The sequence below is a fragment of the Silene latifolia genome, chromosome 9, assembly GCF_048544455.1.
Source record: "Silene latifolia isolate original U9 population chromosome 9, ASM4854445v1, whole genome shotgun sequence".
Classification (NCBI taxonomy): Eukaryota; Viridiplantae; Streptophyta; class Magnoliopsida; order Caryophyllales; family Caryophyllaceae; genus Silene; species Silene latifolia.
The window spans coordinates 202,046,208-202,118,296 of NC_133534.1; the positions used below are offsets into that span (position 1 = coordinate 202,046,208).

Sequence of the window (72,089 nt, forward strand, 5' to 3'; positions counted from 1 at the left end):
AATTCTTAATTATATTTTAATCCTAAAATTTTTTATTATTAAAAAACATGTTCAAATATTTTTTTTTGGGTGAAAAATGTTCATAATATGAGAATTGTTAATTTACTATGAAAAGTTATATGACCAAATTTTGTTTGAACTAAACTTGGTTCGCTTTTTTCGTGGAATATGTAAATATTATATTTAGTTATTTAAGAAATATATTTATAATAGTTTTATAATAGACAAAAATAGATTTTAATTAAAAAAATGGCAAAAAACTTGATTTGTGCTTAATTGCAAATTTTTGGAAAGTTACGGAGCTAATTTGCTACAAGTGAAACTTAAAAGGCTAATTTACATGTTGTTCATAAGTTATGGGGGTAATTTGCTTTATCCCCGAAAATAAATAGCATACAAGGTTCCTTTTTCTTCATGATAAAAACATTACAGGATGGCAACCAACAGAAATCAATTTCTGCAAATAAATATTACAAACAATTGTTGAGGATGACAAGTTAAACCAAACAGCCAATGACTCAACTAAATATATCAAGAAACAAATAAATACATTTATACAAACAATTTCTACGACTCTATTTGCAATAACGAATTAAGGGAGACGCTGTTAAACTTCTGAGCTAGACCTCGGACAACAAGAACAATAACATCTCTCAGGTGGCGAGTATGCACCATGATATCCACTTCATGCTCCCCATCAAACACAACCCTTAACCGATGTTGGTCGTTCCGAAAAAGCTCCACCTAATAAAAGTACAGTCGTTGATAAGCAACCAGAAGCCACATGTAGCCTCTTAAAAAACAAAATAAAACACCAACATGAAGCTCTAAACTCATCACAAAAAGTTTCATAACTATTTTTAAAATGATACCCTCGACTTTTTAATATTTATACAAAATCTGGTACCGAACAAAAATTGTGCCTTTTTTTTTAACAATCCAAAATTGTCAATCAGAAACCGCTACGGGACAGGCAAAGCTATTCAAATGGAAACATATCAAAAACCAAGTCGTAAACCCACCCAATGAACTCAAACACTAGTTAAAAGCAATTGCCTTTTAAAACAGTGCTAGTAAACTAGTAAGTAGACCTGTCAAACGGGCCGGGCGGGTCGGGTCTCGGGTCGGGTCATACGGGTCGGGTCAGAATACGGGTCGGGTCAGATACGGGTCGGGTCATACGGGTCACGGATCGGGTTAGGGTCAGAATACGGGTCAAGAAATAATTTTTAACGCCTTTTTTAAACGATTTTTTTAATTTAAAAAATATTTTTTTAAAAATTAAAATATATTTAAAATTATTATTTTAGTCATATTCATCATATACAATAATTATATTGATATAATTATTAAAATAAAGTTTTTTTAATAATTATTTTATTATTAAATATCATAAAAGTTATATAAAATTGACTTTTTAGTTGAATTTTTAATTTTAAGTAATAAAAACATAATTTTTTAACTATATTTTCAAATATAATATATAAAATAATAATATTTTTAATAAAACTCATGATTTTCTCTTGACCCAACGGGTCGACCCGTTCGGGTCGGGTCTCGACCCTAAAATAACGGGTCATTTCGGGTTCGGGTCAAACGGGTCGCGGGTCGAAAAAATCGGGTTTGTAACCCTAAGAAAACGGGTCGGGTCGGGTTTTCGGGTCGGGTCGAGTTTTGACAGGTCTACTAGTAAGGTAACGCCCAGTTCTCTCCTTTAACTATACCGTTGCTAGATTTCTAGATCCAAAATATACTAGTAATACTTTTATTTTTCCATGCCTTGAGCAGTTGCACCAACAGCAATGATCTTACAATCCAGCCCAGCCCAGCCCAGCCCAGCCCAGCTCAAATCAAAAGAACAAGGCCTTAGTTCCACATCCCACTATATTGGATACTTGACATTACTGTCCATCCAACCCAAACGAAATATTCTCATAAGTAGATTCATAACTTTAATCAAACCCTATTACAATTACCAATAATCAGAGCCTTTCTGTTTTTTGCCCTCCTATGAAATCACTACGGAGAATGATTTCTATAACCATTTCAAGTATAGAGATGATTTAGTTTGTGATCAAGAACCTTTGAGTTGAATTACAGAATGGAAACAATGTTAGAAGAGAGAGACGAGAATGAAAATTGCCTATTTTCACTATGCATCTCAGGAGTTGGAGCACACAAGCATGAGTAATAGAGGAATCATCCAGCTCAAAGAAGAGGGGTATAATGTAGTCATTAACTACTGAAAATAGTGAAGATACTTACATGGAATGGAGGAGCATAAGTTCCACGCATTTCAGTTGTTGGAAAAGAAGTTTTAGAACCCGGTTTGACAACCTTTACTCTTTTCCTATTGATTTCAAGAATTCTTCTTTCAAGACCACCAACCTCAAAAACCTATACAACAAGGTTAGCTCGTTCAGAAATAAGGAACTTCCATTGACTTAAAAAAAAAAAAGGCAGGTTACAGAAAGAGAGAATATGGAACCTTTTTGGATGACGGGGCCTTGTCACATAGCACCTGTTGCAGTAAAAGATCAATAAAGTATACAACCATTCTATAGAAAAACGGATGATGCTAAATACTTAGGGCAATCCATAAATTATTTGGGTGCACTAAGTACCTCAAACTTCACGGACCCAAGATCCAGCTTTTTCTTCACTTCCTCAAGAACATCAGGCTCTACAACAGTCAGCATAAACATTAGTAGCATTACAAATATACAACAATCTTTATCACATAAGCAAAACAACATAAGCAGTACATGCACTTGTCCAATTGATTTAGGGGGCTGAGGTGTCTCCACTGTAAAATAGAAATTAGCATGGAATATGCGCATAAAATAACAACAGGGGTGTCAGATAGGATCACTAAGGAATGTAAGGATGTCACAAAAGATCTGCATAATTGCCCACATAGAAAGACATTAAAAACTGTTGGGTTTGTGCCTTGATTCTGTTAACCGCCGCTTCGAATTAGGTCATTCTGTATTAGGTTTAGAGAGTATTATATAAACTCTCTAAGCCTCTACCTAGCAGTCATACCGTCTGAATCTGTAATCTGAAAACTCCTCACATATCAATAAAACTCTCTCCTTTCTGCCCTGTGGACGTAGCTAACACACCGTTAGCGAACCACGTAAATCTATGCGTTTGTCTCTTTATTGTTTTTATCAGTTCTTTCTTGCTTCTGTTATAACAAAAACACATGCCACCAATGACATTGACAACACAAAATTACTGAGTTTTGGGTGTTGCATAAGCAGGACAAAAAATAGCAATCAATAGCTCAGCACGCTAGTTCGTGAAAAATGCTACTTTTCACAACAACAACAACAACAAAAAAAAAAAAAAAAAAAAAAAAAAACTCAAAAAGCAATGGTGCGGTGAATTTTACCAACGGCAATAGGCTCTGTTGATGCTGAGACAGGCCGCCCCTCGATGCCATCTTCTCTCACTGGGGTGTATACTGCTACTAGCCTGTAGCCCACGTCATCAACATTAGCTTCATACATTCTTCCCGTTTCTCCTGAAGGATTAAGAAAACGTTATTTGTGAAAACCAAAATATATGAATGTAACATTAAGGCCTTGTTTGGGAAGGGGCATTTGAACGGAAAGGGAGGTGAGGAATTGGAAGGGAGCCAAATAGCTAATATCATTTGTTTGGATAGAATAGTGAAGCTGGACGGATTTGAAGAGGAGGGAAAATGGCCCACGCCAAATTATTTCCCTTCCAACAAAGGAAAGATTTGGAGGGAAAACTCCTCTCTATAAGAGAGCAATTAGTATTTATGAAAGCTTAAATTTATTTTTGGTAAAAGACTAATAGCGATTAAGTGAGTTTGGTAAAATCAAGGTGTCCACACGCAACAATGTATGAAAGCTTAAATTTATTAACAATGAATACTACCTATTTATAATACCAGGGCTGTAGGTAAGCGGAATTATGGAAATACAACTTTCCTTCCTCCCTTTCCTTCCTTCCATTTCCCTTCCCTCGTTCCTCATCCCCTCCCTCTCCCTCCAACTTTTGTATCCAAATAAGGCCTAAAGGATGAATTATGAGGGGGAAATGGAAATGTGAGGATAATGTACAAATGACAAATAATTCTTAAAGTACACACGCCAATAATTGTACAAAATCTACAATTCTGGTCATGAGGCTTTGTTGCAGAAATATTTGCCTGGCTTTTATCACGTCGTTTTCAACATTTGAAACTTTTGGACAATTCTAATCCTCAGAACGTAATTCCATTTCATACTATGTATCACCTAAAGTCATCAATTTCTGTTCAAATGGTAGTATTAGCACACAGTGTGATGTTGTACCATGATAAAGTTTACTTCATGAGCCGGTTAAGAATATGTTACTTGGAACAGAGGATAAACACTTGACGACAGTGACCACGTAATGAAACCCAAACAGCATGGATCACAAACATATATGTGGAGTCGTGGAGCTGTGAAAAAATCAATAAACAAAACGTACCAGGAAGAGAGATAAGGTCAGGACTGCCAACCATTGACCGAAGCCATTGTATTCTACTTTTACCCTCTCTTCCTCCACTATAAACTCCTCGAACAGCATACAAGTTAGTGTGGAAGCCCCTTCCTTCAATCTCCAGCTTGTCAATACGAGGAGTTCCTGAAAAAGGGCAAAACATCAACTTGATAGAAGAGTGGTAAACTAAACAGATTTTAGAACTAGAAGGCACCAGGGTAAACACTGAAAAGAAATAGATTCGTGAAGTTACAATTAAAAGATCATGTAGACTTAAAAAGTAGATGTATCTTATAGAACGAACACAACTTTTTTATAACCACGCCCATGCTACTGAATTGCTCTAAAGAGAAGAAAGTGGAAATATTTCCTTAAGATTATACAACTAGTCATGGACTCATGGTCTCACGGTAAGGAGCAAGTTCAATGCAGAAAACAGCGGTGTAGCCAAGAGCTATACCTGGCAATATTGGGGTACTATCAACAAATACTGGCTCACTTGCCCTTCCAAAGACATCTGTTACAATGCACTCACATCTCAGGATACAGCTGATGTCTTCAAAACATAATTTGTAAGAGCACGAATGCTGTGAAGACAATACTTTCAAGGAGTTTGCATCCCCGGGTTCTGAAGAATACCTGTACCAAACATGTCGTCATGACATAGTAAGACTAAACGAAAGCTTGTCGGGCGAGGGAGAAAAAGAATGACAATGTTCTAATACACCTAGAACTTGTATTAAATCAACGAGAGATACTGAAAGGCGATCATTTTGTAACGCTTTAAAAGAGGATCTTGTAATAAGATAAGCACCACACCATTGATATAGGACATCTTTCTTGTACTGGCTCCAAACAACTTGTTGGCGTTCGCCTTTTGGGATAACTGCCACAGCAGTAAGTACATCTCCTTCTTCTGCTTTTCCAGTGAGGGCAACCATCTCAATTTGCAGTGGTTCTACAGGGATGAGAGGAAAAAGTTACTCCAGAGAACAGCAAATTTAAAATACAGATTAGTATGTATATCAACTTGGGCCATGTAAGCTTTAAATTCTTGATTAGTGAGTCACACAGGCAAGATTTCAGCCAAAACAAAACTAGACTACTCAGACACACCATCATGAGAATAAATGGTGCCAGCCCTTCAAAATTAATCAGATTATATATGCTCCTATACGTTATGTAATCGATCTACATCAAGTGTTCAATAGCACATATTCATACGCCGACTTCAAATCCAAGATATTTTGCCGTGGAAGAGATGGAAATGAATCTGGATCTTGACACTCACTGCAAACACATTTGAGGTAGCATAGGCCTTGACGGCCACTTTCGAGATTTGAGCTTCAAATAAACATATGGAAGCAAATAGAAGTAAATGCGTTTACAAAAGTTAAAAGGCAAACAGTCTATGAGGGACAAAAAAAAGGTCTTTCAAAAAATCTGATTATGATGTTACCAATTGGAACACGGTAATAATGTGTCCCTGTTACAACTGCCCCTATTGTATATTTACCCCCATGTGGCTGTCTCACATTGAAATATGAGACAAGGTTGATCTCTTGATATAGAATGGTCGACTCTCATTTGGACTTACCATAATCATTTCGCTTTAGAATGGAACTTCACTGGGACCTATGAGGTTGACTCTCACCGCTCATTGTGTTTGTGTGGCTCACTCATTTTGTATCAGAGCACAGGACACTAATCTACGTTTGATTAATTTAAACAGGATCATTCGTGGCCTAGAGTAAGGTCTTTCAGCTTTATTAATTACTAATATTATCTAGAATATTTTAGAAATATTGTCCAACACACCCTACTACAAATTGTAACCTATTTCGGTTATCTTACATGGTATTTGACTTATTGTAATGCATTATTTACCTGAATTTCAGGTCATACACGATTATGAAATCCCCATTCATTCTCTAACTACACACAAGGTACACACAAACAAATAGAGAGCTGTTTGAGACAAGGTTAAAACATCAAACATGATCTGTCATATAGGACATTAGGACTTCTCTTCTTAAGAAAAGTGTCAGATTGGAAGGGTAATCCTTGAGTGTCATATTAAACAAGGGGTATGGCCCCAAAGTGAAGAATTTGTCACATAAGCATACAGTACCAAGAGATCTACACAGGATGACAAGGGCAAAAAGTATATATCCGAAAGTAGAAGTACAAACTCACCAGGGAGAATAATATCAGTTGGATCAGATAGCTGCAGTTCTCCAACAACTGAATCTGAACGAACTGGAGTGTATCTGTTAATTTCATATCTGAATCATGTTAAAAGGGCCCAGATCCTTAAAAACTGGAATGAAAAATGCATATAGCTTGTTTTATGGAAATTGTGAGCGCAAGCGGTCACCATGTCCACATGAAGACAAGCAATCATGCTCCTGCTGCTGTTCAATAATTAAACTTGATATCACCGAAAATTATACATAAATAACTTACCCAAACAGCAAACGGCAATTGTAATCAGGATCAGCGACTTCATAAGTCTGAGAATTAGCCCCATTAATTAATGTCAGAGTGCCCTCAAGAGATTCTCTGTACCAGCTAAATAAACTTGATCCTTCATGTCCCCCAAAGTACTGTCCTTCACCATAATACGTGCTAATATCCAAAGCTCTCACAGTAACTTTGGTGACCGCTGGATGAGCTGTCAATGTGTTCTATGTCAATATTGGTACTTTACTGAATTGTTTCAAGATGCTAACATCATACAAGGGAGAAAAGAGCGCAAGCTTAGCAATAATTAGGCGGAAGAAAGTATGACAATCTAAATGTATCATTTATTTCAATCTAACAGATGGCAATGAGTGATGACAGATATAGACAACTAATTCTGAGCCCTCAGGAGAATTTCAAACGCTCATCCCCTCCCCAAACAGAGTGCAAAAATAAAATATGACTAGACATTGATAACTCTTGTTTGTACATAACTTACCCTTGTTTGAACTCTTCTTTATTCCAATTTTTAACCCTAACTATTCATATCGAGCCTAAATTCATATTAGTTGTTTCACCTCTTTTAATGCTCGTTACTTTGCTTTCTCGAGGATATTGATTCTGCTAAATAATTAATTTGGATAATTAATATAATAAAAGAAATAAATAAATAATTGAATTGAATTATAATATTTTGATTAGGTGACGGTTGTGAAGAATTATAATCGGATCGGATTGCTTTATTTATTGGATTGCTTGAGCGGCTTAATTGGAATTGCTTATCAGGTAGGGATAAATCCTACTCAACTTTTACTCGATAATGTTTGTGGGATGATTTATATTAAAATGAATTGATCATATGAGAATTGTGTTGGTTGATATCATTGAAATTGTTGGAGGGGAGAATTATATTGTAAATGTTGGTTGGATTAGTTATGATGGAGTTACTGTTATTGCATCGGTTATTCAGTTTAATACTGGCAGACATCCCTTCGTGGTGATGTAGATTATTATTGAGGTTATATTGGCAGACGTCATGGTAAGAGCCTTCGGGTGACGTATTTCAGATTTATTCTGGCAGACGATTTTAAATCGTGATTACTCGAAGCCGGCCCCAGATTAGATTGGTCTGCAGGTCAACTATATGTTGAGGCAGACATTACCTTTGGTAATGTAGCGTGTGTTTACTCACCTTCGGGTTGAGGCTGCCCCGGCCAGGGATTGGCGGGATGATTAGTGTAATGAGTAAGTAAAAGAAAGGAGCACGTTGTCAGGGGGTTGTGCAATGAAAAAGGAAATTGGGTTATTTATCGTATGTTTTTGTTGTTAATATTTATTCCTACTCAACCTCGCGGTGGTTGACTGTGTATTCATGAACACCTGCGGTGAACCGTTTTATGGGGAGCATATTTGACAGGTACCAAAGATTAGCTGGCTCGGGAGCATTGGGATGAGAGCTTGACTTGGACCGTAGTTGAAGTCTAGATCACATAGAACAATTATATCACTTTATTTATTACCGCTGCGAATTGTAAATGTTTTTATATTAAGTTTTAGTTGGTTAAGTTGTAATAAACATGTATTCACTAAAGTTTTAATGTAAAGTACTTTGGAAAGTTGGACTTTGTTATTCACTACCTCGGGAAACCGAGATGGTAACAGTTCTATTTACTTGGGAATGTCTGGGGGTGTTACAAACACATCACCAGCCATCATCACTAAGCCAATGCAAACACTTCCTCCACTCGTAACAGAAGACACCAACATGGCAGCCAACTAAGCAAACCCCTGTGAATGCAAAGCCTCCACTTCTCTCCTCAGCCACAGTCCAATCTCTGTAACAGCCCCAAAGAGCCACAGCACAAGCCCCTGGCCCAACCAAACTCTTCACTACCAGCCACGACAAGACCACCAAACTCTACAACCCCTCTCAGCACCTCTTTACAAAGCCCAGCCTCCCCAACTCAAAACACGAAGCAACACCCCTGTCCGCCCATCATTATCACACCCACCAGCCCACAACCCACTACTGGTCTTCCTTTGCAACCTCAGAATATTTCAGGTTAAGCTCCGTTTCGCAAGGCATATAAGCGAATTATTTGATCAAAATAGCTTATTTGACCAAGAATTCAAGTACCTTCTTTTTGGGTAAGTGTTTACTAACTAGCTTATTTGACCAAATTAGCCTGAAACAAAAAGCCACCTACGGTAGTATGTACGAAATCTGTTTTTGTTTTATATTTCTCTTTTACTCCCTATTTTGTAATTTCACCAAATATCAAGTACCTTTTCAGCTAGTTTTTTAGGTTTCGGCTAGCTTTTCAGAGCCTTAGTTTAGGGTTTTTAAAAAGTCATTTACTTTAAGCACAAGTTTTTTATCTTTTCATAATAAACTTTCACTACTAGTAAAAATATAGTAATTGATAGTTAATTAGTTAGAAGACGGTCGAATTGGATAAAGTTAGGTTCATTATAGTGGGAATTATTCAAATCACTTGTAGATGATTGATGATTTCGTAATAACTATCCATGTTGCTACAGTAGATTTCTAGTGACGATTAGGGTAGTTTGTCATTTCTTAAGCTTACATGAGAGTTATTAATTTGGTCATTATCATGAGAATGGATTCATTAACACAATGTAATTCTAGCAGCTGCAGAGAGACCTAAACCCCGCGTCCCCAATTTTGTTATCATTGGTTACTTGTTAACTTACTTCCGCACTTAAAGAGCGGCCTTAGTGTAAGAACCTCACTATTGTCCTAAATTTTGGCATTTCCTGACAATACAATGCTGGATTGTTCATATCAATTTGTATTTAATTAGTAGATCATTTACTTTCCTCAAATTGAGTATTAGTAGGCTACATAGACCACAAAAATGGATATACAATTTGACCACCGCTTGGGTTCAGCCATCCAATTGCTTCTACGATCAAATTGTGCACTTGCCATGTTAAATAAGACGTACATTAAACATACAGTCATAGCATTACATACTTACCACACTTTCTCGTACCATGGTCCACAGCCACCAAAATTAAAAACTGAAGTAATGAAAAAATACAGTGAATTCATACCTGGGGTAACTGGATCACGACAAATTGTATTCAGTGGTTTACCAAGTTTTCCATCTTCACGAATAGGGACCCATTGTAATGCCAAATAACCACCAACATCATCAAGACAAGGCGTATACGCTCTGTCACGTGAATTCAAAAAGAAAATCAACACCAACGTCAATGACAAACACTAGAACAAGTGAGCATGAACCACATAGCGCTTACAAGTCTCTTCCACAAATAGAAATATTTGCACATCCATCAGAAAGGCTACTCAATACACTTTCTTCAAGCTTGTCCTTTGTTCTGTACCAAATGAATCCTCCCTCACTTTCCTTTCCTCCAAAATACCTCTTGAACGGAATCACCTCCTCAGCCTCACAGCAAGAAGGTAATGTGAGCTCTAAACCCACTGGATCCGCTGTGATAGAAATAAACAAGCAACCACTAGTCAACCACAATAACTAGAGCCTTCAGATTTCAGACAAGTATTTCTCATTTCATACATTTGAGGAAAAAGATATACTGCCTTCGTCCCGAATTTATTATCCCCATTTGAATGTTGGTCCATTAATTTTAACATTAACCATTACATTCTCTACATTTAATCAAAATTTTCTCATGTTTGATTTGTCAAAACAACTTTGTTCATATTAAATTTCTAAACAATGGCCGTCATTGTAAATGGCAATCTATGTTACTCCAGCTCATTTGAGATGAATCGTGTCCGACACGTGTCAGTATGTTTGACACGCAAATATGAAAATTTAGTGATATGGTAATAAGGTCAACCACATGTCTCGACCAAAATTTGTACAGATGGACACGACACGTCTCATAATTTTTGAAAGGAGAGGCTGAATCATATGCTCAGAGAACTTGTGGAAACGTGTCACGCGACACATTTGCCTACATGTCGTGTTGACACACAAGTGGACAAACGTAAATGGCGAGAATGTAAATTGGATGGAGGAGCCACATGACAGTGTGGGGGCATGATCGTATTTTCTACATCTCTGCATAAAGTGCGATGCTGCTTTTGTCCTAACAGTGAGATGTAGGTTTCAGTTCTGTAAAAAAAAAAACAAAGCAAACCTAGCATATGTTGAGTGTGATAGTCAAGCGCTTCAGCATTTCGTAGCACCAACCTGGCATAATGACATCAGATATAGCGGATTTGGGAATTCCAATTATTCCATCATTTCGAACAGGCGTAAAAGTGACTTGAATGCAACACCCAACATCATCAAGAGCTAGAACCAGACAATCTGTAGGAGTCACGTGTTAAGAGTAATGTCCCATGATCACTTTCCAAGTACAAACAAAAGACGGAACAGAATAACAGCAAGATCATTATGGATACCATGAGCAGATAATTTCTCCTTGTCCCCATTCTTTCTTACTCTAAACCACTCGTGCCAGCAGTTACCTCTCGTCCTGAAAAAATAAAGAGGTTTCAGAAACACAGAGTACATTTAATTCTGCAAGAGTTCTTTAAAACACAGTATCTAACCCTCCACTATAGGATGCACTGAAGCTTAATCTTTCCCCTTCGATCATTGACCCTTCAAACGTGAGTTCTTCACATGTCGGAAGGCCTGGAATTCATCATGTCACATGATCAACGGCAGATCACTTAAAGTCTAGCAATAAGATATTGCAAACTTAATGTGTGTAGTGGTGTTCCCAAATTTCAACAGTCTTAACTAGAGATGTCAATTTCACCCGCATCCGATCAAAATCCGATCCACCCGATCCTAAAAGACGGACGAAAACCCGACTTAAATGGATGACGGATGGATGATGGATGAAACGGATGACGGATGACGGATGGGTTGGATGAAGAAGTTTCACCCGTCATCCATCCACCACCCAATTATTATTTTTTATTTTGAAAAAAAATATATATATATTACATTTTTAAGATATAAAATATTCAATTTCTCTAATTTTCTACCCTCAAAATATATATTTTGTGAAAATACACCCTAAAAAGTTACATTAAAATAATTCTATAACTTAAATTTTGTAAAAATAAAAAGTCTCTCATTTTTTTAGTCTTAAGCATACATATACACTATCACCCGTTTTTCACCCGATCCACCCGTTTCATCCATGGATGATGGATGGGTGGATGACGGATGATAATTTTCATGGATGGCGGGTGGGTTGGATGAGATTTTAATGTGACGGATGGATGACGGATGAGGCTTCACCCGACCCGAACCCGATCCATTGACATCCCTAGTCTTAACAGAGACAATTCGAGAAGGGAAGTTATGTGTTTGATTTTTGGTCATAGTTCATATGTGATCTTAGCATGGAAAACACTAAAAATGTATTAGCAAGCTTACCAGGCAATACAGGACCAAGCTGTTCAGAAAGTACAGTAGGACCACGAGCCCAGTCACTTCTGACTGGTTCACAAGAAACTGATACAAAGCATCCAATGTCATCAATTGACAGGCTATACATCGATGTAGTAGCACCATTTATTTCAGTTTGCTTCCCCTCTGAATCAGTCTGAAACCAGAAGATAAATATGATGAGGACCTAACAGAATGCGGGGAAGGGTCCTTGATAAGCCATAAGATAACGGCAAAATCCTTAGTAAAATTTTTTACTAAATATTAGAATATTCCGTAGAAAAAAGTGCGTTCAAGAAAGGCTCTATAGGATGGTAATAAATGAGAGGATTGGTTGCAAAGAGAAAAGAAAATAGATTCGTATTCACATACATGGAAATTATAACGTATACCTAGAGAACGCTGAAACTAAGCACGGAACATCCCATAAGACTGATCAATACAATTTAATTTGCACCCTCCACATATATAATGTAATGATTACTACGCTATCATAAATTTACGTCCACTCCATTCAAAAACATTTTAAAAATTATGTACAGACAAATAGGACGAAAAACAAATGACATGAGTTGAAACTTGAAACTAGTACCCGGAACCAGCGGAAAACTGAATCTCCCTCGTCACCGCCCCAATAAATTTTGTCAGCAACTAATGTTGATCCTTCAACAGACGTGCCACTAACTTGCAAAAAAGTCAACCTCGGAGTTCCTACTCACGGAAAAGCATTGTTAAACATGTAGACAACAACGAACGGATGAAAATGAAGAAGAGGATAAAGCAGATCTAAGCACCTGCACGAACACGCTCTTGTCCAATGCAGATTCGTGGTTCACCAATTGTACCATCATCTCGAGCAGGTGTACATTTGAAAGAAACAAATTTACCAATGGCAGTTTTGGGAATTCGGTATTGAAGATGCCCAGAAGCTTCATGTACTAAAGTGCCTGGCGCAGTTTCAACCTAAAGAAACACAGAAAACACCATGTACTTTTATATCAGCTGTGTTAGTCTGTTACTGAGATAGAAACACAGCAACCAAGCTGCGTGTGTGTGGCCAACTTCACACAGGACAAGGTTACTGGATATTAATCCAAATGAAATGCAGAACAGCCACAGGGCTAAAGTAGATCTAATCTAATCATATGACATGTAATGTCAAATTTAAAGAACTTCCAAGACTTAACGTAACTATCACTTCTGAAAAACTGCTTCTGTATGATAAGGCTAAGGATGACACATCACTGTCGGAGGAATGGCAATGGATATCAACTTCAACATTGCTAATATAACACTACTTGGCTACCCCCAATACCTCAGAGGTTCCCTGTTATGGCAAGGTAAGTGGGTTGGATTTAAGCAGCCCTACCCTTTATTAGAAAGCATAGAAACGTTTCCGGGTCTGTTTCCGGATGACCCATGATGAAAATTGTGTCAAGGTATGCATCATTGACAGCTATCTCACAATAAAGAGAAGTACGGAGTTTATTGAGCCATTTTGCTTTACATTATAAAACAAGGGAATAGCAAGTCTTTGGCTTCACTATAAGAGCAAACAGTAATCAAACTACTAAGTGGATGACATTTACCTCATGAAGATACCAGTTATAGATGCTTTTTCCTTCATGACCACCTATGTACCCATATGAAGCTGTTAACATTTCTCCTTCCGCATAATCACCCGTTATGGATAGGAAATTAAGGCTTGGTGGAAGAGCTGCAAGGTGTAGTGCAAGGATTAGTCTTGTATAAATAACAACTAACTCCAGTACTCCACCTTTTACATTCCGTTAAGATAATACTCACTCCCTTTCTAAATGATGTTCCACTTTTCATAGAAAAGCTATTACACTCTCGCATGAAACCTACAATAGAAAAGCTAACTCTTTTTATTGCAATTCAAACATCAAAACAAAGTCAGAATAGTATTTTTTTTTTACTCTCAAAGGATTCTATACTTCGTGATTTTATGAATAGCTAAATTAATGAATAAGAAAAAAAAAGGCACTTACTCTCAACAGTCCTCTCGGAAATTACATACGCAGGCTCGCCAGCTTCTCCATCAGGCGTCATGGGAGTAAACTTTGCAACAACGTAATGACCAACTGCTCCTAATGGTATACGAATGGCCTACACAGCATTCATCAAAATGGCGACAGGCATAAGCACAAGAACACAACAAGTTTTCCTTGGGTTTCACAAGCTTACAAGAAATAGCCCACCTTTGCAATCTTAGACATACTTAAGGCTTCAAGGCCATTCTCACCAGAAAAGGAAGAATAGCTAGATTTAAACCACTGAACTCTGCTGGCACTTTCTGTTCCTCCGGTGACTGTACCGGTTATAGTAACTTTATTTCCCTCTCTAAGTTCACCAATTATCCTTAGGTTTATTACCCTTGGGGGAGCTGCAAAATTAAAACACATGAGAATAATACTTTTCACAACCTACACTTCATGTTATGACTTATTAACCCATGCAATTCGTAAATGATTAGTGTTCAAGCTTCGTGAATTATAAATTAAGCACATTGCCAAAATATTAAAAACACAACATTTTGGAAAAGCGGAGATTTTTTTTCAGTTTCTCACTAAGTATGAAAGCTATAAAAACCAAAGCAATCCCTAGAACCTCAAGACCAGTAGCGCTAAACTAATTATCACTAATCAAAATTGTGCTAAAACTTGTTTTTACTTTTCTTGTTGTAGCAAGTTACCTTTCCTTTAGATAAGCAATCTAGTGAGTCATGTGTATATAAAAAAGACACCATGGGTGTGAACCCAATGAAAAATAAGATCATAGACCTATAAACAGAAGAAGGGCAAAAATGTAATCAAGTCCATGGACTAATGTTGAAGCATCGTTCGCAAAATAAAGCAACGACAAATATAGCTTTGGACAAATCACTAAACTCCAATACAACAACAACATCATAGCCTTAATCCCAAAATGAGTTGGGGTCGGCTTACATGAATCATCCTTTAGAACTGTCCATGGTGAACGCACACCTCAAAATGCGAAAAAAATAGAAAAAGGAAAAATGAAAAACAAAAGGGAGAGCAAAACACAATACAAAGTCAAGGTAAATTTATAGGTTTTAAAATCGAAGTCCGGATTTTTTTATAAAAACTTAAAATTTAAATCGAGAATAAAGATTAAAACGATTTTGAAAACCGAAGTAGAATTTAAGGATCCGGAATATCTTAAAAGTAAACCAAGTAAAATATACTCCCTCCCATCCAAACCAAAGGTAACATGGGAGGGAGCACAAGTTTTAAGAAAATAGAGAAAAAGTAAGGGTAATATTGGAATTAAAGTAGGACCACTTGTAGCTTAATTAAAAGAGGGCCACAAATATGATGGCATTTTCTGTAAATAATAAGGGTGTATGAGGGGTCTTTAGTCATGTTTTTTACCAAATAAGGAATGGGTAGTTTGGTTTGGATGGTCCGAATAAGGTAAGTGTTACCTTTGGTTTGGATGGGAGGGAGTATAAGAAAGTGGTTGGTAAAAAAAGGTGTAATAAAGGAAAGAAGAACAAATAATTTTTTTTTTAAAAAGTAAATAAAAACACTAAATATGTCAATAACATCAAATACTAAAAATCCACATGTATCCTTTCCCTTCATTGTGCCCTCTCCGTCACCATACTCTCCTCAAGCCCCAGAAATCTCATATCGTGCTATATCACTCTCAACCATGTCTGTCTCGGCCTCCCTCTACCCCTAGGAACCTTTTCTGTTCTCCAAGTCTCCAGCCTAACTGGTGCTGTGTCCATAGGTCTCTTTCTCACATGGCCAAACCATCTTAGTCGATTTTTCATATCTTGTCCTCTTTTGGCGCCACTTTTACCTTTTCCCTAATCACCTCATTCCTTAATCGATCTACTGGATAAAAACACTATTTGCCTCATTCCACTCTTTCCAAATACACAATCAATTAGCCCAAGGAACTATTCATCACACAGCGTTAATCCAAGACTTCTTCATCTTGCTTTTCCAGTCCACTGGTCACATCGTCAGTTGAGAAACACTGAAGTCTGAACCCAGCTCAAATAAAACAAAGCAAAGATACCTCCACACATATATAACCGACAGAACATGAGGGAACGCGAGAAGTGAATAACAAACTCCATGTGACTACTTTGTTTTCTACTGGAAAAGACAAATTTTACGGGAAATTTTCAAAGCATTAGACACCAATTAAACTGAAAAAATATGCTCCCATAAACTTTCTTCTTTACCCATTCCCACACCATAATACAAGAAAATTAAAGTATTACAGTTCACACTTCAGCCTGAATCACCTTGCTTAATAATATTCGAAACCACAGACGATGGTTCACCTTCTCTACCTGTAATTAATACACAGATTACAAGTAAGTGTGCGTTACTGCGTAGTATAGAAGGCTTAAATCAATCCTCATAAAACAAAGAGAGAAAGTAGACCCTCAAAATTGACAGGTATATATTTGAACGCCACGTGATTGCCAACATCGTCTTTCGTCAAGGTGTATTCAGCAGTACCAGTTAAGACCAAGTCGTAGCCTCTGCAAGGAAATGAGCAGATAACCAGATGTCTTTTTTATTATGAGCAAATAAATTTGATACAATAACGTGCCATTGTGTGTATGGCAGAGAGACAGCGTCAGAAAACGACATATCTCTGGATCTTAGATTCTTATCTTTTTTGAGGCCATAAAAAATCATTATTTACTCCCCTAGCTAAACAGGATTCAGAAAAAACAACCCATTTATGTTACCAGAAAAACGAGACCAAGAACCAAAAACTCCTATCACGAATCTGGAATCATCACCACAAATTTCATCACTTAACATAACAATGACACAACAACAGTTCACATTCGCCTTTTCTTATACGAGTAGTAAGGAGTAGTACTCTACTTTTCCTATTTCCAAGGCTATGTTTACTCCTTAATTAATGCCATAATCATTCTTAAAGCATTTCCTTAATAATTGTGCTTTCTCCTTAAACAACATATATACAATAATGGAGGGAGTATTATATAAGACAGTAAGACAGAAGCACGAACAAACTCATCATTTTTTAGAACCAAACAAGGATACTAAACTTGAACTAACCTAGAATCCTTGTTTTCACGTAGCCACTCATACTTGCTAGGGCCTTCTTGTCCTCCAAAGTATGTTCCTTCACCCTTAATAGTGTTGCCTTCAACATAATCTCCAATGATTTGTACATTAGAGACCGAAGGTGGAGCTACCATTAAAAAAAAGGTAAAGTAAGTGCCAGTCAACTTTTTTTGTTTTACTAATAACACATACATTGACACTTAGCTATCACAGGATTCACAGGCTGTGTTACTAGTGTAGAAAGTTGTGTCAAAAGCTTCAAAGTTTCATGATTTATTTTTCTCCAACATAGATAGAATTTCAAAGGTTTATTGTATTTATTATAAGGTTGGTTTTACCTTTTATAAAATGGCACGTGTGGTAAGTATTTAACCAACCACATGCGCGCTCACCTTGCTGAGCCCGGCCCAGCTCGGGCTTTGGCCTTTGGTAGAGCATCTGCGATGCGGGCTTGAGCCACCTTTTCTTTTTACTTCAAAAATCTAATTAATATAAAAGATTCCTAACCTAATTCAGTTGTTTAGAAACTGCAGTGGACCTCATTCAGTGAGAAAATACGGTCAGTCAACATCATTACAGCATTAAAGTCAAATGGGGACTATATTTGATGGAAGATGTAAGAAACCACTAAGCATAGTTCATAACAAACTCTGTGCAGAGCCCATACAAAGCACAACTCGCACACATGTGAGTGATAGAAAAGTGTATGTGAACGTTAAATGAGAGCTACTATCAACCTGCTTTGATAAAATCAGTAATTGAATACTGAGGCTCGCCTTTCATGCCTTCCTTTGTCATAGGTGTGTACATAAAAACTAAACTTGAATCAACATCATCTAGAAGTAACTGATACTCTTCATCCTCAGCTCCAGCAATTACCACAGGAGTGCTATTCCATTTTCTCCTCAGCCAACTGCACGATTGTCATATAAGATTTACCAAAAATAGGAATAAACATGAATCACTTGTCTTTTCTCAAGACTTGATGATGTTACGGTCATATCGCAGAGCCATGTACGTCAGATGTCATTCAGCGAACCTCAGGTCAGTCAGTACCAGAAGAATAGCTTGATTGTTTTACCAACTTCATGTAGTTCTTGCTATATGAATATGACGACCCTTTCTAGTCCTAGATTAGCGAAAAGAGGATATGGTAATTAACTTGTGGGAAACATCAATCCTATGAAATTATGAATGTTAACTGTTAGCAACACCTTGTCGCAATCGTACGAGTCATTAAGTGAGTCACTAAGTACCTGGCAACACCTTTTCCAGGAGTTCCTCCACACCATGCAACCTCAGCACAACCCCTGATGACATTTCCTTCTACAAGGTCACCACTCACATTAAGGTTCAAGACCTTAGGACATCCAGTTCCTTCAAAGACAGTGCAAGTTGAATGAGCAGCAGATACAAAAAGGAATTTATCAAAAGCTTCAAGGGATTGATGAATAAATTAGTCATTAGCAAGGATGATAGTAGTGTCACATAATTACTGTCATAAAGCTCTAAGAAGCAGATATTTGACTTTGATGTTATGACATTGAAACAAGGCATATTTACGAATTTCTCATGTGGTGTTACTTCTGTAGTAGTGAGACCAATATTTTTTGTCACAAAAATCTTTAAACCAAACACTAAGTACTACTATCACCATGACTACCATGACAATGTCTCTTATAGTAACACTGCGAATTAGAAATTTTATATACCAGGGGACACTGGTGAAGAAATGGCAAACACAGGTGGAAATTCTGTCTCTCCTGAGGCAGGGATGCATTCAACTTTCAGATACTTGCCAACATCATCACGAGAGGGAATGTAAACCTGTAAATCCACACTCCAAGTTATCAAACACAAGTAGTAAGGGAATTATGTTGAGCCCTAAAAAGTATTTATTTGTAGAGACTCGATACCTCAGAAATGGCATCAGGAATGATCTTAAAACTTGAGAGAGTCCTCTCCCCAATATACCATTGATACTTTAGAACCAAATTTGAGTCAATCCCATGATCTTTTAGGAATATAAAGTGGCAGCGACAGGCATCTTCCTCAAATGGCGGATCAATTGATGCTTCTTGAAGTTGAAACCCAGGTGGCAGCTGATCCTTCCAGTGTTCGATGAGAAAGTGAAAAGTTGATTCTGGCAAAATACACACAACTATGTAAGATTCTAAAGTCAAGGATATGTCCACCAAAGAACTGTTACTACACGTCTACTAATAAAAAAATTCCTGCAAAGCTAGTCACCAATTGCATTATGCAGGACAAGTAAACTGCACTAATAGCCATTAAAGAAGACTCGTGAGTTCATTTCCGCATCTGGCTTCACTCTTTTTACTGAATTGGCTAATCAAATACTCCATGAGGGCATGAGCAGTAAAGAATGTTGTGGCCTATCAAAAGGTACTAAGCCCTGAGATTCGAAAACTCACATTTAGAATATAGAACCCGTAAGTCCGTATCATATAGCTTGGAAGACTAGGAGTTATAGTCAACGTTGATTTTCATTTTGTGCGTTCCAAATTCAAAACCAAACATGAGACTTCGGTTTCATTGGGCTCTTTTAAGGCAAATGGAGGAGTTCAGAAATAAATCACGACCTTTGATGATACTAAAACTCCACCTGACCGTGATATTTTACATTCCCAGCCACAAAACTATGCCTAAATGATACTCTAAATACTGTCACAATTGACCATATACCTAAAAAACCAACCTAAAGCAAGCTCTGGCAAGCAAAACTCCCAACCATTCTTGATACAGAGAGCAGTGTGAGCTGGGTAACGTTTGGCAAGTGCAACCTCTTCCTTGGACAGATCTGAGACAACCAAAATGAAGTATAGGAATTAGATACACAACAAATCAAGACACTGAAAAATCAAGATGACAATATGACATGTAACTGACCTTTATCGTTAAATTTCTTTAAAGTAGGACCAACAAGTAAAATAGATGCTGCTTCTAAATGACGCATTCGGAGAATGGGATTCTCCTCAACTCTTAAATGCTGCATTTTGCAAATGAAACCAAGGTCAGACATGAAGATGATTAAAAAGAAAATGAGACAATTATGAAAGAAATTGGCCCTATCGATAAGAACTAATGATTCACTCTGCAAAGAGATCTGCTATTTACAGATTGATATAATAGTGTAGCACTTAATCCTAAATAGGGTTTTCTCTAATATTTACAAAATGAGTGTAGTTCTGAATTTTTTAAGAGAATACAGTTTTATACGGAGTAAGTTTTGTTCAAATGACTAAGCACATTAAGCCAAAAAATCTCAGGTCCCTGTAAATAAGCTACCAACGTGCACATTAAGGTTGTGAAGATATATAGGTATGTCAAGCACTCAGGGAGTCAGGGACAGATAGGGATGAATGGAATATATCTTCAAATTGAATGCTTTGCTACAACACAGCACACTGTGAAAAATATTGTCAAAGCAGGAAAGCGAGATGGTGAATATCTTTTCTTGCACGATTCAAGATGTGGATACTTTTCACTTCATGCATGCTTAGCCATTCATTTGGCTCCTAAGCTTGGGAGGAAACTATCACTTAGAAATCATCAAAAGAGCCACAACTCCATGAGAGAAGGGGGGGCCACTCCTAGAATTGGAACACTGAGAAAGGAGCCACCAATCAGGAAGGAAACTAATCTACTGAAGGCAAAATGCAGTGGTGTTTCCAGGTGAAGTAGTTTCATGATGTAGAAGCTTATTTCAATGCACCTTCCTATAGTCCAAAACATTAAGAGTGGCCGGTGGGGCACAGAATTGTTGAGACTATAGGATTTCTGGCAGAAATGAGAAGTACTGAATTGCAAAGACACAATAAAGGTCTGACACTCTGACCCATAACCTCAATGTATCAACCAATCACCAATACCCTCGCATTTAACCACTGAGCCTATAATTATCAATATAAATTTAAGGCCAACATTTTTCCACTTGTATGTCTAAATCAGTGGAAACCAAATAATTGCATGAAGATGGTAATTATCAACAATGGCTCATATTATCATATAGAGGCTCGAAACTGCAGCCTCCAGTTATATACTTATATGTTGCTCATTTCAGCCGCTAAGCCAAGCAGCTTTTGTAATGCAAAAAGGTTAAAAACTGTGAGTATTTTTTTCATTGTAGTGGTAGGGAGCGGAGGCCCTACTAGCCCCCATTCCCTCCACTCCGTAATGCTACTCCATGTCCTTGATGGTTTAACCTTACTACTGAAAAAATAAAATTCTTCAAAAGGACAGCAGGATCACTTGCACGTTTACAACTTGACATTTTACCATGCAAAGAATAAAAACTAACCTCAAGAACTGGCAAATGCGGGAACCCCTTTAAAGATGATATTTTGTTTTTACTTGCAGCTAACACCTGAAGAAAGCAACAGAGAAGAAACAACCCTGTAAAAAAGGAAGTGAAAAGAAGAATACGGAGACGTAATTTAGTTCCACCACAGATACAAACCTGTAGACGAGGCTGACTCGCCATTGATAGAGACTTTAATTTGTTTTGTGCAACAGAAAGGAACTGCAAAATAGAAGACCAAAAAAATACAAGTAAACGCATATCAATTGAAAGACTGATGTGAGAAGACATGTGTAAAAGTGTGAAGCGTCACACTAATAAAGACTGCTAACCTCTAAACTAGGTAGCTCAGGAAGGGTTGAAAGTGAAGTAATCTGATTTCCAGCAAGATAAAGTTGCTAGACAATAATTAGACATTTTATCAGGACAGCACCATAGCAAATAAAGAAGTCGTTATGATGCAGGATCTACAAGAGTGAGACCTGTAGGACTTGACAGTTCCCAAGTGGTTCAAATCCATGCCCTTTGAAATCATTAAAACTCAAATCAAGAACCTGGTAGGAAACGTCGACAATCAGTTACCAAGATAACAAAAAGGGTACCTCACATAACAGACTTCTAGCAGCAACAATAATGGGCACTGTACCATAAGAAAACAGTACCTTGACTCTCGTCAATACTTCAATTCCTTCAAGTGAAGATAGAAGATTGTCTCTGAGATAAACAAACTGCGAAAGAAAAGATGTGAGGTGTTCGAAATTCTGCTTCAATTAGTCGCATCTTGCAACTAAATTTTTGTTTAGAAGTATATTTAGACGCCTAATATAAGTGATGACTCACTGAACAAAATTCTCAAATTAGCTCATAGGAAAAAAAAAATATGTGAAAGTAACTACATATTACTTTGAAATGAATTTCTAGATTTTTCACACATAACATTAGGAGATGCAGAATGCACATGCATATCACAGTAAACTTAGTTATGTTGCTTCTATGCATCAAGAATCCAAATTCACTCTTTGAAGCTGTTGTATAGTTGCAGTCCCTAGTCAGGTGGTCCACTTGGATAGCTACATGAGTTTTCATCACTTTATAGATAAGATCACTCATGATAGATTGAAAAGTAAAGTGTGTAAAAATCAAGCTCTTGTTTCCTGAATGGGTGTAACTCCATGTTGTCTTTATGTACAAGGGAAACCACGCAGCGCCCCTAGTCTCTCTTATAAAGCACAGTTGATGTAGATCCTTGTTTATAACATAACCTCCTAAAACAGAGTACACTTCTGGGAAACCAGAATATTTGACTTACAAAAAACAGAGCTCTTAAGCATCGTATTAAGTCGCAGTTTCAGTAGCAAAGGTAGTGACGATGGAGAATTGTGGTTTCATAGTATGACCTGGTGGCACATCCAATGTCCCAATTTATCATGGCTTGTTTTGTATTAAACATGTTTCAGTCAAGTATCAGCCGTAATGGACAAATATCGAGAGTATATCGGCTATTTTGGCAGCGCTTTACATAGCAAAAAAATGTGTGGTAAGCTTAAAAGCATTAACGCTCCGACAGGTGCGTTGCACAGCAGCCCATATATAAAATCATGATCTCAAGGGGATTGTGTACAGCATTAAGAATAGGTACCTCTAAATTTTGTGATAAATTCAGTCCACTTCCCTTCAGTCTGTGGATTTTTCGACCTCTGAGATCTAGCCTCTGAAACAGCATCACGAAACGACCACTAAGCACATAACATGAGAGTCTCAAAACTTTAAACCACAGAAGTGAAAAATCAGAGAAGAAAACGACAATAAGATCAGATCACTATGAATGAGCGCACCATACACGAGTAAACCTAAGTACCCAACAATAGGATCCAGATAAATACAAGATGAGGAGAACCCCACTTAATACTTAGACTGAGGTAATTTGCTCCAGCAAAAATTATGCAGCGCGACAAAACCGAACTTCAACCTGATGTTTATTGTACAAGTCTAATCTTTAGACAAATTTCCCCAAGCCCAACCACCCCCCTACCAAATCCACCCAATATGCTCCCTCTTTGAACACAAATCACTTATCGGATTTAAAAAATCCCTCGATGCATATAACTCAGTTTTGGTCAAGTGGTAAATGCTGACAAGCAGTTAACTAGTGTTCTCATGATAGCATCATCCTCTTGGTGTTCTTTAATCAGTAAATAATCTTGGGCAGAGGGAGTGTCTATTTTCTGACTTGGGAGTGAAGCATATTCAGGCAGACTAAATTATTGCAGCAAAGATAAACAGAAAATGAATGAGAGGCGGTGATGGTAATAGGAAAAACGCAGGCACATAACTAACAAGTATGGTGATAAACAACATACGACATCATCAGCAGCTTTAACTTCCAGTTGAGGGCTCGGTACGAAGCGAGAATCCTGATGTTGAGGAGCAGCTAGTTTGTTTGGATTAGATAAGCTTGAACTCCTGTCTCTTGACATAGACAAAGAGCGACTACCAGTCAAGGAGGACGGTGAGGGAGGCTTGGTTTGTCTCTTAACGGATGGCTTGGCAATCTTTGAGACAGAGTTTTTAGTGATGCTGCTGGCTGTGGTAGAAGAATCATTGTTAGTAGTAGGTGAAAGTGAGAGTTTGTTGGCAGAATGATTCTTACTGGGACCACTACTAGTAGGCGTTCTCGTCATTGTTCTTGCACCAGGTGAAACCAGCCCTGAGTTTTTAGAAGTGGTCATTTGTGGTAATGATTTCCTTAATGGGACGGAAACAGAAGGAAGGTGTTTATCAGTGTTAACTGACTGTCCAGTGCTACTCCGTCTTACAGGTGTGGCAGTTAAAGCTGTTTTCTTCTTGGCAACTGGTTTGGGTTTGGGTTTGGGTGGTGCTGCTTGAGGAGGGGTTTGTTCCTCGACTAATGGAGATTTGCCATGATCATCCATTTCAAGTTTCACCAAAACACAGACAGGAATGAAGGTGGTACAAGGAAGAGGAGAATATAAATTTAGCTAAGCTATTAGCTAAGTTAAGTGGTGTCAAGTTGTTTTCAAACCTACCATCTCCTAATCAGCAACCACCAACAAATAATAATCAAATGAAATCATAATCTAATTATTTAAAGTAGATCTGAAGCAGAAATATATAGAAAGAAAAAGAAAGAGAGTAGAAAGTCTAGGGTTCCATGGGAATGGAGGATAGAAGAAAAAGAGAGAGAGAATATTTTGTGATGGTGCTATTGCTGCTAAAACTGTCCTGTCAACCTGTATTAGTGTGTATGTGTGTGGGACAGTGCCACACTGTACTCTACTCTATTCCCTCTCCTGCCTTTTCCTTTTTCTTTCTCTTTAATTAATACTTTACTTAAATTAACTCAAATTTTAAAAATGAAGTGGTGGGAACTCCCAACCAACCAAGTAAGCGGGAAAATGGAGTGCTCTTCCGAGTGTCGCTACCCTCCCATCTCCAAAATTATTTTCCACACTACACATTTTGCGCAGCGCGTCTTGCTTCAGACCACTGCTTTTCGTCTGAAATAAGACGGGTAATATGTCCTTTTTACAAAAAAAATGTTATTATTTTTTGATAAAATGTTGTTAAAAAAAAAATCAAACCGTTGGTACTTGGTAGCTCCATGTATGCGTTTTCGGGTTTCGGGGACACTCGAAAAGTGAATTTTTCATGTATTGTGTCAAATTATAGGCTAAATAAAATAAAATTTTTAGTTTCCTATGAAAAATCACGTTAATATTTTGGTTGGAACCACAGATAAGAAATTTACATATCCGCTACTTATTGACTGTGACCTAATTTTCTATCGAGACAGATAATAAGTACTCCCTCCGTTCCGATGGAATGTTTACACTTCTTTTTACACTAATATCAAGGCAAGGGGCAAAAATACACAACTACCCTTGCTTTTTGCACTGTTCCGTGAATTTGCACTGTTTTCTAATCAATCATTTTCCGTGAATTTGGAGACACTTGCTTGGTCTTCCTCCTCTCTCTCTCTCTCTGCTCTATGCTCTATGCTTTTTCTAACAAAATCCTCTATGCAAAATCATTGAATCAATTAACCTACATAATCAAACAATTGACTCCTTAATTTACACAAGTACTCCTCTTCATTTTTCAAGTCTTTCATCTACCTCAACACACCTACAGACCGAGTCAATGACTCGCGCGAGTAACTTCGACTCGTGACTCGACCCGGCCGAGTCAGCCTCGCCGCGTAGGTAGCCATGCGTGATGAGCTTCTGAAGACACGTTTAGGAAGGTACGAGGACTGTTTAGGCGGGAATCGGATTCAGGCGACGCCATTTTTGCCGGTGATAAGGTCGCCGGAGATGTGATATGGTGTATTGTTATTGGAGATTTATGTTGATGGTGATTTGATGATCATTTCGTTTTGGTGAGTTTTATTAGTAGGTGGTGTGGACTTGGCGGTGTGTCGGGTGTTTGGGTTAACGTGGTGACGGTCATAGGTGGTGTGGGCTTGGTAGTGTGTCGGGTATTTGGGTTAACGTGGTGATGGTTGTAGGTGATGTGGGATTGGTGGTGTGTCGGGTGGTTTGGGTCCTTTGAGATGAAGGATGAGGGTAAATTGGACATTTGGCACAACCAACTTTCCTAAAATAGAAAGTGTAAACATATCACTTGTACTCCCCGATTAGGAAAGTGTAAACATCTCACCGGAACGGAGGGAGTACTTATAACTATAACTATTTTAATTAATCTTGTATGACCAATACGATAAAAATCAAGCATATTAAGACAAACCAATACTAAAGATTAGCCATAAAAGAAGGTTCTAAAACGAAAATAATATATTTTAGTCGTATACAATTTTTTTATCAATCAAATACTTTATAATGATAATAACATAACATACTCAAGATTTAAATATATGTTATACCATGGTATAATATTCGTAAGAAATTGTTCCATAAAATTGAAATTTTGTATGACAAATAAATAATTCTAAAAATTAGGATTAAATATGGTGGTATTATTGGCCGGACTCACTTGGGAGGTTTAGTTTTCGGTACTTGTCGTTAGGAACACCTAGACCAAAACACAATTTATAACTTCACAAACAACTCTACAATTAGTAAAGAGGCAAGTAAAGGTCGGATCCCAAGGGACGGGAATTGAGATGAGATTTTCAATTGCAACTAGCGGTGTCTAGGGGTGTCACAATTTGGGGTTTGAAGTAGAAGATCACTAAACTAAAATAACAATGAAAATAAACAAGCAAGATGATTAAAAAGGGGTGTAAACAATTGATAAAAGGCACTAGGGTGTCATGGGGTCATAGGGGATTCATGGGAATTGATCATACAAACATATTCTCAAATTATAAGCAAGCAATTATTGTTGTGATGGATCGAGTTGGTTTATATCTCACAATTCTAGGAAAGTTTTGGTCCCGGAGCCGAATCGATTAGATTGTACAACACCTACAAGTCGACTTAATCTTCCCTACTCAACTATATGCATGGTCTAATGAGACTCGAGTTGGTTTATGACTTACAAGTCTCATTGAAAAGATAGGTGATGGGTAAAAAATGCAAGGATTCATAAGCTCGCATTTCATCAAACATAACATGTGTATAAGTTGAGATCACAACAAGCAAGCAAACAAACTATGAAAACATATTAATTTAAGCATGAATCATCCCCCATGTTGGTTTCCCCTAATTACCCATTAACCCTAGCTAAGGAAACTACTCACTCATTATCATGTTGAGCATGCTAGCAAGGTTGTCAATCATACCAACAAAGTAAAACATGATGAATAAATGAAAATAATTAACAATAATTAAAAAGAGATTAAGAGAATTATACCTACTAATGATTCCAATAATAAAGCAAAGAATAATAGAAGTACTTGATGATTGATTGGAAGGTTGTCAATCTCCCAATAATAACCCAAATAATCTTCAATTACCCAAAATGAAAGATGAATAAAAGAGAGATTAAGGAAATGAGATTTGTATTAAAACTTGATTAAATGTTGATTACAAGATTAAAGAGGGATTTGATTGATATAAACTACACTAGAGATTGCTAAGAAGAACATGCTAATCTATTTAGACTAATGGAGTATTTATAGTGGGGATTAGTTACATAAATTAGGGTTTACTAAGGGCTTAAATGACGATTAAGTCCTTGAGGAATCGCCGGTCTCAAGAGAGACTCCGGTCTCCTTTTCGCCGGTCTTTGAAAAATATGCGCATCCTTCCTTGAGTAGAAGACGGATTAGCTGTCACACAATCCGAACGTCCAGGGCACGGGACGGGCGGATTGTGGGTGTTTTGGACGAGCGGATTCTTGGGGTGGACGGCGGATTGTGGTGGTTCTGGACGGGCGTCCAACTGAGGAAGATGCTCGGATTGCTCCTCTTGGACAGGCGGATTGTGGGCAATCCGCTCGGATTGTCTTACAGCTTCTTCCTTTCTTCTTTTCTTCCTTTCTCTTCATAAAATCCTTGAGGATTTCCTCGGCGATGCAAGGATCTTTTCTCATCATTGCCCATCTACTATAGTATGTACAAAGGCCTTCTAGTCTTGTCTTCTCTTTGATGCTTGGTCATTGAATTCAATCAATTTAGCTTCATTTGCCTTGAAAATGTAAGGTTTGCACTCCTTTCCTACCAAGGAAACAAAACCTCAAAGAATATGCAAAACAAAGGACTAAAGACAATAAATGACCCAAATATGCACTAAAAAGCATGGGAACAAGGCTAATTCGGGGACTAAATATGCTCAAATTATGGTCACATCAATTATTGTGACAATGAATTTTAAAAATCACGGAAGGCTTTCATGGGGATTTGGGAATTGTATTAATTGATGGTATTTAAAAGGGAAAATGCACGCGGTGCCCTTGAACTTTCGATTTTTGCCCGAAATACCCAATTTTTTGTTCCGGAAAACTTAAAGAGGCTATAACCCGTGTCTACGAGTTCAAAAAGTGATAATTTTTTTTTTCAAATCGATTATCTTTCCGAGAACTACGATTTGAAAAAAAAAATTGTCGTATTTGGATCCCGTAGCTAGGAGTTTTTGCACGTCAAAGTTTTATTCACCGAACAAACTTTGAGTGACCATCTCTCTTTGTCACGAATTCCAAACGCGACAATTTTTTTTTTCAAGTCGTAGATCTCGAAATGATAATCAATTTGAAAAAAAAAATCGTTACTTTCTGAGCTCGTAAACACGAGTTATAGCCTCTTTAAGTTTTCCGGAACAAAAAATTGGGTATTTCGGGCAAAAATCGAAAGTTCAAGGGCACCGCGTGCATTTTCCGTATTTAAAAATTGAAAAAAAAAAGAACAAAACATATATCAGGGGCAAGTCGAACCCCTTGTCTCTTTGCTTGATAGTCAGGCTTAAAATCAACTCTACTACGGTTTAGTTATACATTTTAGGAGCACTGAATTTTATTTATCATTTCATCTAGAGCTATAGCCCTAGTAGAAAATGGCTAATTCCGCCCCTGGTCGCCACCCTCCCATCTTCAAACAGAATTTATTCACATAAGTGTGTACTTCCCGTGCTAAAGCACGATACAGGTACCGGGACACACCCAGACGTACCCACAACCCGGTGACGGCACCACAACACCGTCCACCAAACAGCCGGACCGCAGTCCGTAACAAGGTACTCGAGACACACCCGTGGTACCGGGTCGGGGCGCTAACCGAATCCCATGCCAGACTGTAACACCCCCATTTATTTAGGAGCCTTTAGCTAGACATCCGAAGTAAATGAGAACGTTACCATCTCGGTTTCCCGAGGTAGTGAATAACAAAGTACAACAAACCAAAGTACTTTGATTAAAACTTTAGCGAATACATGTTTATTACAAATTAACCAACTAAACTTAATATAAATTAAGATACAAATCCAGCGGAAATAAATAAAGTGATTAAATAATCTATGTGGTCTAGACTTCTAAGTAATTGGCCAAGTCCTCACGCATTCCCATAAGCTCCCAAGTCAGCTAATATTTAGTACCTGTCAAATCTGCTTCCCATTATGATTCATCACATGTGTTCACGAATACACTGTCAACCACAGGGTTGAGTAGGAATAACTAACAACGGTAGATGACAATAACAATATAAATATGCATGATATGACTTAATAGAACCATTCAACCGAGTTCATCACTCGCAACACTATTCATCCCGCTGATCCCTGGCCGGGGCAGTCTCAACCCGAAGGTGAGAAAACACACTACATTACTATAAAGTAATGCCTGCCTCAACACAGAGTTGATAAATATCCACCAGACGGTCTGCACAACCAGCCTGAGGCCTGCCTCGAGAATTCACGATTATAATCGTCTGCCAGAATAAATCTGATAACCACTATACATTACTATAAGTAATGTCTGCCAGAATAAATTTGATAACTAATGCAAATGCCATTCTCATATGAATGCAACGAACAATACTAATAATCAGCTGGATATAATCCACAATACTCATGTGAGATACAACAATAACAACCAGTTGAGTAGTTATCCTACCTGGCAAGCAAATACTCCAAATAGTGCAATCCAAGCTAATCAAACAATATTCCTTCACAAGATCGTCACCTAGCAATTCCGATAATTATAATTACTAACTTATCAATTCATATAATTAATTACATTAATTATAAATGAACTATTTTAATTATATTCCTCACGTAAATTATTAATTATTAAACCCGTCTTAAATATTGGTTAAACCCGCCTTAAAAGTCAAAACCCGATTACTCATTAAAACCCGAGTTAATCCGTCTTAAAAATAAAACCAACCCATTACCCAAAACCCATGATAATCACGTGAAACACCCAATTATACACACTCATTAAACATGGCTAAAACCGAGTCCAACACCCTTCCTTCACCCGTCTTTTCCCAACACCACAAGCCACCAACGACACCACCAAAACCCGCCACCTCTAGCCTGCACCACAAAGCACCCAACCAGCCCTTAACCACCATCTACAACCGCCTCTAGCCGCCACAATATCACGCCCTAGCAATAACAACCACGACACTACTAATACCGAAAACCCGTCACCCTTAAACACAACCTAAACCCCACACTACTCCACGACAGCCTCCGCCCCCACTGATAAGTAGTATTTTGGTAGCTTTTACCCCGCATTTATACCTTATTCCGACTCGATTTTGTGTGCTTTAATCGTTAAATAGCTCATTTATTAGTTTAATTAGTATTTAATAATTTAATTCTATTTATCGCGAATAAATGTATATGTTTGTCGGAATTTAATTATTGCTTTCGTTATTAAATCCTATAGGTACCAAAATGAGAGAGACGGAAATGAGACGGGACAAGGAGCAAAGCGTGAATCAAATAAACCAAGTCAAATCCAAAGTCAATCATTGACTTTACCAAAGTCAAACCCGTCACTCTGCTTCCTCAACATTCACTCATCCACCATTAACCATCATCCTCAGCAGTCAGCACCAACCACCCAGTTTCATCAATTCATTAAACCAATTGCCACTTTAGTTGCCATCTCCATTCATTTACGTTTGCATTCACATTAATCATCATTTTACAAATTCAACCACTAGCCACCATGGATTGTTCATCACTTGTAAAGAACCAACAAGTCATCTTGTCAAGCCTGGAGGAGCACATGGGAAATGCGAGAAGAAGGAAAAAGGATGACCTAGGCTAAGCATAGAGTATGTTGCATTGTACTATGAATAGACTAGCATATGATGTACACCTTTGTACACTGGGTAATACCTAGAAAGTAGTTGTAGTAGTTGTATATAATCTGCTATCACTTGTACTTTATTCATTCAATCAAATAAACAAACAAAAACACATTCAATGCTTGCACAACAAATCTGCTCAACAATGAAGTCTTCTACTCCTAACATTGGCATTTACTCAACATGGTATCAGAGCCATGGGATTGAGGAGACGGATAACCAATACTGTTGAGCATTTCAAAGCCTTATCAGAAGTTTCGAACTGTTAATCTATTGCTTTAAGAAGGTCTCGAACTTTAGTATGCTGCTCGACGGAACCTCGGATACTAGCACACAATTTTGTCTTTATGAACATCGTGCAAATATAGTTTGATTTCTCCCACTTTTCACGATGGTCTACTTCATCTGGTGTGCTAGTTTCCTTTACCTCAGCCGGTTCCTCGTGTTGTATAGCATAATCGAAACGAGTGAATCCTAAATGCAATAGAACTCTTTCCTTCCACACCTTAAAATTATCACCAGTTAATTCAGGAACGTCTATTTTGATATCAAAGGAACTTCCAGGTAAACTTGCTGCAAAATTTAAATATACATGCTTAGTAACAAAAATTTGAAACTTAACTTTATCACAACTTACCAATGTAAATTATGCTCATATGAATCTAGTGACATAAACTTGCCTGTGGGCTAAAGTCTACTCAAATTAGATGCATAAAAATTAAACTTTATGATGAAACTATCAAATTATATTCATTTCTCAACTCCTGTGGGTATATTAAGAAACATAATTCAATATAACATCCTAATTAATTAAACAAATATAATAAAATTCCTGTGGGTAAGTCTCATCACATTACGTATAATTAATTACAATAAAATGTCTAGTTTCCACATGCGATTTCAAATAAAATTTAATCAATTATAGATGTTGTGGCTACTCCCTAACTAATAAATTTAAAATCACTTGACATTTAAATCATTAATATATATACTGAACTTAATGTATATAAATTCTACGGTCACATTTAAGAACACAAGTTCTCATAAAACACATGCCGGGAAAAAAAAATGTGCAGTGCATCACAAAAGTTACTGTAGCAGATGAGGTAGGCATTACTAAAATCACATGTAGAAGAAATAATGCTCCATGTAAAGTATAACAGTACTAATCACATTATAAATGCATAGGTACTGACTACTGACTGTACGAAATATACATGTGCAAGGAAATGAAGAAAGACAGAGACTTATGTGATCAGACCATGTGACAAGGTTACACCCAAAAAAAAAGACTTTTCAATAGTAAAAATATGAGTCACTCCAAATTATATGCATAAAAGCACATCAGACAAATCATAGCACGTATTACAGTATTATTACTGATAGAGAATAAATTTCTGGCTTATTAAATAAATCATATGTACTGATAACTAGAACCATATGACCCATTACTTTATATAATTTCTATGATATGTCAACATCATCAATATGGATGCCATAGCAAACAAACAAAAAGAAAAGAAAGTTCCATGTGTGCTGAGCTCTAGAAAAAGTGCAAAGGACACAAACAACTATATATATATAGTCTTATTAATTAATTGAAAAGAATATAAGACAAAGTCAGTCATGCTTCTTCTTCAACCTTTGGACGAGGCACAATAACCAAACCAGAAAACACACAAAAAAAAAATTCCAGATTTAAATCACAAAAATGGAACCAGATTATAAACAAGCCAATAAAACGACTTTCAAAAGAAATATCGATTCCGACGAAAAACCGAAATTAGCAGATTTATATATCAAAGACGGAAACTAAAGACGGAAATTCAACAAGCAAGACAGAGGCGATATACTCGCTTTGATACCAAATGTAAGATATTTAATCTTCTATATGCATGTTTAATTACTTAAATAAACATACAAAAAACTAAATTGCGGAAGCGATAAATAAATAGATCGAGAATTAACCCTCCAGCCATTGCTAATCGGTATTCCTGAACAGCTTTTAAATCCCGAATAAAGAAATAAACCCGTTTCCGTCTTTCCGATAACTCGTCCGTGTCTGCCGTCTGACTCTTTCTTATTCTGATTTCGGTTCTGAACCCTCTTTCTCACTGATTTAGATGGTGTATATTTTCTTAAGGGAGAGTAGGTTTGGTGACCTTATTAATCAGAAATTGTGTTGCATTTATAATGATTTTGCCATCAAAAATCAGTTGCAAATATAGGGACTGAGTGGTGGTCAACTGAAGGAAATGGGGAGACAAAATAGGGCAGTTTGAGTCCATATTTTGACTGCCAAATAATGGGCCACAACTTTAGTATTTTCAATAACTGAAAAAAATCCAACATTAACAGCTACCCCAATCACCATTTACGCCCAAATACACCATCATCTTCATCATCCTTCCCTGCTCAAACCCGATCATTCAATTCGCACCACCTCTTCATCATCTCCTCTGCGCTCCTCCACCACCGACCACCATTTGCATTACCATCAAGCTGCCATGACTCGGTTTCGGCACCAATACTCGGTCCCCGCACCAATTTTCAGCAGCAACCCAGCTCGCAGCCGCCATCACCCGCACCATCATCAAACATGAAACTCGGAATCGTTCTCCTAGCCGGCCGGCCGGCTGCCGCCTCACCGGCTCTCATTCCGCAACAAAATCTCAAGATGGCCCTCCGCCGATCAACCGTCTGCCGATTACCCCAACCGGCTCAAAATCCTATTAATTCAACCTCAATTTTCCAGCGGGTTTTGTGCCGGTGCACAGCCGGCGGCCGGCGAGCCGGCTGGGACCCCCTTGTGGCGTGTTTTGTATATCCCGTTTTTTCCTTCTTTGTTTCTCCGTTGTTTTGTTTTGAACGCGAGTTGTTGGCTGTTTTCTTGGTGTCGTGCGTTTTGTACGTTAGGTTAGATTATGATTATTATTATTATTATTATTATTATTATTATTATTATTATTATTATTATTAGGATTATTTAATATAAATACTCTGAACTATGATGGTCCTTCTCATATTAGTCCAACCCTTGTTTTAACTACCAATATTACGTACTATTACCCACTTTAACTTTGAATAAAATGGGGTGACTAGTTACCTGATAAACAGGTAACCTTTGTTTTTAAAACCCACCTTTTTCATATTCATCTTTCCCCTTTTTCATTTTACTGATTCATCTTATCTCTCTTACCTTTTAACCTTCCTCTTTTTCATCTTCCCTTTTGATCTCAACAAGACGCCATTGCTGAAGGAAGACGCCATTGTTGAACTTCCCCTCTTTCCTCTTCCCTAAATTCATCTTCTATAAATTCGCCATTGCTGATGTTATTTAATCTCGCATAATGACAAAAGTAAAGGTACATTTCTCCCTTTATTGTTTTTTCAAACTTTGATTATTGATTGCTTGTTGTTGTTTCATGTATGGTTATAAATAATTTCTATGTTTTTTTTCAATCTTTCATTTATTAGGATTTAATCTGCGTTATATAAACCCTAATTTCGGGGCTTTTGTATGCGACTTTTTAATTAATTGATGATGATCCTATGTTCATGCTATTATTTAGGTAGTGACATTGAAATTGTGGTTTGGAGGGAACTTTCAGAGGGATGAACATTCTTTGGTATATATGGGTAGGACCTGTAAGACAGTGGGGGTTGATCCTGATGAGATGGGGTGGTTTACATTGCTTGAAGAAGCTGAAAAATGTAGTGGGTTTATGAGGGGTGTAGATGGTATATTCTTCATGCATCCAACTGAGGGATTAAAGAGAGCATTTGATGACAAAGATGCACAAATTATTGGTAATCTGGCTGAGTTGCATAGAGTGATTGAATGTTATTTGGTACCTGAGAAAGATATTAGTCAGTTGATGTTGTGGATAGAGGAGGTTGGTAATAGGAGTGTTTTTAACAAACCAATTAAATTAATACCAAAAAGAAAGATGCCTGCCAAAAGTGTTAGTGTTGTTTCTTTACAAAAGAAAGGACCACTTGAGGGACCACCTGAGTCATCCCCTTCATTTATAACACTCAAAGAGTCAGCTACACATAAACCACAAGAAACTTTAGTCAAGCTATGTTCTCAAACAACTGAAAAATCTCAAAAAAATCCCAAAAAAACATCTTTTAAATCACCAAAAAAATCTTCTAAAACAACATCTCTTGTTATTAGAACCTCTCCTAGATTCACCAATTCTCCTAAAAAAGGAACTGAAAAAACACCCTTACATATTGAAGATTCACCACCTCCTATTGTTGTTACTAAGGATCATGTCAGTTTGAATGACATTCCTGGGTCATCTTATGACTGCAATGACTACACATTAGCAGATCTATTTAATGATTATGAACAAAGAGCTGATGAGAATTGTTTGAACTGGTTGGAGGGGAATGATGAAATAAGTGAGTCTGAAGAAGAAGATCCAGGTTATGAGCCTGAAGATGATGTAGGAGATAGTGATGATAGGGATGATGATAGTGTAATAGAAGAGTTAGTTGATGAGAAAGACATAGAAGCTGATGATGATGTTGGGTTTGATGATGATGATGATGAGGAGCTAAAACAAGTAAGATTAAGGGCAAAGGCATGGAATGCAAATGCTTTGAAGATTGCACATCAACTAGAGCTTGAAGCTGCAGCTGGTAAGCTCACTGGTCAAGAAGAATCTAATTTACCTAACACTTCAAAGGTAGTTGAGGTAAACCTCAGTGATTATGATGAGAGTGGAGATGAGGAGGACACTCTAGGGGAAAGTGATGAGGAGAGGGTCCCTGGTAAAAGGAAGAAACAGCATGTGCCTGTAGTTAATGAGAGAACTGATTTCTTAAAACTGAAATGGTGTGTAGGAATTAGGTTTCCTAACACAGATTTGTTTAAAGAAGCTGTGACAAGGTATGCTGTTGCTCAAGGTAGGGATCTAACTTTTGATATTAGTGATAAAACACATGGGAAAAAACTTAGGGTAAGATGCAGAAGTGGTTGTCCTTTCAAACTTTATGGTAGTTGGGATAATAAGTTAGCATCTTTTCTGGTAAAGACTGTTGATCCTCATCACACTTGTCAGAGGACAATGGAGAGTAATAGGCAGCTAAAATCTACTTGGTTAGCTAAACAATTTCTTGATGTTTTCAAAGCCAAACCACATTGGCCAGCAAAAGACATCATGGAAACTGTGAGAAGAGCATATAAAGTTTTAATTAAGAAAGGCTTTCCTTATAAAATTAAGTACTATGCTCACAAATTGCTCTATGGATCAATGAAAGAGCATTACAGTAGGATAAGGAGTTATATAGCAGCTCTTGAACAAGGAAATCCCAAGTAGTGTCTTCACCTTGTATACCAACCCTAATGTGGTATCAAATCCTGTTGTTTTCCAGAGGTTTTTTGTTTGTTTTGATGCTCTTAAGCAAGGGTGGTTGTTAGGGTGTAGAAAGGTATTATCTGTTGATGCTTGTTTCCTGAAGACCTTCTTAGGGGGACAGTTAATAGCTGTTGTTGGTAGGGATGGTAATGAACAGATGTTCCCTTTAGCATGGGCAGTTGTTGAAGGAGAAAACAATGAAAGTTATGAGTGGTTTTTTAAACAACTTAAAAGCAGTTTGGGAGAAGAAGATGGAGAGGGATGAACTATTATTTCAGATCAACATCAGGTTGGTTTTAAATCCTTCACTGTTCATTACTTATAATTTCAGTTTCAATCGCTTGTATATTGGGTCACTTATAACACTTTGTTTTCTATGCAGAGTATCATAACCATGGTTGCTAAGGAGTTTCCTAAGGCAGAACATAGGCAATGTGGTAGGCATATCTTTGCTAACTGGCACAAGACCTACAAAGGTGATGAAATGAAGCTACTTTTCTGGAGTTGTGCTAAAGCATATAATGAACCAGATTTCAATGATGCTTTAGCAGCTCTAAGAGATGTGGACCATAAGGCTGCTGATGCTTTCATAGCATGTAAACCACCTCTTTTTTGTAGGGCATTCATCCAAACACACAAAAAATGATGTGATTGTTAGCAATATGTCAGAAACTTTTAATGCCTACATTATTAATGCTAGATTAAAACATGTGATTTACATGCTTGAAGAGATAAGGACTTCACTGATGAAGAGGCTGATGGAGAAAAAAACAGCAATGGAGTCATCAACTCATGTTGTTTGTCCTATAGTGCAAGCAAGGCTTGAGGTGGAGAAGGATAAGTCTTCTGAATGTGAAGCTTTACCATCAAAACCAACTCTTTTCCAGGTAACACATGGGATTGAATGCTTGACTGTTGACTTGGAAGGAAGGACATGTACATGTAGGAAATGGGATTTAACTGGCATCCCATGTTTTCATGCTATGGCAGCAATCTTTAGTATACATGGTCATGCTGAAGACTATGTGGATGACATGTATAAAAGAGAAGCTTATCTTCTCAGTTACAATCTGTCTATTAGTCCTTGTCCAGGCCAGAGACATTGGCCAAAGGTAGACTTGCCACTTAATCCCCCTCCCATTAAAGTTGGACCTGGTAGGCCTAGGAGAAAAAGAAGAAGGGATCCTTTTGAGAACCCTAAAAAACCAGGTAAGTTGACCAAGCATGGAATTGAGATGTCATGTTCAGTTTGTAAATCTAAAACACACAACAAAAGAAAGTGCCTTGACAAAGACAACCAACCCCCACCCCCTCCAAAAAAACCAATGGGAAGACCTAGGAAACAACCTAGGGTAGAGAGCAATGGGGAACCACAACCTGCCTCTAATGGTCATCATGATGCAATGACACAACCAACAAGAATTGGTAGAGGAGGCAGGGTCATAAGGTCTGGAGGTAGAGGTGCAAGAGGAGGAAGAAATGGCAGAGGTGGAAGAAGTGGCAGAGGTGGAAGAAGTGGCAGGGTGAGTTCTGCAATGCTTTATTAGTGTTTTCAATTAGGATTCTTCATTAAAAGTAGTATCTCAACAGCTTGATATGGTGATATTGCAGGTCCCACAAGGATTTGGAGTATTGATTGATGAGCAAGGTCATGCTTATACAAATGTAAGTTCAGCAATGCTTTTGTTCTACTTTGATTATACATTAGAAAGCATAAATATTGCAAAATGTTCAGCAATGCTTTAGCTCTAATAATTTAATTCTTGACAGGCTATGGGTAGTAATAATGGACCAAGGAGCATTATGGAGGGACCATGTACTCAACAATCAGTCAACCAAAATCAGTAGAAGATATGAAGTGAAGACAAATTTTGAAGAATGGTTTGTAATGTATTGGTGACTAAGACACTGGTTTTTGTAATAGAGTATGACTGAGAATTGTTGTATTTGGTTAGACTTCGTTTAAGAATGCAGTAGACAGATTTTGCAGAATGTAATGAACAAGTTCATTGTTATCAAATGAAATTGCATTCCTTGGATAAATTGTTTTCATACATACTTGTTTCAATTCCTAAACAAGGGTTACATTCAAAGGATTACATTCATTTCCTAAACATCCAACTAAATGCAAATATAATCCAAGAAAATATTAACCCAACCATTACAATTTTCTCCCCTTTTGAGTGCTTGTCTACTTCAGCCTTCAACATCTTCACCTCCAATCTCAATTTCTCATTCTTCATTTTCATCTTCTTCATTTTTGCCTCATTATCAACGCCTTCTTTAGATTTCAGTTCGTCCACCAATTGGAAAAAACCACATCCATTCTACAGTATAATCAAAAGGCAACATAAATTTTAATTTTAAAAATTTCTTTGAAGATAACCAATTAATTGAAAATGATGAAAATCACCAAGAAATTAAACTTACAGGCCATAAAGGACATCCATAAAAGTTATTTCCAACATTTGAGCCTTTATTCGCCAACTTCACAACCGCCTGAAGATTATGGTAGCAAAAAACGTCCCTTTTATTTGAAGATGATGAAGACGATGAAGATGATGTTGACCGCTTCATTATGGGAACAATGGAGGAAAGACAAAAATGAAGATGATGAAGGAATTAAAAAGGTGAGAGAGGGAGATTAAGTGTCGTCAACAATGGAGGGATTTTTTTGAAGAGTGATTTTTTTTTTTTTTTACAGTGAAGATGTAAGAATGAAGATGATGAAGGAATTAGGGTATTAAAAAATAAAAGGTGGGCCCAAGCTTATAAAATCTGCTACAAAAGGTTAAAATTAGACTAATTTTATTCAAAGTTAAAGTGGGTAATAGTACGTAATATTGGTAGTTAAAACAAAGATTAGAGTAATATGAGAAGGACCATCATAGTTCAGGGTATTTATATTAAATAATCCTTATTATTATTATTATTATTATTATTATTATTATTATTATTATTATTATTATTATTATTATTATTATTATTATTATTATTATTATTATTATTATTATTATTATTATTATTATTATTATTATTATTATTATTATTATTATTATTATTATATTGCTATTACTATACTAGTATTATTCGAGTAGCTCCCGAGCACACCACCCAGTAATACACGGTCCAATACTCAAGCCCAACCCCGTCTTTGCTTAATTATTTTATTCACTTAATTACCGTCTCATAACAACTATTATTATAAATGCGATTATTACTAATTAATTATTTGAATTACATAAATTATTCTCATAAATTATTATTAAATTACGGGGTATTACACAGACGTCGTGCCTCAACCACACGCGTCCCTCCATAACTCAAATCATTAATGTGCACATTCCTCTTGGAGTGGGAAACTCCAAGAGGCAACTCAAGCGTAAGACGGTCTCCCAACCTATAACAACCTGACTCACCACCATTGTAACACAACCCCAATAAGATGGGATGTGTACCTTTTGGACATTATTTGTCCTCACATAAACCTAAAAGCACAAGGCCTTGTTACTAAGTGGTGGGTGAAATCCTTTAAACATACCACAAACCTCATATTTTTCCGATTTGGGACAACTTAATCTCTTAATCTCTTGTGGTGTTACAAACTCCCCCACTTAAAGAACACAATGTCCTCGTTGTACCTCGAATCTGACTGCAACTAAGCCCAGAATCCTCCCCCGCTAGGTGGTGACCCAAGTACTCCTGACCATGGGCTCACCACACTGTCGCAAAGTTGCTCTGATACCATTTATAACAACCCGACCCACCACCATTGTAACACAACCCAATAAGATGGGATGTATACCTTTTGGCCATTATTTGTCCTCACATAAACCCAAAAGCATAAGACCTTGTTACTAAGTGGTAGGTGGAATCCTTTATAAACATATCACAAGCCTCATATATATTTTCCCGATGTGGGACAACTTAATCACTTAATCTTTTGGGGTGTTACACAACCGCCTTATATCTCCTCAACAACAACCATATCCTCCGACATGTACAATAATCACAATAATGTAATATGTAACACAATATACCAAAATACGACTCATTATGATATACACTTCCCAAACATGCCATGAACATCACTTCCTCAAATATTCCGACTCTTCGAGTCATCACAACTCACTACCATGTTATAATGCATTCCGACAACTACATGAGATCCCCAACAATCTCCAAATATCACCATAAGATGCAATACGACTCATACAATGAAAACAATGATAAATGACACACTAACAAATATTCACATTATCAAAACCGAGTAGGATAACCTACCTTTTAGCAATCTCCATAAGCTACTCGAATCCGACACGATTCCGTCTCATGAAACCGTCACATCCTATACAAGTCACACAATACTATCACAATAGATCCTATACTATCCTACAATACAAAACCCCTTATTATTACCCATTAATTACCCATATTACTAATACTAATTAATTGCTAATTAACCACCTGTTATGAGTTTTATTTATACTCCTTTCGCAAGTGAACGATTGCTTGTTGTAATATGTAAAAAGGGTCGAACCCAAAGGACGGAAATTGTGGAACTAGGATTACTCGTTTATAAACTAGTTTAGTTCGATCTAAAAAGAGGTGGTTTGAGTTCTAACTAATGATTAAAATGTAAACTAAAGCAAGTAGGAATTAAGCAATGATTAAGATGGTCTAAAACGATGATTAAGAGAGACTAGGATGGTCGGGTTCACCCAAGTAGTATGGAGAGGGGAAATAGGCATGGACTAATGGTTATCTAGGTTGTTACAACATGTAAATTCTAACCTCTCGATGTAAATTCTACACTTGAGCCAAGATTAACTAACTTACTCATTCAATTAATCTAACTCAAAACTTGTTATCAAATCCTAGTTACTACTCAAGTTACTCACTCAAATAGTAGATAGATTATTAGAAGAATTAACTCAACTTACTCATTTAAACAATTCTTTAAACACCTTATGTGCATAACAAGTAGTAAATGTAAACAACCCAAGAATTACCATTAATCCATGCCAAAGATTTCTCCTTAACACTACAAGGGATTCCCCTACATCCTAGTAAGGCACTACTCACACATGCTCATGGTGACATAAACAAAAGGTGAAGAATTTAGCATGAAACAAGCAAAGGGAAACATGTTTGCAAATTCTATTAACAAGCGATTCAATATGTAAACAAATGAATGATGAACAACAATAGAGAAGAGATTATACCAATATTGAAGACAAAGTTGCAACCTTTGATTAAATAGAAGAATAATCTTCACCAATCTCCAATTAACAACCCAATAGTAAATGTAAACAATTGAACAATACTAATTCTAAGCTAATATAAGTAGTGATTAATAATTGATTAAGGAAAAATTAAAGTTTTGATTAAAGATTTGCATAAGATTAAGGAAATAATTTCAGATCTAGGGTATATATCACAAATGATTAAGGGAGGGAGTATTTATAGGTTGTACCACAATTAGGGTGAAATTACAAATGGGCTTGAAAATGCGGAAGAGGGGTCCCAGCCGGTCGACCGGCTGCCGGTGGTCTGACCGGCTGGGAGTTCCCTGTAAGAAACGAGTTGGAATTAAGGTCATCAGGTACCCCTGGCAGGTGGGCCGGCTGCCGGTGGTCCACCGGCTGGGAGTTCATTTGACTTCTCTTCCTTTGATTGACTTTTGTGCTTCACCTTGTACTCCCAGCCGGCTGACCGGCTGCCGGTGCCTAGCCTGGCTGGGAGTTCTTTGGAACTTTTCTTGATTTCTTCCTTTCTCCTTGCTCTCCCAGCCGGGTGGCTGGCTGCCGGTGGCCTGACCGGCTGGGAGTTCGCTGTAACTTCCTTCCTAATTGTTTTGCCAAGTATGTTGGGGGAGTCCCAGCCGGCTGACCGGCTGCCGGCCAACTGGCTGGGAGCTCATCTCAGCATATCTTCCTCCTTCTTCCATACTTAGTCTATCAAATCGTCTCCTATGCTCCGATTCCTCCATTCCCGCCTCAAAACCTGCGAGAGGGGCATAATATCATAGACTAGGGAGTCGGGGTACAAAATGCAAGGAAAGACGTATAAAACCGACTCGAATTGAGTCGGAAAGTATGAAAATAAGGGAGGAAGTTGGTGCAAATGAATCCTATATCAAACCTCCCCACACTTGAAGATTACTCGTCCCCGAGTATGTGGGTGAGTCAAAACGAGGCCCTTATTCAACTGTAGACTAAATATACTAATAATATCCGGTGGAAGACAATTAACGGGCCTCCTCCGTCCCTTCAACTCACGTAGTTATGCCTATGAGGTAAGGCACAACTCGTAAGGCAAGTGGGGCTTGCAAGAAAAATGCGATGCATCGAATCATGTGAGCACAAAAGCAAGTAATAGAATGCATCTAACAAAAATGGTCGACTTCCTCATCTAAGTGGCCGAATTTTCAGCTCAAAAACATAGTCTCGGTCGGGAAATCCCGTCTCAGAGTCTCAATGGAGGTGCCAACCCCCTAGGCGTGGCCCATGCAACCCTAATGTGTCCAATAAAGCTCAAGAAACGGATTCTAGAGCGGGAAAGGGGAAAGAGGGACTAGACCTTCGAGAATTACAAAACCTACACAAGATTCAACCAAAAGACCCATGACTAAGGGGACCTAAGTCAACGACATCCTCACGGCTTTCACTCGTCTCTCATTTAAATTCCGGGCATTTTTGTACAGAAAGTAACCAAAACACTCTCCTACCGCGACTCGTGAGAACGTGTTCGCAATCTAATGAGTAAGACCGTCCTATGTCCAAATGAAATGCAAATTGTAACAATGCACAAATCATGAAATAAGGGTTGGAACAGGGCTAGGGAGTAGGACAAAACGGGATTGGTGCAAGCACCGTTTGGATTTGTGGAGTTCAAATCAAGAATTGTCGACACATCACATCCCACTTCTTATTACAACATATGAGACACGTCTATGCCGTAACATAGAATTGATTACCAATACTATGCAAAAATTGCACAAACCCAACTCAAATTGGAAAAACTTGAAAATACTCCTCTTATTTCAACAAATGAGCAACGTCTACACCCTAACAAGAGCCCGATTTCCCAATATCAAGCAAAAAATGTGTAAACCCGACTCACTTTGGAAAAAACATCAAATTGCCCCTTATTTTAGCAACGACTTTTTCTACCCCTTTGAATGATGAGGAGGGGTGTTGCTTGCTCTTTTCTTTTCTTAACACAAATATTTACAATCACAAGTAGCTCTTTTTGGATTTTTCAAAACTTTTTCACTTTTTTACTTTTCTACTTTGTTTTTCATTTCAATATCAAAACATCTTATTTATATACAATACCAAATAAGTATCAAATTCCGACCCAAGTGGATATGTACACTATCCACCACTATGACCCAAATCACCTCCTAAAACACTACTGCATAACCGACCAATTCTTGATCAAGGAAAGGTGTATATGGAATGTAGTTAATTTAGTGGGTTTGCCAAATGGAAAGGCTAAAGCTCAAAGGGGGTGAATCAAAAGGAAGATAATGGAAGGGACAAAACAAGGCTATTTGACTATGTGGGGTTCATATGCATGTGAAAACAAATTTTATTTCATAACTTGTGCACAAAAATGAAATGCAAATCATGGTCTAAGGATGGAATGACACACTTATGCGTCTAGACACAACACGTCCCGCAAGGAGACCTACTCACAATCCTAGATGAGGGTTGGGCATGAATTTACCAACTCTAAGAGGCTCTAATTCTCACTTATAAGTAGTTGGGTCGATAATTAGGTCTAGCCTACGGTTAATGGTCTCACAGGGTGGCCTAGACTTGTTAGTCAGGTCCCAAATTTCCCACAACTAACCTATGGACACGGGTGCAAGCCACAGGGAGGGACAAGGCACAATTGGGACTTGACTCATCCTTGGGGTATAGACTTCCCAACTTTGACCACATTTATGCCCATTTATATACAAACTGATGCAAATGATTCTAATCTAAGACAAACACATATGTACATGTTATAGTGCATGCAGAAATTGAAATGAACATAAGATAAACATGTAACGAGTTGACTAAACCTAGCAGCATATCAACACCAACACAACAGTCCAAAAGGAACATCCAAGGCATAAAATCCCATCCTCCTTCAAATATGCAAGATATATAAAGAAAGAACGGTAAAGGAGTAAGAGATTAGAATGAGTTTATCAAGCGGGTCTTATAGCTCCTTTTTCCCTCAAATGGTCAATGTCTATGCTAAAGGTTAGCCAACAATAAGTATATATATATACAATGCAATGTTTTTGTATTTTTTTTGAAAGTTTTTGTATTTTTTTTATATTTTTTTTGAAATTTTGTCAAATTTACATACTTATTTACAAATTTACATTATTAACAAATATATACAAAGTAGATATTTCCCTCCCCACACTTAAGATTTACATCGTCCTCGATGGAACGAAATGTAGGGAGGAAAAAGGAAAATTGAAAGGCATATTTTTGTATTTTTTGATTTTTTTTCGAAAATGAAAGACATGTTTTTGTTTTTTTGAATTTAGAGGATCTCCTCCCCACACTTATCTATGTACATAGTGTATGAAGGAGATTCGGAAATTAGAAAGCATGTTTTTGTGAAATTTTCAATTTTCCAATTTTTTTTTGTATTTTTAAATGGGGATGCAATGCATGCGCTAACTAAATGCATAAATTGAAATACGATGCAATCTAACGTATATGAATGCAATCCTATATGCGATAATTTTTACATAATTGAAATCTAATGCAAGGCTAAATGAATGCAACTAAATGATTAGCTATCCTACATATCATACAACTAACTAAATGCATACGAAATTGAAATATGAATGAGAAGTTTGGATGTTAGGGAATCATACTTGGCATTTGGATTGAGAGGGAGAGAAGAGGGCCATCATTACTATGCCTCTTCAATTTCGGTGTCATCACCGTCTTCATTATCATCATCCTCATCATTCCTGGTTCCAAACTCGGATTCACGGATGAAATCATCCGCATTCATAGGCATATCCAAGTCGAAGTCCCTCGTCTCCGTGGCCATGTCAATGAACACCTCCGTGTTCCCTCCCGAGCCACTAGCACCTCCCTCACCAAATATGGAGGGAGCGCCCCCGAACCATCTAGTGTCGTGCCCCTCCCCATGAGTGGAAGGCGGGTTGGGAAAGACCGGGGCACTATAGTAATCGGGACGCACGTTGATGTCACCGTAGAGATAGGTCCCGTCCGCTGGATGTCCACCATCCGGAGCTAGATAGTATGAGGGGTGAAGGCCGAAAGGGTGCTTGTATTGGCGCCTCATGAAGTCATCATAAACCGAAAATTGATCCACTGAATGGTCAAAATAGATATGGTCCATGCATTGTTGATAACCGAGCCGCTCACTAGCGGCGGTTGCCATAATTATCTTCATCTCCTCCATGAAAGAGATTAGGTCGTCGTGGAGGGGGAGTGGTTGTTCCGGTTGGTGACTAGAGGATCCTTCCCCTTGTTGGAAAGGACCGGGAAATAAATGGCAAGAGGGCATTGCGTACCGTAAGGTAGGTCTCGCGGGCACCAGGCGGTCATGTCGAGCATAGACAAGGTTCGAGTTGCTTTCTTGGGCAATGGCGGTGTGTTCTACCGCCTCAATTTTGAGCAAGTAATGTGGTGAATTAGGCACCACCTTCATTTTATCGGGGTTGGGGAGTGGAATTGAATTTCTATCTACCCCACTCAATCGTATTTGCCAATACTTTTGTTTATCATTGGGGTTTGTCTTGATCCAACTAATAGTGTATTGGATGTAATCTTTGGTCAACATTATTTCCCTCATGATAAAACGCATCCCGTTCAAGTTGAGCTTTCGAATTAGTTGCTTGGCAAGGTGGGTGATGAGTCCACCCACCACAATTTGAGATGATTGGCCCGGGGAGTTGCTTAGTCGGTGAAGGTGAAGAGCCAAATGGTGAGCAATATCAATTTTGAAGGTAGTGGGGTTAGAACAAAGATGAGAGCCGAGAATTTCCAACTCCTCCGTTCGGAAGTTGTGATTCTCTTCACAGCCGAAAACCGTGTTGGCCGCTCTTTTGAACCAGGGGTTGTCATCAAGGCCGGTAATGGCCTTCCACAAGGTACCATGGTCAAATGTCTCAGGAGCTTTGTGAGGAGGGCTTGGGTCTAGCCCAAAATGAGAGGCAAAAGTCGGTAAGGTTAAGGAATAATCCTTATTCATCAACCGGAAATGCAAGAAGGCGATTTTTTGGTTTTGGCGGTGTTTGTCTATCCTCAAGGAGCTCAAAAATTCTCAAGTGAGATGGGAATAGGTTTTCTCGTGAATATCATACATAAATTTCATTCCAATACCCTCAAATAATTCTTGGGTCACTCGGTCTAACCCTAACTCTCTCATGGATTGACGATCAATAAAACGGGTCGGGGTGAGGGGATGTTGTTTGAAAAGCACAAATTTACCTTTCATTGTGACGGAGGAGAACTTGAGGTCCGGGAAAGCCAGATCGGGACTCATGTCGGAAGTCGCGGCTGCCACCAACTCCGCTTGTTGTAAAGCCAAATCCCCCTTTCGAACTCTCTTTTTCGGTGCCATAGTTGTTTTTGAGAGAAGGTTAATGGAGGGAAGGAGGTTTGTGGTTGGTTGTTGGTGTTTGATGGATGATTAGAGGTGTTGGGTGGTGATTTGGTGAAGATGGGTTAAAGTTTAGAGGGAGGAAGGTGTTGGAGTCGTGCGAAATTATGAAGAATTTTGGGTTGATTTTGTGTCTTTTGAACCCTCAGAGTACTCCCAACCGGTCTGAAGACCGGCTGCCGGTACCCCGGCTGGGAGTACAAGCTATGTTCGATTTTTTCCAAAAACTTACAGCGAACTCCTAGCCGGTACATGGACCGGCTGCCGGTACCTCGGCTGGGAGTGCAGCACAAATCACAATCCTTTTTAAGTGTAGTCTCAGCCGGTGGGCCGGCTGCCGGCCTGCCGGCAGGGACTGACTTTCGCTTACTTTGCTTCATTTTTTCCTTAGTTGGGTGCTCCCACCCGGTGGACCAGCTGCCGGCTTACCGGCTGGCACCCCATTTTCTTCCCTTTTTCACCAACTTTCCTAATATATGCACTCCCATCCGGCCGACTGGGAGACACCTCTCCTTCTTTTCTCAGTTTTCTTCCAAAAGTTACAGGAACTTCCCAGCCGGTCGGAGGACCGGCTGCCGATGCCCCGGCTGGGAGTACACTTACTCTCATTTTCTTCAATATGCCCCTAATTTCATTTCACTTCTTCAATTGGCCTCGATTTGCGTGTTTCCATCTTTATAAGCCGACTCATCAAGTCGGGAAAAGGCCAATTGAAGATTATACACTTGTTCTTCATCAAATCCCCAATTTTCTTCACGATGACATTCCGTCATCAATCAAATAGCCAAGTATAATTGTTCCAAAATTCTCATGACCTATCTACATGCATGCTATATACAAATGGTGGTTCTTGTGGGACTCCACCAAACCATTTCTTGTTCAAATTTGAGATTACTCATCCCACAAAGATGGGAGGTCTTCTAATTCAAGTTCACCTCGGGCCTGGATGGGTTGACCCTCATAAAAGTACTTCACTCGGTGTCCATTTACCTTTAAGCATTCACCCTTGTTATTCTTCAATTCAAATGATCCATATGGAAACACGGTCACTACTTCAAAGGGTCCCGACCATCGGGACCTCAAATTCCTGGGAAACAATTGGAACCGGGAGTTGAAGAGTAGGACTTTGTCCCCTACAATGATTTCCTTCCTTGTGATCTTCGAATCATGCCATTGCTTGGTCCACTCCTTGTAGAGTTTGACGTTCTCATAAACATCCATTCTCAATTCATCAAGCTCATTGAGTTGAAGGAACCGCTTGTTCCCCGCGGTGTAACACCCCCGTACACCAGGATGCCTTACCAAGGACCGTCCCATTATATGAAGGTGTTACCATCTCGGTTACCCGAGGTAGTAGATCAAATAGACAATGAAAGAACATTTATAATACATTACCATACTCTTTACAACTTGGTACAGAACTAATTACATTTACTGCTAGAGACCACTATAACTCGTGATTCTGCACTTCTAAACCGGTAGCGTGATGACTCGATCCCTCCAAGCCCAGCAGCCACAAACCAACAGCACCTGCTAAGCTAACTGCTCACCATCCCTGAATGGATCACAGCAGATACCACAAAACAACAACAACAGGGTCAGTACTATCTAATCAATAAGTCAAACAAACAATGTAACCGGCTGATCATCTTCCACAGTAACTGACTACACACCGAAGTGTGTAGCCCTGCCGGATTACCCATCGGAACAGGTAATCCACTCCGCCGGTGGGGGACCGCAGCCCATCCCCACCAAGTCCAGCTCATCACCGAGCGACTATCAATCCCTGTCCCTTAATGTGCATATCCCCTCCCGTGACGGGTTCCACGGAGGGTGAACTAGGGTGTGAAGCCACTCCCGCAAGTGACTCCACCATAATCACACACACCACAGCATCACAACTGTCACAACACCACAATCGTCACAACACAACCACATCACCACCGTCACCACAACACCCATACTCCGATGATCAGCAGATAACAACAATTACAAAACAAACACAATCTTAATCAATCAACAGTAACTGAGTAAGGGAAACCCTACCTCATGGCCAACCATGACAAGCATCCACATAAAGCCAGGCACGACTCCGACATGCATCCTACAACGATAACCATCCCCTATTATACAACTATCCTCATTAACCTACCAAAAGAGGCACAAGCCAGAAACTTACCTAATAACGCGGATCGACGATGACACGGACGACGACCTCACACGCATCCTTCCTAAGCAATCCCATCCTTCCCATGGTGGAGTGTAGGCTAGAACATGAGAGTGTATGAGGTAGGGATGATATGGGAGAGAGATAGGTTAGGGTTTGAGAAAGAGGAACTTTCGAGAAATGAGAAAATGAAATGAATCTCGCGGACTTGCGTTTTATATTAACGCGTCGACAGCAGCTATACTCAGTCGAGTACTGGAGTACTCGGCCGAGTAGGCTCTCCTCGGTCGAGTATAGATGATACTCGGCCGAGTAGCCTCTGCTAGGTCGAGTAGTCCATCCTATATAGTACATGTTCCCATCTTAATCTCTCACTCATTCCTCCCTAAGGTCTTTCTAGGTCAGAGAGTCGCTCATCAGAGTCCTTAAATATCCTGGGTATTACACGCGGCATCTAAATCATAGTTGAGCTCCTTAAGAGCCCATCTTGCTCGATGCTCTAACTCAAGGGGTAAATGGCAAGACTTACCAAAGACCAAACGGTAAGGAGTGGTGCCGATTGGGGTCTTGTAGGCAGTTCTTAGAGCCCATAACACATCGTTGAGTTTGGTGCTCCAATACTTTCTAGACTTGTTCACAAACCGCTCCAAAATAGCCTTGATTTGTCGATTCAATACTTCCACTTGCCCGTTGGTTTGGGGGTGGTAGGCAAGAGCTACTTTGTGTCGGACACCGGACTTTTTGAGTAGAGAGTAGATGGTGCGGTTGATGAAATATGACCCACCATCACTTATAACGGACCGAGGCACTCCAAAGCGGGGGGAAAATGTAGTCTTTGAATAGCTTGGTCACCACTTTTGAATCATTGGTAGGGGCGGCTATAGCTTATATCCATTTGGACACGTAATCCACCGCAACCAATATGTATTGGTTGCCAAATGATGATGGAAACGGTCCCATGAAATCCACGCCCAATACATCAAAGAGCTATACTTCCAAAATGTTGTTCAAAGGCATTTCATCGCGCCTTCCAATATTTCCCCTTCTTTGGCAAGAATTATAAGAGTGAACCATGGCATAAGCATCCTTGAATAAGGAGGGCCAATAGAATCCACAATGAAGAACCCGAGCTTGGGTCCTAGAGGTGGACAAATTCCCTCCATATGTAGTAGCATGGCAAGCTTGAAGGATTGCTTAACCCTCTTCTTAGGTGACACATCTTCGATAAATCCCATAATTGCACCTTCTATATAGAAAAGGATATTCCCATACATATCTCCTAGACTCATATCTAAGCTTCTTCCTAGCTTGGTTGTCAAGTTCTTACGGGATAAAGTTAGAGCTCAAGTAGTTAGCTATATCCGCATACCAAGGGTCGGAGTGCGTGATAGCTAAGATAGAGTCATCGGGCAACCACTCATCAATGGGGATTCCATCATCAACATCCCCTCCGGATTCTCTAGTCAACCTTAATAGGTGATCCGCAATAAGATTCTCGGACCCCGGTTTATCCTTGATTATGACATCAAACTCTTGCAACAACAATACCCAACGGATCAATATCGGTTTAGCATCCTTCTTGATCATAAGTTGCTTGATGGCGGTGTGATCCATGTAGACAATGACTTTGGAACATAAGAGGTAAGGTCGGAACTTCTCAAAAGCATACACCACTACCAACATCTCTTTTTCCGTGGTGGTGTAATTGCGCTGAGCATTGTCTAAGGTCTTGCTTATATATGCTATAACATGGAGCTTCTTGTCATGTCTTTGACCCAAGACCGCCCCCAATGCAAAGTCACTTACATCACACATCAATTTGAAGGGGAGGTCCCAATTGGGTGATTGCACTATTGGAGCCAATATCAAGGCTTGCTTGAGCCTACAAAAACTTTCAACGCAAGATTGATCAAATATGAAGGGATAGTCCTTAGCCAAAAGTGAGGTGAGTGGTTTAGCGATTTTTGCAAAATCTTTGATAAACCGTCGGTAAAACCCCGCATGGCCTAAGAAACTCCTCACACCCTTGACATTTGTGGGTGGGGGAAGTTTCTCAATCACCTGAACTTTTGCTTTGTCCACTTGGATCCCCTCCTTGAAAATTACATATCCTAGAACCACTCCCTTTTGCACCATAAAATGGCACTTCTCCCAATTCAATTTCAAATTGTATTGGATGCAAGTTTGGAGAACAAGGGAGAGATTCTTTAGGCAATCGTCAAATGAGGTGCCATAGTGTCACGGTCCGCTACTTTTGCCGGACCGTGGCGCACACCTTTGCCGGTCTCAAGGCAAGATGCAAGCGACAAGGGTCTTCGTACTAGTGAGGGATCGCCCACTAGCACGATACTCGGGTCTCGGGGGGTGTGAGTCGGGATCCTAGTGTCGATCCCACAAACACGGCTTGTTAGTAAAGTGAAGGCTAAGAGCCGTTCACAACAAAGCAACAACAAGCAATACGAAGGCACAAGGTAGGAAGTAGATTTTCATTCACTAGTACTCCCTAAAGAGGGAAATATGATAGTTACATCCTGGTAGCAGGAAACATTGATTTTACAAGTTTAGTTCAGAATAGCGATATACCTATTTATGGAAACCTATTCTAAAACTACTAAGAAAATACTTACTACAAATGTACAAGGGAAATGAAATTACATAAGCATAAATAAATCTAAGGGTTCAAGTGTGCGGATCGTCACACTCTCCCCCACCTAATCTGTTGCCGCCCTCGGCAACACAAAAAATATTGAATGGTGCTTCAGTGAGACATCCTCGGTGAGCTCTGACTGTCCATGCAGTGTTGGGGATTGGCTTGTACAACTCGGCTTGAATGTGCGCTTCGTCCCAAACAATGACTGGCCTCTTCGTCCCCTCAAGGATAGGCTGGAGTTCCTTGACATAGAAGCTGCCGAACATCATGTTCTCCAAGTTCACCACGTGCTCCTTGTCTCTCGGGAACGTCCACTTTGCCGCTGCTTGAAAATTCCTCTCTCGGGATTCCTTCAAGTACTGGCCCCAACGGACCTTCATCTTGTCTCTCGTCACTTCAGCACCTGCATTCAAGGGAATGTGAGATCTCCAGGACGTCGAATCAGCATTTCGGCGCGGCCCCCTGATGGTACGAGGCCTTCTCTCTTGGGTCGATCGACCGCAAACCAGGACGTCGATTCAAGACATCGACGCGGCCCCCGATGGTACGAGGCCTACTTCTTTGGGCATCTCGGCCCTCATTGTCTACTCCTCGGTGAGGGGGTAGACTCTTCTTTCGTCCCCGTGCCACTTAGTATCGTAGTTAGCCTGGGTCTTGTTCGCCCTCGGCTCCACCGAACCTTTAGGCATTCTCCAAGGTCGCATCCCTTGTTTCGGCGTCGGTATCACCCTCATAGCCGAAATTCGATGCCGCCCCTTGTCTTCGTCGCTGTCTACCGTTTTCACAACGATAGACCCCATTAGTAGCATCGATCCGTCACTTGGTTTCAATACTACCAAGGCTTTCTGAAAGAACTGCATCCCGAGTACTAACTTGAAGTCATCCAGCGGAACGGTGGTGAAGTCGAGCTCCCCTGCCCACTCACCCACTTGGACCGCGACCTTCTTAGCCACTCCTTGGACGCGTCTCATTTTCCCATTGACCGCTTCAGCACTGTTAGCATCCCGCAGAACTAGCCCCAACCGATCCGCTTCCTCTTTCGTAACAAAGTTGTGGGAGGCGCCCGAGTCGATCAAGGCTCGTGCTTGCTTCCCATTCACCATCAAGTCCACGTACATGAGCCCGTTGGATTTCTTGGCGGAGGAATATTCGTACTTCCCCATCATGCTGATCCTTTGAAGTGAGCCCATTCGTGGTTGGTCTTCCCCATCACTCGAGTCTTCGTTACACTCTTGGTGATAGTCGGCCAAAGCCCCATCAAGACGTTCTTGAGCCCCTTTCGGCATCTGCTTGAACATGGCATTGAATTCCGCTTTGTTCGGACAATCAGCCATCTTGTGAGTAGGGATGTCAATGGATCGGGTTCGGGTCGGGTGAAGCCTCATCCGTCATCCATCCGTCTTTTTAAAATCTCATCCAACCCGTCCGTCATCCGTGAAACATATCATCCGTCATCCATCCATCCATCATCCATGGATGAAACGGGTGGATCGGGTGATAAACGGGTGTTGTGCATTTATAATTTCAAGTTTAAAAAAATGATGATTTTTTTTTCTCTACAAAAATAAAGTTAGATAATTAATTTAGTTTAACTTTCTAATGGGTAAGCTTACAAAATATTTATATTGAGAGTAGAAAAATATGAAAATTTAAATATTTTATATCTTAATAATGTGTTATATGTAAAAAAATTAAATAAAAAATAATAAAATCGGGTGATGGATGGATGGCGGGTGGAATTTCTTCATCCAACCCATCCGTCATCCACATCCGTTTCATCCGTCATCCATCCACCATCCATTTAAATCGGGTTTTCATCCATCTTTTAGGATCGGGTGGATCGGGTTTTGATGGATGCGGGTGAAATTGACATCCCTACTTGTGAGGACCCTTGCACACAAAACACACGAACGGTCTCTTCGTTGTGGAAGCAGTAGAGTTTCCCACCTTCAAAGACGAGCTTGAGGGCGAGTTTGTAGTGCTCGCCGATTGGGCTTGACTTCCTTGCGAGCGGAACCGACTGTTCCCAACTGAAATGGCGCTGTTTTGTGTCCTTTGTCCATTGTACCCACTTTGTGACGCACCAGTATTCCCCGTTGGTGCCACCACTCTTGGTGCCTCTCGCTCCCCATGAAAGTCGAGCAGGCGTTCCGCAGCTGATATGGCCGAAGATAGAGTTTTGGGATTCTGCCTCATGACCTCCTGTTGTGCCCACCTCTTCAACCCGTCAATGAATTCGAATGTCCTATCCGTCTCGGACATTTCGGTAATCTCGAGCATGCATGCTGAGAATTCCCTCACATATTCTCGGATTGATTTGGTGTGCTTGATTTCCCTCAACTTCTTCCGAGCAACAAACTCCGTGTTCTCGGGGTAGAAGTGATCCTTCAAGATCTTCTTGAAGTCGGCCCACGATGTCACCGTAATCGTGCCCGCATCAATTTCCTTGTACCTAGCCCTCCACCACATCTTGGCATCGTCGACTAGATACATGCTTGCAGTGACAACTTCCGCGTCTTCGTCGAGCCCACTTACTCGGAAGTATTGCTCCATATCGAAGATAAAGTTATCGACCGCTTTCGAATCCCTCGCCCCATCGTAGGCACGAGGTGGAGATGCCTTCACCTTATGGCTCCCCACAGATTTCCCGTCATTGGCCACCGCTTTCACGAGAGTGGCGCAAGTGTTCTCTAACATCTCGACTTTTCGATGCAGATGATTGATCTCTTCCTCCCGATCGTCGGGGATCGCACCACTGATCGCTAGGATGCGGGTTTCCATCCCGTCCACCTTCGTCTCAAGGTCACAAACCGTCTTTTGCAACTCCTCGAGGCTCGCAGCCATCCGCATAACGATGTCCTCGAGTTTGGGAAGCTTGACGTCGATTGCGTCCTCTAAGGCATCCACTCGGTCTTCGATCTTTTCGCCCATTTTCTCGATCTCGATAAACAAATGCGGCTTGCAGACGCCCGTCCGAAGACCGGGCTCTGCTACCAAATGTCACGGTCCGCTACTTTTGCCGGACCGTGGCGCGCACCTTTGCCCGTCTCAAGGCAAGATGCAAGCGACAAGGGTCTTCGTACTAGTGAGGGATCGCCCACTAGCACGATACTCGGGTCTCGGGGGGTGTGAGTCGGGATCCTAGTGTCGATCCCACAAACACGGCTTGTTAGTAAAGTGAAGGCTAAGAGTCGTTCACAACAAAGCAACAACAAGCAATACGAAGGCACAAGGTAGGAAGTAGATTTTCATTCACTAGTACTCCCTAAAGAGGGAAATATGATAGTTACATCCTGGTAGCAGGAAACATTGATTTTACAAGTTTAGTTCAGAATAGCAATATACCTATTTATGGAAATCTATTCTAAAACTACTAAGAAAATACTTACTTGCGGATCGTCACACATAGACACTAAAATCATCTATGAACACCTCCATAGACTTCTCAATATACTCGGAAAAGATAGAAATCATAGCCCGTTGAAATGTCCCGCGAGCATTGCAAAGGCCAAACGGCATTCTCCGATATGCGAAGACACCGTAAGGACTAGTAGAAGTAGTCTTTGCTTGATCATTAGGGTGGATGGGTATTTGGAAAAACCCGGAATAACTGTCAAGAAAGCAAAAATACTCATGGTTTGCAAGTCTCTCGAGCATTTGGTCAATGAATGGTAAGGGGAAATGATCTTTGATTGAGGCGGAATTAAGCTTTCTATAACCAATACACATTCTCCATCCCGTGACCGGTCGGGTGGATATGAGTTCACCATCCTCATTCTCAACCACGGTCATACCGTCCTTTTTGGGGATGATTTGAACCGGGCTAACCTAATCGCTCCCGGAGATGGAGTAGATAATTCCGGCCTCAAGCAACTTATCAACTTCTTTCCTTACCATCTCCTTCAATTTTTCATTTAACCTTCTCATAGGTTGGGCGGAAGGAGTGAATCCTTCCTCAAGGGTGATGTGGTGCATGCACACTCGGGGATCAATTCCCGTGAGGTCATCAAGGCTATACCCAATGGCTTTCTTGTTTTCCTTAAGAACTTTCAAGAGTTTTTATTTTTGTGAAGCCAATAGGTCCGCATTGATGATCACGGGGAAGGAATGTGCCTCATCGAGATAGGCATACTCAAGGGAAGGGGGCAAAGGTTTGAGGTCTACCTTAGGAGGGCTTGTACCCTCAACTTCATCCAATATAGGTGGTAGAGCTTCATAATCTTCCTCCAAATGCTCCCCCTAGCACTTGTCCTTAGGTTATTTAATGACTTCTTCCAACATGTCTATGGAGTAAACACTTTCAAACATAGGTTGTGACATGACTCCGATCAAAGATAATTCAAATATATTCCCTCCCACCTTGAAGGTGAGTTTCCCCTCCTTGACACTAATATTAACATCTCCGATTGCTAGGAAAGGTCTTCCTAGTATGATAGGCGTTTGTTGATCCTCCGGGATGTCAAGTACCACGAAATCCGTCAAGATGTAGAAGTTACCAACCTTAACCGGCACGTCCTCAATCACACTCATCGGTCTTTGGACTGATCTATCGGCAAGTTGTAATGTCATGGAGGTGGTAATCATGTCATGTAACCCAACTTTCCTCGCAATGGGAAGAGGTAGAATGCTAATACTAGCACCAAGATCACAAAGTGCCCTTTTAATGTTCACATTACCCACCGTGCACGGGATGGAAAAACTACCCGGATCTTGTAATTTCTCCGGCATGGGATTGACTAAGATTGAACTACATTCTCCTCTAAGGGAGACTAGACCATCTCCTCCAATGCTTCTTTTCTTGGTCAACACATCCTTCAAGAATTTTGTTTAGAGCGGCATTTATGTCACTACCTTGGTGAAAGGTAATGAAACTTCAAGCTTCTTCAACATGTCCAAGAACATGGAGAACTTCCTCTCCTCATTCATGACTCTACTTCTATTAGGAAATGGGATTGGAGGGTTAACGGCATTTTCGGGAGTTGAGGCTTGCTTGGTGTTAGCTACTTCATTCGCTTCTTTTTATTTCCCTTGGTCTCTTTCAACCACTCTTTCTTGGTCTCTTTCAACCACTATTTCCTCCAAAACAAAGTTATCATCATCCTCAACATAGTCACTCACCTTCCCCTTCTTAGTGTTATCCATTCTACTTGATGGTGAGGGAAGTGGAATCTCCTCCCCATCTCTCCTGACATCTCTCTTTCTATTTGATTCATAATCCTTGTAAGGGTCCTCCAAGTTGATAAGTGCATAATTTACATACTTTTACCCCTCATTTTAGCTCGGTTTCTATTGTTCGTCGTACTTTAATTAGTATATATTTGAGCTAATCTTGTGTTCTAGGTGTATTGTTGTGTTTGTTACGGTTTTGTAGGAATCTAAGCATTTAGAGGCTTTTTCCTACCATTTTATACACCAAGTTCACTAAGCTAATCAAGACCAAGTGTTGGACTAAGCATGGAGCATTGAATTGGGTTTTGCATGAAGAAATTGATGGATTAATATGAATAATGCAAATGTTGCCAACAAACAAAGTCAAAGCCTAAATGTTCAAGTCCAAGTCAAGGTGGAAAGCATAAGATTCCAACATGCTTAGGATGCTTTTTGGGAGCTCTAAAGATCATAGATGAGGCATTTACCCGGGTGATTAAGGAGCATTAAAGTATAAACCTTGGATTCCTCACGCAATTAATAGAGGAATTAAGAGAAAATACCCGGAAACACACGACCCCGATCGGGGCCACCTAACCCCGATCGGGGCCGCATGCATCTAGGCTTTTACGTTTTGCTTTCCTCTCCTATAAATAGGAGAGGTATTCCGAGGCTTTGATCATCCAATTTTACGTCCAAGTCTTAGTTTACAATAGCCTTAAGCATTATAATTCTCTCAATAGTTTTCATATTAGTTTACAAATTAGTTAATCTTGTAGTTGTTCAAACATTTGGTTCTAAGTTATTTCAAGCTTTTGGTTATACATTGTTACAAGTTCTCTATTATTAAGGTATTTCTATTTCTAGTTTGCAATTTACATTTCTATTTTAGTTACCACATAGTTTATAATCAAGTATTCCATTTTACATTAGCATTGTTCTTTTCTCATGTTATATCATCTAATTAATATAAATCTTATAACCATGTTTAATATTTCTTACAATATAGTTTGCAATTTACATTTTAGTATGAGTAGATAAATTTCCTAGTCTAAGGGCTAGGGGAGCCATGCATAAAATTAATATATAAACATGATAAAATAAGTTAATAATAATATTGTTCATATTGCTTCTATCGCATGCTTGCATCGTCACGTTTAATCGTTGTTTAAGGCCTTATTCAAATGATTAAGTTTGTTCATTCGTTCTATAAGTCGAGAGGCACGGAATTGAATTAGACAAAGCATGTATAGTAGGACGACCTAGTCATGGACGAGAGTTTCTCTAGGACCCGGTCTATGGTTGATGCTAATGCCGCAAGGTGGGTATCTTTAAGCCTAAACAATTGACAATGTTGTTAGTACCGAATTTATCATGACCATATGTTTATCTTTGCATGTGTGACCCGAACCCCTTAGACTCTCTTTTATTATATAATTTACATCATTGTTGTTATTAATCACCAAACAATCAAACCAACCCAAATCGTAATCGACCTTGATAAAAATCTACCCATAGCAATTCACGAAGTAATTCCCGTTTTCTTGTGTTCAACCCCTATTGCTACATTAACTTGTTGTCTAGGGTAATTATCTTTGCATAGGTACGCGATAAGCCTATCAAATTTTGGCGCCGTTGCCGGGGAAACGGTTTTATTGCTTTTTGAATTGTCAATTTTTATCTTGTTTTATTTTGTCTTGAGGAACACTTGTTCCTTGAGACCGTTACTTATCATTTTCCTAGAAATTGTTGTCTTATGCCCAGGTCCTCTCGTAGTGAAGAATTGCTTTCACCGGATTCCGAGCCCGAGAAAACCTTTAGGAGAAGACGACGTTTTTGGAAGGAAGTGAAAGAAGCCACTTCTCCCATACAAGTTGAAAGTGCTAGAAAGTCTTACTTAGACGATCTAGAAGTTTTTGAAGAGGAGGAGGTTTCTAGTTCATCATCTCCACCACCACCACCTCCACCATCTACTACCAAAAAGATGGTGAAATTTTCCGATAATTCAAAGCCCACCGCGTCCATGCTTTCGGCCGGAATCACCACCACTCAAATCACCGCGCCGGAATTCGAGATCAAACCGGCTTTCATTAGCCTTGTGGAGAGGAAGCAATTTGGAGGAAGTCCTTTGGAGGATCCCAATTTGAATGTTCAAAACTTTTGTGACTATTGCTCCATGATTCGCAAAACGGGTGTCACCCAAGCCCAAATAAGGGAAATACTTTTCCCTTTCTCATTGAAGGACAAGGCCAAGCTTTGGATCAATTGCGATGACCGCACCGCCATGGGAATCACCAATTGGGAGACTTTGGCTCTTGCTTTCTATCAAAAGTTTTTTCCACCGGAGAAAACTCAAACTTTGAGGAGCCAAATCACCGGATTCCGTCAACAAGCTCTTTAGAGCTTATATGAGGCTTGGGAGAGGTACAAAGAGCTTCAAAGACAATGCCCACATCATGGGCTAGATGATTGGTTTCTAGCAATAACATTCTACAATGGATGTTGTGCCGAGTCCCGAAGGATTCTTGATTCCGCCAACAATGGGCGGTTTGATCAAATTGACACCGACCTTGCTCATGCCACGATTGAATCTATGGCGGTCCATGATGCTCAATATGTCAATTCCCGAGTTGTGCCATCCAAAGGTAAAGAAGAATCCTCCAACAACTCCGTTTTGCTAGCTCAAATTGCCTTGCTCCAACAACAATTGGCGGAAAGAGATGCTAAAGATTCCATTCAACAACTCAATGTCGTGTCTTCAACAAGCCAAATCATTGTTTGTGACGGTTGTGGAGGTGCGGGTCATTATGCCGCTCATTGCCGAGCCCCCATCGAAGAGGTAAACGCTTTTCAAGCTTTAAGACAAAGTTTATATCCACCGGGTACATTTTCCAACACTTATAACCCAAATACAAAATTTCACCCGAACTTGTCTTACAATAGCAACAATGTGCTTAACCCTCAACCCCCACCACAACAAAATGCCTATGTCCCTCAACAACAAAAGTATATCCCTCCACCGGGTTATCAAAATCAACAAAGGCCCCCGCAAAACAATTACCAACAAAATCCACCACAAAATGGCCAACAAAACAATCAAGGAGTTGGTAAGCTCGAGGGCATGATAATCCAAATGCAAAGGGAATTATTGGCTCAAATTCAAAAAAATGATCAAGCTCATAGTGCCGCGGTCAAGATGTTGGAACAACAAGTGGCTCAACTAGCCGCTTCTAGCTCTCAAAGGAAGAACGGTCAACTACCTCCCCAAGGTGAGCAACCACATGAAACCGTTAATTCTATTTCCTTGAGAAGTGGTTCAAGCTATGATGGGCCATCCATGACTTTGGATGATGAGGTGGTTGTTAAAAAGGCTAAGCTTGGGGGAGATGACAAAAAGAAGGCTAGTGAAGAGCCTATTGTTAAAGATCGGTTGCCATTTCCTCATCGATTGTTGATGCTAAAGAGGAAGAGCAAGCTTGATGCCAAGAATGTTGAGTCCCCTTTGCCCAACGAAAATGATGAGATGGTTGTTGAAGAAATCTCTCCTAATGCTAAGGAGAGTGATGCCGTTTCAAAGAAAGTGGATGATCCTAAGGAGAATGAGAATGAAAAAGATGTGGAGGATGCTCCTCCCAAGGAAGTTGTTCAAGTACCATTTCCCCGTCGTCTAGCAAAGCACAAGGAGGAAGGTAAGTTTGCTAAATTTTTGGAAGTTTGTAAGAATTTACAAGTCACCATCCCGTTTATGGAATTGCTTACCCAAGTCCCTTCTTACGCAAAGTTTATGAAGGAAATTCTCTCAAAGAAGCGATCCTTCAATGAGGTTGAGACCATTGCTTTCACCGGAGAGTTTAGTGCACTCTTACAAAACAAGTCTCCCCCGAAACTTAAGGACCCCGGTAGCTATTCTATTCCTTGCACTATAGGCAAATATACCATTGATAAGGCCCTTTGCGACCTAGGTGCTAGTGTAAGTGTCATCACTACTACAAATACAGGCAACCACAACGGCCCTTTAACAACGATTATTCACGAAAATCATAATAGACGTTGTAGAATGTATGGCGCGAATTTTACTAAAATCAATTACAACGGGTATGGTTATAAAAACCGTTGTAATTAGTTTTAACAACGGGTCACACATGCACAACCGTTGTTAATAATTTGGCGCAAAATTGGCGCAAAGTTGTGAAAAGTAATCACAACGGTTATTTTTGAAACCCGTTGTTAAAACTTATTTAACAACGGGTGTTTTTTACAACCGTTGTTAAAACATATTTCACAACGGTTGTTGTTTAATAACCGTTGTCAATACCTTCCATACTATAAACCACACAAACAGAAGTCTACTGCAGCCACAAAACACAACCCTTAATACACAAACACAAACACAGCAGACAAACAAACACACTCTCTTTCTCTCTTTCTCTATTTCTCTCTTTCTCATCGTCGCTTTATCTTCTCGCCGTCACTGTGATTTCATCGTCTATTACGTTCGTATTTATCGGTAAATCTCGCAAAATCACCGTTAGTTTTATCGTCATTATTTTCTTTTTCTATTTATTTCTTTTGCATGTATGTGTTTTTATCGACCATTATGTTATTTGTTTAAGTATTGTTCGCATAATTAGTTAGTAAAACAATGAAGAAGCAAGATGAAGAAGTAAGATAAACATAATTAATATATATATATATATATTTATAAATACATAAATTAAAAAAAAAAATTACATATGTAAAAATGCAATTCTTATATTTTCATAGAGGATCTTATTCTGCTCTATCGTATCCGTCCTCTCCTCATTGGCTATTTGAGGTTCCGTTTCAGCCAGCTTGCTATATCGTCATATAGTCAGAATCGCCGCTCCATCAAGCCATCTTCTTTGGCGTGCTTGATGCGGATCGAGCATCCGCAAGGTAGCTCCTGAAACTTTCCTCAATATGGAGGAACCGGCGGATGAAGTTGTTGTTGTTCTCGATCATGGTAAGAGTCTTAAGGATGAAATCATTCATTTTGTTGGAGTTTTTGAGTTTGTTTTGAAAGATTAAGTAGAGTTTGTTTTAGCAGTTAGAGTTTGGAGATGAATATATGAGATAATGGAAATGTTAGTTGAGATATGCAATGTATTTATACTAAGCAATGTGTGGGTTGAGTTAATTGCTTTTTAATTAATATATATGTTAGGAAGTTGTGCCATAATAATCATCATCATATCTCTCAATAATGCTGCTTCAAATCCTATTACTAACCCTTCTCATTCCATATTATCCGTTCATATGTACAGTGATGTCAGTAATAATGCATGCATCGGAATTCTAACAGGCCGTAATTATGCATGCATCTAGTAATATTTAATTTAATTTTTTTTATTTTTTAAGAACAAACAACAACGGTTATTTTAAAACAACCCGTTGTCTTTAGTTATAACAACGGTTTTGTATATTAAAACCCGTTGTTATAACTTTCCCCCCAAAATTGAGTCACACTTTCCACAACGGGTTTTTATACATAAAACCGTGGTTAATAGTTTTAACAACGGTTTCCTTAAGTAAACCAACCGTTGTTAAAACCTTCTACAACGGACGCTTTAACAACGTCCGCTTTTTTATATAACAACGGTTTTTGACCGTTGTTATAGCCTGTATCTGTAGTAGTGCATGCCCTATTCCCTTTGTGAAAAACTTAACATGGGTGCTTTAAAATGCACAAGTATTACATTGCAAATGGCGGACCGTTCTTTAAAGCGACCCTTAGGTGTCTTAGAAGATGTACCCGTCAAAGTTGGCAAGTTTTTCATACCCGTTGACTTCCTCATACTCGATATGGCCGAGGACTCACAAACCCCAATTATATTGGGTAGGCCATTTTTACGCACCGCGAGTGCGCTAATTGATGTGAAAAATGGGAGGTTGACGTTGAAAGTGGGTGATGACCGAGTTTCCTTTAGCAAAAACAACACCATTAGAAGCCCAATGTTACAAGAGTCTTGTTATTTATTTAACACTATGGACTCTTCTTATGCCTCTACTATGCTTGGATCCTCACTAATGGATACGATCGAGGACGATGTTGGTGTTGTTTGCTTTGTAGGTGATGATGCTAAGGGCACTATTGCTAAGAGTGCCAAAAAGAAGAAAAGGAAATTTTATTTGAACAATTTCAAATGGTTGCGGAATGCAAAGATAGCTATGCAATGGAGCTTGGTTGGTGGCAAGCTCAAGAACAAAACTTGACTCAAATAGCTTCTTACGTCGTGCGGGACGTTAAACCAGCGCTTCTTGGGAGGCAACCCAAGCTTTTTATCGCTTTTATTTATTTTTGTTTTTTTTTTTTTTAATTTTCTGCAATTTATTGTTTTTGTAGATTAGTAATAAAATGTTCGAATTGATGATGTTTCTTTTTGTGATTTTTAGGTGAAAATGAAGGAAGAAGAATTAGAAGTAAATTTGACACGCTTCCCCTGCAACAACCCCGTTCGGGGACGTGGTTTTCGAAAAAGAGAAGGAAATTGAATCAATCGCGGAAAAGGGTCAAAGCATGAAGAGGAGGTCAACCCCGATCGGGGTTGGTGGCCCCGATCGGGGTTGGTGGCCCCGATCGGGGTCGTGGTTCTGTGATTTCCCGACCTTCTTTTTATACGGGTGAAAAAAAAGGGGTGATCAAATTCTTTCGATCATTTTCACACCCGATGGTATCTTCTCTTCCTTTCTCTTCCGTTTTTCTATAATTCTTTACCTTAATCACAAAGAAACATCTTCATCCCCCGAATTCATGCTAGCTTGGGGGAGATTAGCAAGTCGAGTATGTTTTTCGTTGCTTTGCATATTAGTTTAGATCTTGCATCCCATTAAACATAACCTCTAGTCCTTCCTGTTTTGTGCTTTGAGCCATTTTTATGGTTTGATTGGGTGCTTTGGATAGTTGGCACATTGAGGACAATGTGATGTTTAGCTTGGGGGGAGATATTGCATTTGCATATAGTATAGTTTGCATGTAGTGTAGAAAATTTGAAAATTTTTGAGAGAAAGTTTTGCTTTGTGCTTGCTTGTAGCCTACTTTCCTCTTTGCTTATCCTAATAATGGCTTATTGCTAATGATTTATTCTTTCATGTTGGGATATTAGCTACATGGGGATGTCTTGACATAGTAGGTAAAAGATGGAGAATGAACCGAATAGGCTTGATCTTGACTTGTGGCAAGCTACAAATTGATAAGGTAGAGCCTCTCTTTGACCGATGCATCCATATCCGGTCTCTCTTAGGTGAGTGTAGGTCTCCTTATGATGTGTGTTACATCAAAACGCACAAGTATGGTCTTCATGTCATCTCTTGGTAAGCATGCATTCATTTGTTTTAGCATTTTAGAGTCATTCACATGAATATAATTGCCTTTTTGACCCCTTTCATAAACATTTTCCCTAGCTACATTATAACTTGCCTACCCTTGTTGAGCTAGTAGCTTTGTTTGGTTTTGTTTGGGTGCTCAATTGGGATTTGTTTCAAAGTTTGAATATCATGTGAGCTTGGTCTTAATGCTCAAGAAAGAAAAAAGAAGAGAAATGAAAAAGTTGAAGTGATGAAATTGGAAAATGAAAAGAAAGAAAGAAAGAAATGAAAACAAATGAATGAGAAAAAGCATGAAAAAAGAAGTATGCATTAAAATGAAAAAAAAGAAGAAAAGATGTGAGAAATTCTCAAGCATTATTCATATATTTTGGAGAGTTTTCTTATGGTTTGAATTGCAAAATTGGGTTGGAATTGGGATTGAGCACCTTTACAATTTGGTAGTTGCTAGCTTGACTTAGCTCCACATTACCATAATTCATTTGTTCCCCCTTCTTACCCATGTTTATTTGCCTTCTTCCTACCCATTTGACTTCTTTATCATGCTTGCATTTGATTGTTTTGGCTTGCTAGTTTTGATTGATTACCATATTAGATTGCGGGCAGATTATTATAAGTCGAGGATAGTTGAGTGTTTATTCACAAAATTGTCCTTTCACATAAAAAGAGTTTGAGTGTCCCGTGAGAGTCCATAAGTCAAAAGATCATGCAAGAGCTTAAAGGTTCATTCATAGTTTTCTATGCTACGCCGTCGTGTAAATCTCATCCATGTCTTGCTTTATTCCTTGCCCATGTTGTTTCGGGTTTCTAAATCATTATGCTTAGCTTGTTAGGATATTGCATTTGATGGGATATGGTTTCTTGCTTGGGGACAAGCAAGGGTTTAGCTTGGGGGAGTTTGATAAGTGCATAATTTACATACTTTTACCCCTCATTTTAGCTCGGTTTCTATTGTTCGTCGTACTTTAATTAGTATATATTTGAGATAATCTTGTGTTCTAGGTTTATTGTTGTGTTTGTTACGGTTTTGTAGGAATATAAGCATTTAGAGGCTTTTTCCTACCATTTTATACACCAAGTTTACTAAGCTAATCAAGACCAAGTGTTGGACTAAGCATGGAGCATTGGATTGGGTTTTGCATGAAGAAATTGATGGATTAATATGAATAATGCAAATGTTGCCAACAAACAAAGTCAAAAACCAAATGTTCAAGTCCAAGTCAAGGTGGAAAGCATAAGATTCCAACATGCTTAGGATGCTTTTTGGGAGCTCTAAAGATCATAGATGAGGCATTTACCCGGGTGATTAAGGAGCATTAAAGTATAAACCTTGGATTCCTCACGCAATTAATAGAGGAATTAAGAGAAAATACCCGGAAACACACGACCCCGATCGGGGCCACCTAACCCCGATCGGGGCCGCATGCATCTAGGCTTTTACGTTTTGCTTTCCTCTCCTATAAATAGGAGAGGTATTCCGAGGCTTTGATCATCCAATTTTATGTCCAAGTCTTAGTTTACAACAGCCTTAAGCATTATAATTCTCTCAATAGTTTTCATATTAGTTTACAAATTAGTTAATCTTGTAGTTGTTCAAACATTTGGTTCTAAGTTATTTCAAGCTTTTGGTTATACATTGTTACAAGTTCTCTATTATTAAGGTATTTCTATTTCTAGTTTGCAATTTACATTTCTATTTTAGTTACCACATAGTTTATAATCAAGTATTCCATTTTACATTAGCATTGTTCTTTTCTCATGTTATATCATCTAATTAATATAAATCTTATAACCATGTTTAATATTTCTTACAATATAGTTTGCAATTTACATTTTAGTATGAGTAGCTAAATTTCCTAGTCTAAGAGCTAGGGGAGCCATGCATAAAATTAATATATAAACATGATAAAATAAGTTAATAATAATATTGTTCATATTGCTTCTATCACATGCTTGCATCGTCACGTTTAATCGTTGTTTAAGGCCTTATTCAAATGATTAAGTTTGTTCATTCGTTCTATAAGTCGAGAGGCACAGAATTGAATTAGACAAAGCATGTATAGTAGGACGACCTAGTCATGGACGAGAGTTTCTTTAGGACCCGGTCTATGGTTGATGCTAATGCCGCAAGGTGGGTATCTTTAAGCCTAAGCAATTGACAATGTTGTTAGTACCGAATTTATCATGGCCATATGTTTATCTTTGCATGTGTGACCCGAACCCCTTAGACTCTATTTTATTATATAATTTACATCATTGTTGTTATTAATCACCAAACAATCAAACCAACCCAAATCATAATCGACCTTGATAAAAATCTACCCATAGCAATTCACGAAGTAATTCCCGTTTCCTTGTGTTCGACCCCTATTGCTACATTAACTTGTTGTCTAGGGTAATTATCTTTGCATAGGTACGCGATAAGCCTATCACAAGTCTTTCCTACTCCTCAACGTTACCACATGAGCTTGTTAGTGTGGTGGTGGTCCATCCCTAGGATGGGAGCCTTGAGGAGGCAATGATTGAGGAGTCCTTTGTGAAGAAGAGGGGTTTTGGTTGGCCATATATGAATCAAATGTCCTTTGATGTGCTTGGACATTTAAAAGCTCGGTCTTCAAACTTTTGAATTGATTGTCAACTTTTGCATCCATTTCCCTTAACAATTTCTCAAGAGAAGAGGTGGGGTTGGGTGGTTCTATGTATTGTTGTTGATTTTTTGGAGGTTGCTAGGAATTTTGTTGTTGTTGATACCCTTATTGGTATACTTGTTGTTGGTTGAATGGTTGTTGAGATTGTTGGTTAGATTGGTAGCCTTGTTGTTGGTATAGAGGGTTTTGATTGCGGTAGTTATCTCTTTGATGAGGTGGGACATAGTTGGGATTGTCATGTTGCCTTTGGCCTCGGTAGTTGAAGCCTTAGCTTTGGTTTTGATTGCATTGCCAAGAATTGTCGGGCTTTGGTGGAGGCATGTATTGAGGTTGTTGATACTTGGGGTCCACTGGTTGCCCCGCATATAAAAGTTTTGGGTCTTGGTTAAGGAAGACGCTGTAGAAGGACTCATGACGTTGGTAGGAGACCCTCGGTGCACCTTGCCCTTGAAGAGCAAAGCACTCTTGTTGATCATCTTGTGGAATAGATGAACAATACTCAATGGTGTGCCCCACTGATAGGCTATCGCACACCTATGCAAAAATAAATACCGTATACACAAATGAATGTAGTACGTAGGGGTCGAATCCACAGAGAGACGGGAGTTGTTAATTAGTTGTTATGGAGTGAATTTTATCATGGTCAGTTTATCGGTTGTTGGTTGGTTGATTTGATACTGGAGGAAAACAATAATGATAAAGAAATAGTCTAGGAAGGTCGGGTCACACATGCAAATTATTTAAATGCTTAAATTAAACATAAGAGTTGATGAATCGTTAATTGTTTAGGCTTAGAGACACCCACCTCACGATATTAGTGTCAACCATAGACAAGGTCCTAGATAAACTCTTGTTTATGACTAGGTCGTCCTACTACACATGCTTAGTCTAATCCGATTCCGTGCCTATCGAATTATAGAACGAATTAACAAACTTAATCAATGAATAAGGTCTTTTAGACAAAGATTAAACGTGGCGGCGCAAACATGTGATATAAACAATTAGACAATATTATAACATCCTAGTTTATCGTGTTACAAATACTTTTTATGCATGGCTCCCTTCATTTCCTAGACAAGGTAGACTACTCTAGCATAATGTAAATGTAAACTAAACTAATGACAATTGAAATGATAAACATAATGTAAATAGGAATAGAATTACCTTGAAATGGAATTGAAGAACTATGCAAATATAAATAACTTGAATATAACTTGAAATCGAAATTGTAATATAAATTGAAATACTTAAAGGAAGTTTTTTATAGTAAATCTAATCTAAACTAAACTAAGAACATGAAAGTAGTGTAGAAAATACTAATAAAAATGGTGTGTAAAAAGTGTTGAAGTCTACACCCTTTATATAGGAAATGAGGGGTGAAACTTAGAGTAAATACAAGGGGTCAACCCCAAATATTTTCTCTTAATTGCTTGATTAATTACAAAAGGAATCCTCCGGTTAAATGTTTAGTGAGCATCCTAAGAGCATCCCATGAACATCTTAAAGCTCGCTTCAAATCTCTTCACATATTGATTAAATGCCAAGGGGATCCAATGTGAGCCACTAGTTCCATCTTAATTCACTTGGTTAGATGTGATATTAGCATCCAAAGCTTCACTAAGCATCCAAAGTTTCCACCTGAATTATTGGACTTCAAGTCTTGGGCTTGACTTTGCATAAGACCTTATTTTGCATTTCTCATTTTAATCCATATCTTTATGCATGAAAATCCATGTAACATTTCAAGGTTGGTACAATGTTTGCTTCTTTACTTAGCCTTGCTTCTAGTTACTTGCACAAGTGATGGAATAATCTTTTAAAAGCTTAACTTCCTACAAAATGTGACAAAACATGCAAAGACAACTAGAATACAAAATTAGCTCATAAAATCACTAAGGTTAGTGCAATAATCATATATATTAGAGACAAAATAAGGAGATAAAGTCTATATAAAATGAACTTATCAAACTCCCCCAAGCTAAACCCTTACTTGTCCCTAAGCAAGAAACCATATCCCTTCAATTGCAATATCCTAAAACAAGCTAAGCATAATGATTCAAAACTCGAGACAACATGGGCATAAGGAATAATGTAAAACATGGATGAGATTTACATGACGGCGTAGCATGGAAACTTTGAACGAATCTTTAAGCTCTTGCATGATCTTTCGACTTATGGACTCTCACGGTGCACTCAAACTCTTTTATATATGAAAGGACATTTTTGTGAATAAACACTCAACTATCATAGACATATAATAATGTGCCCATAATCTAATATGGTAATCAATCAAAACTAGTAAGCCAAAACAATCAAATGTAAGCATGATAAAGAAGCCAAATGGGTAGGAAGAAGGCAATATGTAATGGGTAAGAACGGGAACAAATAAATTATGGATTGTAGAGCTAAGGTCAAGCTATCAACAACCAAATGTAAGGATGCTCAATCCCAATTCTAACCCAATTTGCAATTCAAATCATAAGTAAACTTTCCAAAATACGTGAATAAAGTTTGAGAGTTTCTCACATCAACTTCTTCTTTTTTTTTTTTTTTCTTTTCAAACTATGCTTTTTTTTTTTTCATTTTTTTCCATTTTTTTTCTCTTTTATTGTTTTTTCTCTTTTTCTCATTTTTTCTTCAATAGCATTAAAACCAAGCTCACAATGATATTACAAAATAAAACAAATCCCAAATGAGCACCCAAACACAAATAATCAAAGCTACTAGCTCAACAAGGTAGGCAATTGTGTATATGTAGCTAGGGATCAATTTTGTGAAGAGGTTCAAAAAGGCAAATTTAATCATGTGAATGGCTCCAAAATGCTAACAACATATGAATGTATGCTTATAAAGAGATGAAATGAAGACCATACTTGTGCGTTTTGATGAAACACACACCATAAGGAGACCTATACTCACCTAAGAGAGACCGGATATGGATGCATCGGTCTAAAGAGGTTCTACCTTATCAATTTGTAGCTTACCAATAGTCAAGATCAAGCTTATTCGGTTCATTTTCCATCTCCCACCTACTATGTCAAGACATACCCATGTAGCTATTATCCCATCATATAAGAACAAATCATTAGTCAAAAGCTATCACTAGGATAAGCAAGAGGGAAAGTAGGCTACAAGCAAGCAAAAAGCACAAATTTCTCTCAATTTTTTTTAAATTTTCTACACTACATGCAAACTATACTACAATGCAAATGCAATCCCCTCCCCCCCCCCCCCCAAGCTAAACACAACATTGTCCTCAATGTGCCAACAATTAAATTACCTAACTAAACCATAAAAATGGCTCAAAGCACAAAACAAGAAGGAGTAGAGGTCATGTTTAATGGGTTGTGAGAAATTAAACTAAAATGCAAAGCAAATAAAACTTACTAGACTTGCTAGCCTCCCCTCAAGCTAGTATGTATACGGGGGACTTCTTCATCATTCATCTAAGAAAAGGGCCAAAAGTTGAACCCCTTCCTTCCCTTCTTCTTCTTACCACTTCCACTTGCTTCACCTTGTTGACCACTTCCACTAGAATCATCCTCTTGAAGTGGAGTGACATACTCACCAATGTTTTGGCCACTTCCAAGACCATCACCATAGCTACTATAACCACCATACCCACCATACCCTCCATATCCTCCATGTAATGCCTCAATTCCATAATCCGAACCACAACAATCCGGACCGGGAGCATATGTAGTAAAAGTACTTACATCATTGTTAGGAGGGGGAGAAGGAGGAGTGAGAAGAGGAAATCCACCCGGGGGATAAGTATAAAATGAAGGGTGTGGCCCCGCGGGTTGAATTACTCATTGCCTAGCAAAATGATCATATATGGGATGCAATGCAAGTCTTTGGTCATCACGAATTGTATTAACACTTAAGCTTAAGTCTCGCATCATATCCATCATTTCTAGACTAGAGGGTGAATGAATACTAGATGTGGAATGACGTGCTTGAGAGGGTTGACCTCCCTCACGCCACTCAACGGTGGTACGTGTCTCACCTCGTAGATCCAAGTGGTAAGTAGGTCTAGTAAAAAGGGCACTCCCATGATAGGGCTTAGTGTGAATTAAAGCCTTAATTTCTTTCTTCTCTTCGGGTAGACTAATGGAGTCTTGCCTACCTATCTTCCAAACCATGTTAGGGTGAGCATCCCTAAACCAATTACAAGAAATAAAATACTCATAATCTTGCCTAACCCCTTTTTCCCTAGACATAAGCAATGGTCTCAAGTCGGTATTTTCTTGGTTGAATCGACACAAGTGGTGAGCAATCTTTGTAACCAAACCTCCTAAGACAATACAACTATTCTTTGGGTTACATTGTTTGGTCAAGTGGACTGCAAAGTGGTAGGGGATATTGATCCCCCAATTATCATCACCATTAACATTCAAGAAAGTACCCAAAATCTCCACCTCAACTTTCCTCACCGAGTAAGGCTCATTTCTCCCAAAAAAGGTCCATCCCATAAACCTTTGCCAAATCCGAATGTCGGGATAGTGTATATATTGGTGAGGGCAATGGTCCCAACTTTGAAAGGG

The 72,089-nt window shown here is 38.9% G+C and overlaps 4 protein-coding genes and 1 non-coding gene across 5 annotated transcripts; 1 reads left to right on the forward strand and 4 right to left on the reverse strand.

Moving 5' to 3' along the window:
* Positions 1-335: 335 nt before the first annotated feature.
* LOC141600357 (187-kDa microtubule-associated protein AIR9) lies at positions 336-25,208 on the reverse strand. Its single transcript, XM_074420581.1, has 37 exons — positions 24,185-25,208; positions 23,464-23,535; positions 22,487-22,552; positions 22,307-22,378; positions 22,157-22,222; positions 21,984-22,046; positions 21,825-21,890; positions 20,414-20,513; positions 20,223-20,324; positions 19,420-19,646; positions 19,216-19,330; positions 18,760-18,880; positions 18,241-18,416; positions 17,495-17,630; positions 16,841-16,941; positions 16,699-16,746; positions 14,615-14,799; positions 14,405-14,522; positions 13,982-14,109; positions 13,187-13,355; positions 12,985-13,103; positions 12,381-12,549; positions 11,540-11,624; positions 11,390-11,463; positions 11,175-11,294; positions 10,252-10,447; positions 10,045-10,166; positions 6,970-7,177; positions 6,700-6,773; positions 5,323-5,461; positions 4,964-5,142; positions 4,492-4,647; positions 3,398-3,529; positions 2,625-2,683; positions 2,489-2,521; positions 2,266-2,397; positions 336-744 (listed from the first exon to the last, which is right to left on the reverse strand). The coding sequence occupies exons 1-37, from the start codon at positions 24,755-24,757 to the stop codon at positions 568-570; spliced, it is 4,878 nt and encodes a 1,625-aa protein (XP_074276682.1). The 5' UTR covers positions 24,758-25,208; the 3' UTR covers positions 336-567.
* Positions 25,209-37,332: 12,124 nt separating this feature from the next.
* Positions 37,333-38,787, forward strand: LOC141598456 (uncharacterized). Its single transcript, XM_074418176.1, has 3 exons — positions 37,333-38,452; positions 38,541-38,594; positions 38,700-38,787. The coding sequence occupies exons 1-3, from the start codon at positions 37,592-37,594 to the stop codon at positions 38,775-38,777; spliced, it is 993 nt and encodes a 330-aa protein (XP_074274277.1). The 5' UTR covers positions 37,333-37,591; the 3' UTR covers positions 38,778-38,787.
* Positions 38,788-48,476: 9,689 nt separating this feature from the next.
* Positions 48,477-48,902, reverse strand: LOC141602109 (uncharacterized). Its single transcript, XM_074422423.1, has one exon. The coding sequence runs from the start codon at positions 48,900-48,902 to the stop codon at positions 48,477-48,479; it is 426 nt and encodes a 141-aa protein (XP_074278524.1).
* Positions 48,903-56,659: 7,757 nt separating this feature from the next.
* On the reverse strand, positions 56,660-57,130 carry LOC141602110 (uncharacterized). The gene has a single exon (XM_074422424.1). The coding sequence runs from the start codon at positions 57,128-57,130 to the stop codon at positions 56,660-56,662; it is 471 nt and encodes a 156-aa protein (XP_074278525.1).
* A 2,776-nt stretch (positions 57,131-59,906) lies between these two features.
* On the reverse strand, positions 59,907-60,013 carry LOC141603404 (small nucleolar RNA R71). Its single transcript, XR_012525283.1, has one exon. It is a non-coding gene; the product is annotated as a small nucleolar RNA R71 (small nucleolar RNA).
* Between the last annotated feature and the right edge of the window lie 12,076 nt (positions 60,014-72,089).

What these genes read in the sequence shown, in the direction of transcription:
- LOC141600357 (XM_074420581.1), bottom strand. Translation starts at nt 24,757, where the DNA reads ATGGATGATCATGGCAAATCTCCATTAGTCGAGGAACAAACCCCTCCT. An exon ending in TTAAAGCTGCTGATGATGTC is followed by an intron (nt 23,536 to 24,184) that starts GTATGTTGTTTA and finishes ATGCTGTTTCAG; the next exon opens with AGGCTAGATCTCAGAGGTCG. An exon ending in ATTTATCACAAAATTTAGAG is followed by an intron (nt 22,553 to 23,463) that starts GTACCTATTCTT and finishes TTTCTTTCGCAG; the next exon opens with TTTGTTTATCTCAGAGACAA.
- LOC141598456 (XM_074418176.1), top strand. Translation starts at nt 37,592, where the DNA reads ATGTCAGAAACTTTTAATGCCTACATTATTAATGCTAGATTAAAACAT. An exon ending in GAGGTGGAAGAAGTGGCAGG is followed by an intron (nt 38,453 to 38,540) that starts GTGAGTTCTGCA and finishes GTGATATTGCAG; the next exon opens with GTCCCACAAGGATTTGGAGT. An exon ending in AAGGTCATGCTTATACAAAT is followed by an intron (nt 38,595 to 38,699) that starts GTAAGTTCAGCA and finishes AATTCTTGACAG; the next exon opens with GCTATGGGTAGTAATAATGG.
- LOC141602109 (XM_074422423.1), bottom strand. Translation starts at nt 48,902, where the DNA reads ATGGGACGGTCCTTGGTAAGGCATCCTGGTGTACGGGGGTGTTACACC.
- LOC141602110 (XM_074422424.1), bottom strand. Translation starts at nt 57,130, where the DNA reads ATGCCGGAGAAATTACAAGATCCGGGTAGTTTTTCCATCCCGTGCACG.